General features: G+C 42.7%; 1 protein-coding gene across 1 annotated transcript; it reads right to left on the bottom strand.

The window, feature by feature from the left end:
* Positions 1 to 19683: 19683 nt before the first annotated feature.
* LOC135516914 (neuropeptide FF receptor 2-like) lies at positions 19684 to 46294 on the bottom strand. Its single transcript, XM_064940982.1, has 5 exons — positions 45946 to 46294; positions 23165 to 23264; positions 22887 to 23007; positions 22006 to 22776; positions 19684 to 19701 (listed from the first exon to the last, which is right to left on the bottom strand). Exons 1-5 carry the CDS (start codon positions 46292 to 46294, stop codon positions 19684 to 19686), a joined length of 1359 nt encoding a protein of 452 aa, XP_064797054.1.
* Positions 46295 to 72089: the final 25795 nt, after the last annotated feature.

Below are 72089 nucleotides of genomic sequence, written 5' to 3'. Positions count from 1 at the left end.
GCCAGGCCTAATCGCCCAACATCAGTGCCCGACCTCAACCCCATGGAATACCTTTGGAATGAATTGGAGCATCAACTGCGAGCCAGGCCTAATCGCCCAACATCAGTGCCCGACCTCAACCCCATGGAATACCTTTGGAATGAATTGGAGCATCAACTGCGAGCCAGGCCTAATCGCCCAACATCAGTGCCTGACCTCAACCCCATGGAATACCTTTGGAATGAATTGGAGCATCAACTGCGAGCCAGGCCTAATCGCCCAACATCAGTGCCCGCCCTCACTCATGCACCTGTGGCTGAACAGAAGCCCCCGTTGTAATGTTTCAAGTCTAGTGGAAAGCCTTCCCAGAGTGGAGGCTGTTATAGTAGCAAAGGGGAGCAACTCCATATTAATGCCCATTATTTTTGGAATGAGATGTCAGATGAGCAGGTGTCCACATACTTTTTGTAATGTAGTGTATGTCATGATATTAGGAAAAGTGTTTATTTCCAGCAAGTATATTTTATGGGTTTTGTTTCTGTAACTAGCTTGACTGGCTAGCCACTGGCTAGCTGAACCCGAAGACATGACATCACTTTTTTTCTTTTTTTCTGATTGAAGCAGATACAGTGCCTTCAGAAAGACTCCTTGACTTTTTCCACATTTTGTTATGTTACAGCCTTATTCTAAAATGGATTAAATAAATAAAAATCCTCAGCAATCTACACACATTAACCCATATTGAAAATGGATAAACAGATTTTTAGACATTTTTGAAAATGTATTACAAATTTAAAAAATAAATACCTTATTTACATAAGTATTCAGACCCTTTGCTATGAGACTCGAAATTGAGCTCAGGTGCATTCTGCTTCCATTGATCATCCATGAGATGTTCCTACAACTTGATTGGAGTCCACTTGTGGTAAATTCAATTGATTGGACATGATATGAAAGCCACACACCTGTCTATATAAGGTCCCACTGTTGACAATGCATGTCAGCGCAAAAACCAAGCCATGAGGTTTAATGAATTGTCCGTAGAGCTCAGAGACAGAATTGTGTCGAGGCACAGATCTGGGGAAGGGTAGCAAAACATTTCTGCAGCGTTAAAGGTCCTCAAGAACACAGTGGCTTCCATCATTCTTAAATTGAAGAAGCTTGGAACCACCAAGACTCTTCCTAGAGCTGGCCGCCCGGCCGAACTGAACAATCGGGGGAGAAGGGCCTTGGTCAGGGAAATCCCCAAAGAATCCAATGGTCACTCTGACAGAGCTCCACAGTTCCTCTGTGGAGATGGAAGAACCTTACAGCAGGACAACAACCCCAAGCAAACAGCCAAGACAAACCAGAAGTGGCTTCGGGACACATTTCTGAATGTCTTTGAGTGGCCCAGCCAGAGCCTGGACTTGAACCCGATCTAACAACTCTGTAGAGACCTGAAAATAGCAGCGACGCTCCCCATCCAACCTGACAGAGCTTGAGAGGATCTTCAGAGAAAAATGAGAGAAACTCCCCAAATACAGGTGTGCCAAGATTGTAGAGCAGTGTTTCTTAAAGTATGGGTCACGATCCACCTGTTAATGGTGGGTCGCGATGTAAATGTATAATTATTTCATTAATTACTGGACTTGATTTGGCCAAGTGCAACTGCGCTCTCGGTTCAGTGCACTCTCTCCTTATCAGTGGTCTCTGCACATTTTGGCAGCTGCGCAAGTGGGAGTGAGAGAGGTAGAGGGAGATAACCATATGCTTCGCTGTTTAATAACTGATTCTTTTCTGCAGATTTCTTGAAAATCACTCTGTGACCCACACGCTGCTGCGCTGTCATTCAAGCCACTGACTTGTTATACCCGGTCCCACTCACCATCACTCACCGCTGTCATGAAGTGGACTCATGCTAGCCACAAGTTCTGACTGAGCTCAGTCGTCATGAAACGCAAATACAGTGATGACTTTTTGTCTCTTTCATACAAACTTTGAGAAATAACGAGGAGCGTCCACAATGTGTTTTGTGTGGGGAAGTGCTTAGTAATGAGTCTCTCAAAACAAACAAATTAATAAAACGACACGTTTTATCCAGGCACAACCTGACGGTAAACCCAGGGAGTTCTTTCAGAACAGGGCAGATTGCTTCCGGAAACAGTACTTCGAAAGTGGAAAAGTAAGTCAACTAGCAATTCATTGTTGTCATTTTATAACAAGTGATGATAAGCAGAAATAAAGGAGTACTATCTCTCATAGAAGTAGATGTGAATTTCTCTTTCAAACCATCCCCTGGTCTTGTAATGTTACACAGCTAATAGCTAACATTAGCAAAGCAAGTGTCGTGTCTTTGGCTACGCCAGATTAAGTGATATGACATGCTATTCTATAAAATAATTTCTCCATAATTAATATTACCTGATTGAGCTCTTCATGTAAATGTAATTAACTAGAGAGTTGGGGCACCACAAAATAATATTTATAAAGCTATTATCTTCCGAATAAACTCTTAAAGACCTAGTAATATTTGACATCAATAGCAGTCAATATTAATCGTCATCTTAATTCAGTCTCATCTGAAAGTTGTAAATTCTTGGTTATCTGCACGAACCCTGGCTAACAAGTTGAATCAAAAATACAAAATTGGGTTTAATTATTTATTTACTAAATACCTAACTAATTACACAGAATTACACATACATATAATTAAATCATAACTTGATTACAAATGACGTCATAAAGGAAAACGTCCCTAGCGGGCGGAACAGATATGACAGCTTGTTACACAAAAGAAAAGGGCTGGGTTTGAGTGAAAGAGCGGGAAGACTGAGGAACAAAGGGAGAAGCTGTGCTATCGTAAATACAGTATCTTATGCATTCTAAATTACCACCCATGTTCATATAGCCTAGGGGCAATAGAGCTTCTTATCTGTCATGTGTTGGAGTTGAGTTGCTCTGTTACACAAACACTTACATTTTTCTTTACAGTTAAGTTGCCCTGGTCATGTCAGTATACAGAAACTTTTATTATGAACTAATGGCATGTTGTACCTCTACCTTGCTACCTTGCAGATAAGCCAAGGAGGAGGACAGATGAGAACAGCAGCAGCCAGGGACAACTGGTAGGGAAGAGGATGATTTAGAAGACCCAGACACAGGCCCAAAGCAAGTTAAGCTAAGCCAGTATCCCCTTGACCATTTTGGATTGCAAAACTAGTGGGAGACACACCAGACAAGACACAGAGACAGCAACAGAATAATAGGTGATGGAGAGAGACACCAGACAAGGCACAGAGACAGCAACAGAAGAATATGATATGATGGATAGATACATCAGAAGAACAGAACAGGCCATAAGAAAAAGTGGAGACTCAGACAGCAACTGACAAGACACAGAGAAAGTGACAGAAGAGGGCAGATGGAGAAAGAACAGTTAAAAAAAAAATCAGTTGACCTTTATTTAACTATGCAAGTCAGTTAAGAACAAATTCTTATTTACAATGATGGCCTACCAAAAGTCAAAAGGCCTCCTGCCGGCCTGGGATACATTTTTTAAATAAAATGCAATATAAATATAGGACAAAACACACATCACAACAAGAGAGACAACACAACACTACATAAAGAGAGACCTAAGACAACAACATAGCAAGGCAGCAACACATGACTACACAGCATGGTAGCAACACAACATAACAACAACATGGTAGTAACACAACATGGTAGCAGCACAAAATATGGTACAAACATTATTGGGCACAGTCAACAGCACAAAGGTCAAGAAGGTAGAGACAACAATACATCACACAAAGCAGCCACAACTGTCAGTAAGAGTGTCCATGATTGAGTCTTTGAATGAAGAGATTGAGATAAAACTGTCCAGTTTGAGTGTTTGTTGCAGCTCGTTCCAGTCGCTAGCTGCAGCGAAATGAAAAGAGGAGCGACCCAGGGATGTGTGTGCTTTGGGGACCTTTAACAGAATGTGATTGGCAGAACGGGTGTTGTATGTGGAGGATGAGGGCTGCAGTAGATATCTCAGATAGGGGGGAGTGAGGCTTAAGAAGCATCAACCAGTGGGTCTTGCGACGGGTATACAGAGATGACCAGTTTACAGAGGAGTATAGAGTGCAGTGATGTGTCCTATAAGGAGCATTGGTGGCAAATCTGATGGCAGAATGGTAAAGAACATCTAGCCGCTCGAGAGCACCCTTACCTGCAAATCTATAAAATATTTATCCGTAATCTAGCATGGGTCGGATGGTCATCTGAATCAGGGTTAGTTTGGCAGCTGGGGTGAAAGAGGAATGATTATGATAGAGGAAACCAAGTCTTGATTTAACTTTAGGTGAGTTGAGCACACAGTAGATTGTATTACTTCAAGCTGCTCTACAGATTATAATTTGTTGTATTTATTAGCAAAAATTATAGCAGATGAAATACAGTGAAAAAGTAAAAACATGGTTTACAAAGAATTTGCAGGTGAGGTGAAAAAGCCTGTAATATTACTGTTAAAACAATTGTTTACTGCCACAAAGTACACATCAGGGTCATATCGGTTGTTCCAAAATGTGAGGTGTGATGTTGCATGCAGAATGGTTTGGATAGAGAATGGTTTGCCACAGTGACTTAAAAATACATCTGAAGTACAACACATTGACAAAACAGTTGAGGTACAAATAAATAGTTTTTCTGAATCAAAATAATTACACAAACATAGTGGAGACACCACACAATGGTTGTGTAAACATTTTTGTACAGAGTGACTCTCCGTTGAATCAAAAATATGCTGTGCATCAGTTGTAAAACCTCAGTGTACAGTCCACTGTGAGGTGTAAAGTAGTTGAATGGTTTAGATCGTGAATCGTTTGTATACAAGATGGTTTAGATACAGGGCGGTTTATATAGAAGATGGTTTGGATACAGGACAGTTTGGATACAGGGTGGTTTGGATACAGGTCAGTTTGGATACAGGATGGTTTGGATACAGGACAGTTTGGATACAGGGTGGTTTGGATACAGGGGGGTTTGGATACAGGAGGGTTTAGATAATGGACCGTTTGGCAAAGTGACAGAAGATCCGGTCAGGAGGAGGGTTTTATAACCTCTATTTCCAGGTATACTTGGCTGACTGCATGCAGAGACATAAAAATGGTATCCACGAGTTTATATGACTCTGGGTAAGCAAAAAAACATGAAAGATCTCTGGTTCAAATACCCAGACAAATCTGAGAAATCTGAGAAATCTGAGAACTCGAGAAAGGCACTTTGCTCCAGGGGCCCTGTACTACTATGGCGACCCTGTAAAACAACATATTTCACTGAACCTACCTACCCAGTGTCTCCTAAAAATCTCAAATTACCTGGTAGAACTGATCAAATTAAATGAATCATAGAGGTCTTATAACTTATTCCATTCTACAGGAATTTGTTTTGGCTCATGTCTCTTTATATTCATGTGTACTTGGGGCTATATAGCATCTTATCTGCCATGTTTGTAGTTCTGTTTCTCTGTTATGCAAAGACTTCAATGTTTCTTTGCAGTTGAGTTGCCCTGGTCATGTCAGTATACAGTAATTTATTCGGACTCCCAATCACGGCCGGATGTGATACAGTCTGGATTTGAACGAGGGACTGTAGTTCCGCCTCTTGCAATGAGATGCAGTGCCTTAGACTGCTGCGCCACTCAGGAGCCCAGACATGTTGTTCCTCTTCCATCCTACCTTGCAGAGGAGCTACGGAAGAGGACGGATGAGAACAGTAGGCCAGTGGAGCATTTAGAAAAGCAGCAGCCAGGGACAACTGGTAGGGAACATTTTGGTGACCCAGACACAGGCCCAAAACAAGTTAAGCTACCCCAGTATCCCCTTGACCATTTTGGATTGCAAAACTAGTGGAAAACACACCAGACAAGACACAGAGACAGCAACAGAAGAATAGGTGATGGAAAGAGACAACAGACAAGACACAAGTTACTAAGTGATATAGAGGTTTTTGGCAATACACTGTAGATGTATGTGTTCCATCGAAGAGAGTAGAGAGTGTTCCAGAGTAGAGCAATCCACAATACCTACTGTAACTGAATTCTGTTAGTGTCTGCTGTGTCAGGTGGGAAGATGCAAGGTACCTGAAAAAAACCTAGTCTCTCAATGTTCATCTCAAAGTGCACCAAACTCATGCATTTAGCTGTTGAAATTCCTTATTTTTTGTCTGGGGAGGATGCCCCCAGACTCCCCTTCTGGCTTTGAGCTAAGCCACTGATGTCTTCAAATCCCCAAAATGCCCCTGGCATCTGGTGGTTTGTTTAACATAAATTACCAACAACCAAGGAGTGAAACCAAACTTCCCCTGATATTATCCTTAACTATTATCTATAACAACCCCATTAGCTGAATATTTTACCGTGATCGTTTAATGACAAAACAGAGTGGGATACATTTGCTTTAATTAAGGCTTAGTTTAATCTAAAAAGACTACACAATTTCAGACACTTTCTGAACCACACTTGGGACAAAGGATTTCACAAAGAAAAGAGCACTCAGTCTAGGCAGCTATTTTCCAAATTGGCAAAACACTGTATGGTGATGTGTAGCTTCTATAATGCTTCAGATAAATTATAAAAGACAGTATTACACTTAAGAATCGATTGAACACTACTCTACTTTTATGTGGAATAGTGTGTTGTAGAACATAAAATGGACAGCATTTAAAATATTCCAAAGGTTCCATTTCAATACAGTATTCACCATCAAAACCAGAAGCAAAAACACATGATTGTTATACACTGCTACAGGGCTCCCCAACTGGCAGCCCGAGGGTCAAATTAGTTTTATCTGGCCCCCCAAGTGTTCCCACGCTTTATAGAGAGATACGTGATTGTATACATATGTCAGCAAGATCTCAAATGCTTATGTTTTAGTCAAATAGGACATCTGTTTGGGCTTCTTGCAGTCCATTTTCAGTCTATAAATTATTTGTAATTATCTTCCGGCTCTCCAACCATTCGCTCAAGAAAAAATCGCCTGCAGCTGAATCTAGTTGAATATGCACGAATACATTGTGAAAATGTGTTCCTCTTTTCAACTGCAAAAAAAAACAAAACTTGTTTTGCCTTTAAAAGACACAACCATTGATAATTTGTTTGATTTATTCCATTATTTAATATGTGTAGATCACTTTACTCCTTTTAGCAGTGGAGATGCGCAATTTCTCTACGCCCCCCACTAGGTCCGAGCAAGTTGTTTTTAGTGGGAAAAACAGCTAACATCTTTCAATTCTACAAATTCTACCATGAGGCATCACGGAGGGGTCTGCATGGGCTGTGGGCCTGTAGGTGCTGTAGGGGCTGTGGGTGCTGTAGGAGATGTGGGGCCTGTAGGTGCTGTAGGGGCTGCGCGGCCTGTGGGGGCTGTAGGTGTTGCGGGGCCTGTAGGTACTGTAGGGACTGCAGGGCCTGTGGGTGCTGTAGGGGCTGCGGGGCCTGTGGGGGCTGTAGGGGCTGCATGGGCTGTGGGGCCTGTGGGTGCTGTAGGGGCTGTGGAGCCTGTAGGGGCTGTAGGGGCTGCATGGGCTGCGGGGCCTGTGGGTGCTGTAGGGGCTGCGGGGCCTGTAGGTGCTGTAGGGGCTGCAGGGCCTGTAGGTGCTGTAGGGGCTGCAGGGACCTGTGGGGGCTGTAGGGGCTGCGGGGCCTGTGGGTGCTGTAGGGGCTGCAGGGCCTGTGTGTGCTGTAGGGGCTGCGGGGCCTGTGGGTGCTGTAGGGGCTGCGGGGCCTGTGGGTGCTGTAGGGGCTGCGGGGCATGTGGGTGCTGTAGGGGCTGCGGGGCCTGTGGGTGCTGTAGGGGCTGCGGGGCCTGTAGGGGCTGTAGGGGCTGCATGGGCTGCGGGGCCTGTGGGTGCTGTAGGGGCTGCGGGGCCTGTAGGTGCTGTAGGGGCTGCGCGGCCTGTGGGGGCTGTAGGTGTTGCGGGGCCTGTAGGTGCTGTAGGGGCTGCGGGGCCTGTGGGTGCTATAGGGGCTGCAGGGGCCTGTGGGGGCTGTAGGGGCTGCATGGGCTGCGGGGCCTGTGGGTGTTGTAGGGGCTGCGGGGCCTGTGGGTGCTGTACGCCACTGTATTTTAGCTCCTAGTGTAGAAAAGGGCCTCAAAGTGCACATCAGGGTCATATCAGTTGTTACAAAACCTGTGAGGTGTGTTGTTGCATGCAGAATGACTTGGATAGAGAATGGTTTGGCACAGAGACTTTACCCCATGCACTCTTTGTTGTACAACTGATGTATAACATATTTGACAAAACAGTTGTGATACAAAGGAATTGTTTTGCTGTATCAAAATAATTACACAAACATAGTGGAGACACCAAACAATGGTTTTGTAAACATTTTTGTGCAGACTAGAAGACTAACTCTCCATTGAATCACAAATGCACTGTGCATCAGTTGTAAAACCTAAATGTGTACAGGCCACTGTGAGGTGTAATGTAGTAGAATGGTTTGGATGATTTACATTTTGGAAACAGGATGGTTTGGATACAGGATGGTTTAGATACAGAACGGTTCGGATACAGGAGATATTAGATACAATATAGTTTGGACACAGGATAGTTTAGATACAGGATAGTTTAGATACAGAACGGTTTGGATACAGGAGATATTAGATACAATATAGTTTGGACACAGGATAGTTTAGATACAGGATGGTTTGGATACAAGATGGTTTGGATAAAGAATGGTTTGGATACAAGATGATTTGGATACAAGATAGTTTAGATACAGGACAGTTTGGCACAGTGACAGAAGGTCACACAGAGAAACAGAGGGGAACAGAGAACGAAGAGGGGATGTTTTGGGATAGTTGCAGTAAAGGAAGAGAATGTGCTCAATTGTAAATCCTCTTGTGTTTTGAGATAAGCATATTGTTACAGTATAACCCCCTTATAGAGGGAAACTACGATACATACACAAGCGTACCTGTACACTTCCAGTCATTGCGCTAATGCTTGACAGCATGTGCTATGCGAAACTACCTTTAACTTCCTTCATACTGCACGCAGAGACATGCAAATGGTATCACAAGTTTGTCTGTCTCTGGGTAAGTAGACTTTTTTTTATCTCGCAGTATCCCTTTAAACACCTACTATATCATGGTGAGACAACTGTTTCCACATTATTAACTAGAGCACTACGTTCCTTTTTTCTTCTTTTGTATTCTATTTTACTCTGTGATTGTACCACAATCAGACTGAGTCATCTACAGCATGATTATCTGTAAAAGCAGATGTGAATGAATCTGAAACTAATTTAACGTGAGACTTTTTGTGGACTTTATCAGCAACATTCCTACATGGCAATCTGAGAGACATATATATTGATTCAGCTGGGGCACTGTGTTTCTCTAGGTATAGCAGAGCCAGTGGGAAATCTGTGGTGGAATCAAACATAATCAGTCTAACCTTATCAGAGGGAGAGAAGGAGGGATGTAGGTAGGGAGTGAGAGGGAGAGAAAGAGGGAGAGGAAGAGAGAGAGAGAGAGAGAGAGAGTAAGGGAGAGAGAATGGGAGAGTAAGAGACAGAGAGAGAGATTGAGTGAGAGTAAGAGAGAGAGAGGGAGAATGAGGGAGAGTAAGAGAGAGAGAGAGAGAGAGAGAGGGAATGCAGGAGAGTAATCTGCCCTGCATCTCATTTTCCTTCTTAACTTCATATGCATTATCTCCATTTAAAAAAAAACCTGAAACAGCTTTTTCCTGGAATCTAAAGCTATAGTCATTATGCTTAAATCTATGTTAAAAAATATTTATATTTTTCTGCATATCTAAGCATACCTATTGAGCTGTCTGTATCCTCCTGACTGGTGGTTCTTTTTTTAATAAAGAAACAAAATATGCTTCTCTGCATCACTCCAAAAATCTTGATAGAAGATTAGAAGGAATGTGAGTCTTATTCGGTACATTTAGTTATCGCTTGCTTTTCTACCAACCTACCAACCTTGCCAGCAGGTCATACTGCAGCACACCTTGCGGACTGCCGCAGAATTCAATAGCGTGTTACATGCCGTACTCCACCATTTACGGTCGGCTCTCACCCACCATGGACCTGTGATTGGCCACCATGAGGCACGGTTGCAGAAATTATCGGATGATTTAAGAACTCTTGTGTTTGCTCTGCAGACAGGACAGACGGGAGCAACATCTGCTGCACCTGTGGCTGTTCCTAATCCTCCACTCCCTACCAGCTCAACGTCTTCCTCTCTTCGGGAGCCTCCTCTCCTGGCACCAGAGCGCTATGAGGGGCATCCTGGGAGGTGTCACAGGGTTCCTGCTCCTCTCTGGTCTTCGAGCTACAGGCATCATCGTTTTCAACCAAGTGTTCCAGAGTGGTATACGTCATCTCCTTGCTCTCAGGACGGGCTCTGGCCCGGGTCATGGCCATATGGGAGCAGCAATCAGACATTTGTTTTAATTGTCAAAGCTTCACACAGAAGATGAGGAGATATTTTGATCACCGCATCCCAGGCAGGAATGCTGCTCAAAGACTAATTTTAGCCGGAGCGTAGCAGATTACACTATTGACTTTCAGACGCTCGCCATTGAGAGCGGTTGGAATACAGAGGCACTTCGCTCAGCCTTTCTGAACGGACTCAGCGAGAATCTCAAGGATGAACTGGCTTCCCGGGACATTGGACATTCCTGCTTTCATATTCTCTGGGGCTACCGGCTGTTTTCTGGATCGCACATTAGCTCGACAACACGGGCTGCCTCTCACTAAGCTGGACATTCCATTGTCAGTCACTGCGCTGGATGGTCAATCCCTAGGGTCTGGGAAGGTGAAGCAACTCACCATGCCTATTCAGCTATGTGTTCTGGATTTACCATGCAGACCTTATCCACTTACATCTGGTGGCCTCTCCTGAGCTTCCACTGGTTCTTGGACATCCGTGGCTTTCTATCCATCAAATTGACTGGCCATCGGGAAGGATTCTGGGATGGAGTCCTTCATGCCAGCAGCTCTCTCCTCATCCTTCCGGTCCTGCTCATCTGGAGGCCCAGATGCTCCTGTTCCCCCGGTTGGGGATGACAAGCCTGATCTTTCCCACGTACCTCGGGATTACTGTGATATGGGTCAGGTCTTCAGCGAATGAAGGGCCAGCGAACTGCCTCTTCACAGGTCCTACAATTGTGCCATCGACCTCCTGCATGGCACTACTCCTCCGAGAGGAGGGCAGTATTCTCTCTCAGGGACAGAGAATGCAGCCACGAAAAGTTATATTAAGGAGGCGCTGGTAGCTGATTTTCTTCGGCCATCCACGTTATCTGCAGGAGCGGGTTTTTTCTTTGTTGGGAAGAAGGATGGAGGATTACATCACTGTATAGATTACCGGGATTTGAATAACATTACCATCAAGAACCATTACCCTCTGTCTCTTATGTCATCAGCTTATGAGAGACTCCAGGGAACTATGTTTTATTTTAATTTTATGGATTTACAGAACGCATACAATTTGGTGCGCATCAGACAGGGAGACAAGTGGAAGACACCGTTCAACACCCCTAATGGACATTATGAGTACCAGGTCATGCCGTTTGGACTTGCCAATGCTCCAGCAGTTTTCCAGGCCCTGGTTAATGATGTGCTGCGTGACTTCCTTCACCAGTTCTTGTTTGTATACCTGGATGACATCTTCTCCAGGTCCATGGTTGAACCCGTCCAACATGTACGCCAGGTCATTCAAAGACTCCTCTCTCACCACTTATTCGTGAAGGCAGAAAAGTGTGAATTTCATGTTCCTCACATCTCCTTCCTGGGGTACATTGTGTCTCAAGGCTGTGTACGGATGGATTCCCAAAAGGTAGAAGTGGTGGTCAACTGGCCACGGCCCAGCACTGTCAAGCAAGTCCAGTGTTTTTGGGGTTTTGTTAACTTCTAGATTTGTGAGAGACTTTAGTTCTGTGGCTGCGCCATTGACAGGGCTAACCAAGGGCTCGGCTGGGCATGCAAGCTGGACCTCTGCTGCTGAGAGGGCATTCCAGGACCTGAAATGTCGGTTTTCTTCAACACCCATTCTAGTTCATGCAGAGCCTTCTCTTCCCTTCGTGGTAGAGGTGGATGCCTCTGACATTGGCGTTGGTGCGGTTCTGTCTAAGCGCTCGGCTAAAAACCAAAAGTGTCATCCCTATGCCTTCCAGATGTCTCACTCCAGTGGAGAGGAACTATGATGTCGGCAATTGGGAGCTGCTTGCAGTCAAACTGGCTTTGGGGGAGTGGCGGCACTGGTTGGAGGGTTCGGAACATCCTTTTACGGTTTGGATGGACCACTAAAACATAACCTACATTCAGGAGGCTAAACGCCTCAATCGCCAACATGCTCATTGGGCTCTTTTCTTCACTTGGTTCAGATTCATGTTATCCTACCGCCCAGGGTCTAAGAACGTGAAGCCGAAATGCTCTGTTTCGCCAGTTCCCCAACTCCAGTGAGGATCGGCCGCTTGGGATCCATCATCCTTAAGTCGCTCATCCTCGCGACAGTGTCCTGGGGTATAGAGACTGTAGTGAGGGAGGCGCAAGGTAGGGAGGCAGTTCCTGATGGCTGTCCTTCTAACACACTTTTTGTTCCTCTTGGGGCACGGTCCAAGGTACTTCAGTGGGCTCACTCGTCGCATCTCATCTCTCATCCGGGAGGGCAGCGAACGCTTTTTGAGGAGGAGGTTTTGGTGGCCCTTGGCGGAGGTGGACACTCGGACCATCGTGGCTGCCTGTCCGACATGCGCCTGGAACAAGACTCCTTGTCAGCAGCCTCTGGGGCTTCTTCATCCGCTGCCAACACCTTCTCGACCCTGGTCTAATCTATCTACGGATTTCATCATGGGTCTTCCATCCTCAGAGGGCCACACTGTCATCGTGGTCATTGTGGATAGCTTTCAATGGCGGCACATTTTGTTCCACTGCCTAAGCTTCCATGTGCCCGAGAGACTGCTCAGCTAGTTATTCAGTATGTTTTCCACCTTCACGATCTTCCTCTGGACATTGTCTCCGACCGGGGCCCCCAGTTTTCCTCCAGATTCTGGAGGGCGTTCTGTACTCTTCTGAGGTCATCAGCCAGTTTGTCCTCGGGCTATCACCCTCAGTCCAACGGCCAAACAGAGCGGGTGAACCAGGATCTGGAGACCGCCTTGCGGTGCAGTGTGTCCACCAACCCCACCACTTGGAGTCAGCATCTTCCCTGGGTGGAGTACGCACACAAAACTCTCCAGTATTCCTCCACTGGCCTGTCACCATTCTAGGGGTTGTACGGGTACCAGCCTCCTCTGTTTCCAGATCAGGAGATTGAAGTGGCGGTTCCATCCGCTCAACATCTCATCTTTCGTTGCCGCCGGACTGGAAGTGGGCTCATTCAGCGCTCCTGAGGTCCTCTGCACCGGGCACAACGACAGGCCAACCGTCATCTCCGTTCTCACCATCTCCTGCGTCCAGGCCAGATGATCTGGTTGTCTACTAGGGATCTGCATCTATGCGTGGAATCTAGGAAGTTGGCACCCCAGAATGTTGGGCCATTCAAGGTTCTACGGTGCATCAATCCAGTGGCCTATCTCCTTCGTCTTCCCTCGCCCATGAGGGTTCACCCCACCTTCCACATCTCCAGTCAAGCCGGTGGTGTTCAATCCTCTGGTTACGGCCACTCGGCCTCCAACTCTGCCTCGCAGGATAGCAGGACAGCCAGCCTACACTGTGCGACGCATCCTCTCCAGTCACCATTTCCAGCATGGGACTCAATATCTCGTGGACTGGGAGGTTTACGGTCCTGAGGAGCGATCTTGGGTTCCGGCTCCGGACATTCTGGACCCCGGACACATTTGGGAGTTACGTCGCCTCTCTGCTAACCCTAGTGGAACGCCAGGAGCCATTCATTGTGACCACCAGGTTACCGCTGGAGGGCACCCTTGCCTTGTCTTCTAGTTTCCAGGTTACCCTAATTATTACTTATTGGTTTCACCTGGATTTGATTACCTTCTCTGTTCACCTGACTGCCTGGCTATTTAGGTTCCTCTGTTGCTTGTATCTGTGCTTAGGTCTTATGTTTTGTTCAGTGCACTCTTGTGCTGTTGCCTTGTTTTTGTCAAGACTTTACGTACCTTTACCTCTGCTTGCTGTGTTTCTCTGTGACGAGATTCGAGTTTGTACATGCATCAGTGTAACAAGGTGTAGACCGTACAGTGAAATGCTCCTTACAGTAGACCTTACAGTGAAATGCTCCTTACAGTAGACCTTACAGTGAAATGCTCCTTACAGTAGACCGTACAGTGAAATGCTCCTTACAGTAGACCGTACAGTGAAATGCTCCTTACAGTAGACCATACAGTGAAATGCTCCTTACAGTAGACCTTACACTGAAATGCTCCTTACAGTAGACCATACAGTGAAATGCTCCTTACAGTAGACCGTACAGTGAAATGCTCCTTACAGTAGACCTTACAGTGAAATGCTCCTTACAGTAGACCGTACAGTGAAATGCTCCTTACAGTAGACCGTACAGTGAAATGCTCCTTACAGTAGACCTTACAGTGAAATGCTCCTTACAGTAGACCGTACAGTGAAATGCTCCTTACAGTAGACCGTACAGTGAAATGCTCCTTACAGTAGACCTTACAGTGAAATGCTCCTTACAGTAGACCTTACAGTGAAATGCTCCTTACAGTAGACCTTACAGTGAAATGCTCCTTACAGTAGACCGTACAGTGAAATGCTCCTTACAGTAGACCGTACAGTGAAATGCTCCTTACAGTAGACCTTACAGTGAAATGCTCCTTACAGTAGACCTTACAGTGAAATGCTCCTTACAGTAGACCTTACAGTGAAATGCTTACTTATGAGCCCCTAACCAATAATGCAGTTAAAACATATATGGATAAGAATACGAAATTAAAGTAGCAAGTAATTAAAGAGCAGCAGTAAAATAACAATAGCGAGACTATATACAGGGGGTACCGGTACAGAGTCATTGGACCGGTTAGTTGAGGGAATATGTACATGTAGGTAGAGTTACAGTATTAATGTGACTGTGCATAGATGATAACAACAGAGTGTAGCAGCGGTGTACAAGCACCGAATACGTCAAGGGGTATGTAGGCACTGTATGTAGACATTGGATTGATGCTGGAGATAATAAATATGAGGTTGAAAAGTAGCGGAGTTGCCGTTCAGTACTGTTCTCTGATTCATGTTATGCACTTACGACCGTTGAAATCACTGAGGCATTGAAACTTTATTTTTTCAGGTTGAAGGACAATAGATACAGGACAATAAGGGGAGGTTTAAAATCACAATGCTGCACAGAGTACCAGAATGTACCTTCACACGCCCTATGGTTCGTGACTGATGTACTTGATTTTGACATACACTGTAGCTATATGTGTTTATCATATTTATCATAAGGCTGTTGTTTTGTATTTTACTATATATAATGACGATCATCTATGGAACCATTATTTTTAAACGTATTTGCCGTCTATATAATGAAATAAGATGCTACTATATCTGTAAACACACATTTTTGATTGTTAAAGTCTAATTTCTCCATTGGGTTACTGATAAGCAGATGCCCAAATAAAGGAATCAGAATGAATTACACATTGTGGAAAGGAGATCCAAGCTATATAGCCACATATAGAAGCACCCGCCTGCTGCATGAACAGATGGGGAGATGCAGGCTGCACTGCCTTAGCCTTGTAGCAAGTGATTTACCTTTCAACGAGGCACAGTATGTGGAGAATTAAGAACAACAACAATAACAACTGTAACAGCAGCAAACATGCAGAGTACTTTGCTAGGTTTGATTAAGCATTAGCAGGCACCGGTGGATATGATTTGGCAATGTGCCATAGGAGGGCTGTGAGTGTGTAATCCTGCAGGATTAGTTGGAAGACAGACAAAGATGGGAAGGGAGAGAGATAAAGGAGAGAGAGAGGGAGAGGGAGGCAGAGTGGGAGAGAGAGCAGCAGAGAGAGAGAGAGAGGCAGAGAGGGAGAGAGAGAGATAGTGGAGAGAGGCAGCGAGAGAGATAACAGAGAGAGGCAGAGAGAAAGAGAGAGAGGAGAGAGAGAATGAGTGAGAATGAGAGAGAGAAAGGAGAGTGCAAGTCTCAGGGTTTTCATTGACAGCGTATACCGTATACCTTCCATGTTCATCCATTTGGATTAAAAACATCTGTGGATTAAAAAGGTTTGCACATTTATTTTTGACATTTGTTTCATCCCCTTGTTTCATCCGTAGCCTGGTCTGTTTATTTTGGAATTAGGTATTATTTAAATTGAAAATTCACAGAATCCATTAGCTTAGCTAAGATGGCTGGAATCGCTACAGGGTTTACTGAACTGAACAGCCACACTTAGCATGCCATAGATCTTATACAAGTGTAGCTGGCAGTTTATTACCCTGTAACAGAACCATATAATACCGTTAGTAGGCTATAAGTAGACTAGGTGTGCCATTATGCAGTAGCACTTCACTTCACTTTCCAAAAATGGTAAGTGCTGCTACAGTAGGTTCAGTAATTATAATGCTCTGTGCCATTCCTGTGAAATGTGTTGCCAACAACAAGGGCAATGTGGTGAATTCCATGTCTAAATGTGGTGGAGTCCTTGTTGAATAGACAATAATATAACTTAAGATGCATTAAGATGGAATTACTTTTATACTACTTCTGTATAAGACTACTAGCCAAAACTCAGACAAGGATGATGAAACTCTCGGAACTATTTGAGCTCTCTAAAACCCAATTGACTCCATACTCCTCTTATAAATATCCAGCACAGTCCAAATCTCACAGCAGACTTGTTATACTATTCACTATTCTCTATGTTTCATCTCCAGACATAGCATACAGTAGATTTCTGGATTTTGCTAGTGAACAGAACATTGATATATTGAAAAAGTGATGTGAAACTGATAAGTGAAAATGAATTTCATGGCGAATTACAAGTCCCTCAAAGCATACATTCGTTCACAAACTCACTGACTCAACAACTTATTTTCCATGTAGATTTATAACATGTTTATTTTGAAGCCACAATGTTCTCCTCCATTAGCAATGATAAGCTCATACAGAGTACAAAGCATTTACGCAGAAGCCCAGTAACACAACATAACAACCCACATGTAAAATAGTACAGTTTACTATAGAATACTACAGTACTTACTATAGAATTCTGTGGTAAACTGTAGAATACTATACTATACACTGTAGTATACCTTGAGCATGTGTAGTACTTACTATAGAATGTTGTAGTATACTGTAGAGTAAATACTACAGTATACTACAGACCACAAAAACACCACAGCAAATACTATAGTAATGTTCACAAAAACACTAGTCTGCAAAACACTTTAATAGTACAGTAATATCCGCAAAAACACTACAGTAATTACTATAGTATACATTCAAGTATTTGATTTGCATATACACTGCCCATTAACCCATATCCCAATGTGTGCCACCCATACGAAACCTACGTGCCAAGTATAGACCATATAATGTATTCCCTACAGTTGATTAAAAAAAGAGCAGAAGCTCTGAATCCTACCTACGTGTCATGGAAAATCTGCTCTTTGAGAATTTTGTCCAGTAGGTTTCCTCAAAGACAAAGCCCCCACTGCTATGTCAATGATATAACAAAAGCAGTATTGTAAATACTACTGTAATGTCTGCAAAAACACTACAGTAAATACTACAGTACTTTAGTCTGCAAAAACACTACAGTAAATACTACAGTACTTTAGTCTGCAAAAACACTACAGTAAATACTACAGTACTTTAGTCTGCAAAAACACTACAGTGAATACTACAGTAAACTCCGCAAAACCACTACAGTGAATACTAAACTGTTTTTTCATGTGGGAACACACGCCTTTGACATCTTCAAAATTAAATAATTTTTAACTGATTTATTACGATTACTTAGCAGCTGTAAACAGTTCAAATGATTGTACAATCTCAGAGGCTGGGTGGACTCATCTTCAACCGATAAGCTGAGGTATGTATTTTTTATGTTACACATTTCTTGAACCGGGCAATCACAACACCGCTATTGTGGCAACACTTCATGACAAATTACAGCCCTGTCAGTTTCATGACAACAACAGACAACCTATCATAACATTTGATGACATTTGATGACTTTGACAGATATGATACAGTACATCAACAAACAACAAACCCTTTTATACAACAAACCCTGTTCCTGTCACGCTCTGACCTTAGATACCTCTGTTTTCTTTATATTTTGGTTAGGTCAGTGTGTGATGAGGGTGGGTATACTAGTTTTTGTATTGTCTAGGTTTTTGTATGTCTAGGGGTTTTGTAGGTCTAGGTCATTTGTATGTCTATGGTGGCCTGATATTGTTCCCAATCAGAGTCAGCTGTTTATCGTTGTCTCTGATTGGGGATCATATTTAGGTAGCCATTTTCCTTTTTGTGTTCGTGGGTTCTTGTCTATGTGTAGTTTCCTGTTAGCACTCATTTGTATAGCGTCACATGTCATTTTGTTATTCATATGATGAACGGGACAGTTCCTGTAGGTTTTTGCTCCAACCCTAATTTAGCACACCTTAATCTGATAATTAGCTGGTTGATAAGCCGAATCAGGCTATACTTCTGGAGTTGGAACGAGAACCTACAGGAGGATAGCTCTCCAGGAACAAGTTTGGAGAGCCCTGGTCTAGATCCATAATTCCCTGCTTCCTAACAGTGTCATTGTGTCGACTGACATAACTGTGATGTTATGTTACTATGTTAAGACACAGTGTTGCGTGGGAACTAGAAACCATGATGGAAGTGAAATATTAGGCTACCAGTTATTTTCCACAACGTAAAGGTTTTCCAACATCATAAAGAGTAAAACATGCATGAATACAGCTACAAAATTCCACCGCCACTGTATTTATATGACATATAGATTCCTTAGCCTCCAAATTAAGTAGGCTGTCAGTCATAAAGTAATATTTTCTTTGTTAACAAGGATAAATTAGTCAGAACAACTATTCCTGTTCAGCAGAAGAGTTTACAATATTTTGGCACACAGAAAAGCAGCATAAAATTCTGGTGCAAGACACTCATTGTTAAAAATGAATATTCACAATCACTATTAAAATACAAACAAAACAACATAAAATAATATCCTTCGCTGTATCTCATAAGTACACTGCTTAATTGTTGGTGGTTGGTTGATTCTTTTCCTTTTTATTCCCAGTCCTCTTGTCTAAGTGTGCAGCAGCAGGATGCATCTCTCATCCCTGCATGGTCTCTTGTCATGTTCTAATCAGTCCCAAGGCAACTGAATAGGCACATCACTGCGTTCGCCTCGGCTCTGAGTGCCCCTCCCTTTGACTGAGAGGTGTGGAGCACAACAAGTGTCCCTCTGCATCCATCCTCTCACTCCCATCTTTGACAGAGGTGCGGAGCACAACAAGTGTCCCCCTGCATCCATCCACCCTCCCACTCCCCTCTTTGACTGAGCATAGCCCAGCAAGAGGCGCAGGTACTCTATTGTCCACTGGTAAGGATGAATCCATGCATATCATATGACATTCAATAAGATGTCCCTCTTAAGTGTGAGATGTCATCCTTAAATGTCACCAGTCAGTCATGACCCTAAAGAGCCATGAGGAAATGGATGTCCACTGGCTACTGCTCGGCTGAATGAAGGTTGACTGCACAATTTCTTTGTGACATTAAGTGTGTCTCATAGGTCATATATAACCTGTGGAAGGAAAAAAAGGAGAAAATGTGCCCCCTTAAACATCAGTTTAAGAACAATATGTTCTACTTATGGTTTTCAATACAAAAAAGGTACTGGAATGGAAGGTTGCATATTTGGTGCAAGCAAATGGAATGCAATGTTTGAGACAAAACAATCAAAGTGCAGTATGATACAAGATGATGCTCAAATCAAATCTTTCTTACATCTATAGTTAATGTTGTCTTTTCCAATCAGACTTTCCCCATAGAGAGATTGGCATGTAATTGAACATAATCAAGAATTGTGTATAACAAGAATTCCCTGTTAATCATCTTCCCTCTTCGCCACAATCAGTGTCTCTGTATGGATTAATCAATCCACCATCTACTAAACACGGACACAATAATGAAACATATTAATGACATTCAGAAAGAGTTGTTTAGACAGATTGTACATACTTCTGCTAAGCAGAGATGTGCCTGCAGCGTAAAAAATATTGTACTAGTTTAGTGACAGGTAGTCTAGCGGTTATGGCCAAAAGATCCCTAGTTTGAATCCACGATGTGACTAAGTGAACATTCTGTCAATGTCCCCTTGAGCAAGGCTTTGCTCCTGTAAATTTCTCTGGATAGGAGTGTCTCCTAAATTATGTAAATGTATTTTGAAAAATACTCAACATTTTGAGTATTTCCAAGATGAGGTATTCGTATGTATAATATACTTAACATTTGGTGTTTCACAAGTCCAGCATCTAAAAAATGCCTTAGATCCAACTTAATTTGATCAATTCCAAAACTGTTATCTGTTAGATCTAGTTCATAATTTTGATTAGTTACTTTCAGTGATTGTGTCTTATTGTTTTAACATTGATTTATGTTTTTGATTATCAGTCATTTTAACCCACTTTCGCAGGCATTGTTGAGCATAGTGCTCAATCCACTAGCAGTAGAATAAGTGGTGGTAGAGCTGCAAGCAGTGTGGAATGTTGCATTTGCCTCGGTCATTAAGGGTGGTGCTCATGACATTGTTGAGCATAGTGCTCAATCCACTAGCAGTAGAATAAGTGGTGGTAGAGCTGCAAGCAGTGTGGAATGTTGCATTTGCCTCAGTCATTAAGGGTGGTGCTCATGACATTGTTGAGCATAGTGCTCAATCCACTAGCAGTAGAATAAGTGGTGGTAGAGCTGCAAGCAGTGTGGAATGTTGCATTTGCCTCAGTCATTAAGGGTGGTGCTCATGACATTGTTGAGCATAGTGCTCAATCCACTAGCAGTAGAATAAGTGGTGGTAGAGCTGCAAGCAGTGTGGAATGTTGCATTTGCCTCAGTCATTAAGGGTGGTGCTCATGACATTGTTGAACATAGTGCTCAATCCACTAGCAGTAGAATAAGTGGTGGTAGAGCTGCAAGCAGTGTGGAATGTTGCATTTGCCTCAGTCATTAAGGGTGGTGCTCATGACATTGTTGAACATAGTGCTCAATCCACTAGCAGTAGAATAAGTGGTGGTAGAGCTGCAAGCAGTGTGGAATGTTGCATTTGCCTCAGTCATTAAGGGTGGTGCTCATGTCATTGTTGATGTTGGGAAAATGTTGTGTCATCGGCTTTGATATCCATGTACCATGATCCAGTACACCTCAAAGCACAACAAACTGCTTAATACTAATAAAGAAATATAGTTTTCTTTCTTCAAACATGCATATAATATTGTGTAAAAGTGTCATGAAGTCTAAAAAATTGGAATTACCCACAATCCTTTAAAAACGGGGCCACATGGCAAGTTGTTGCAATAATTTAGAGAATAGGGTGCCATTTGGGATCCAGCCTGTATCCTCTGTGCTCATTGCAGGGTCTGGCTCCTCTGGCCGGTCCCAATGGGCAATGGCACGTACAGTGTATGCGTTACAGTTCATGTTAAAATTTTGTGTTTAAATCTGGGACATCTTCTCCATGGACACATTATGTGGGTGTTAGGGTCTTCTCAGTGCAGCGTCTGCCTCAGGTTTCTATGGCAGGTACAGTATGTGTGTATTCTGGGATACCTTCTGCATTTCCTGAATGTCTATAGCACAGTATGGGTATTGCAGTAAATGTAACAGTACATGTTTAAATGTCATGTTTAAATCTGATACCTACTCCAGGTTATCTGAATGTCTCTCTATGGCATGTACAGTACAGTATGTGTGTTATAGTATATGTGATTAAAATCACATCTTTAAATCTGTCCACTACATGTCCCAATGGCACATACAGTATCTATGAAATGTTTAAATCTGTCCTGTACATGTCCCAATACAGTATGTTTTGAAATGCTCAAATCTGGGATACCTTCTCCAGATCCTCCATGATCAGATCCTGCTCCTTCACGTCGCTCTCTGACGATCGCCCGCCGGATGTCCGCCCGACCACTTCCTCCCGACCCAGCCCCTTCCTGTTCACCAAAGCCAATTCCGACCCCCCTGAGCCGGCCCCAGTGGGCAGGTGCAGGTTCGCTGGTAACACTGCGTTGCCTTGGATACGATGCGAGTAGGTCTTCTGGCGCTCCATGACTGCGGAGCACAGCTGGAATTTAAATGCGGCCTGGAACCCCCGTCGGAAGTTCTCATTGAAGAAGCCGTAGATGATGGGATTGACAGAGGAGTTGAAGAAGGCCAGCCAGTGGGCCAGCGGGTACACGTATATGTTGATGATGCGGTGCTGGCTTGCCGTTAGGCTGGCGTAGTCGCTTAGCATCATCAGCGTCCACAGTGGGAGCCATGACAGGATGAAGAGTAGCGCCACTACCAACAGCATCTTGATCACCCTCTTCTTCTTCTTCGACTGACGGTGGTTGTCCAGGCTGGGTTTCGTCCCACCGCTGCTGCCACTACAACTGCACCCGCCGGAGGAGGGTATGGCGGTCTTAAAGAGGGTGAATCCGATGCGGGCGTACATGATGACAATGAGTGATAATGGGGCTAGATAGATGTTAGCGAATAGGACGGTGGTGTAGATCTTCCTCATCTCTTGATTGGGCCAGTTCTCACGGCACCAGTAGAAGGGGCGGGTGTTGTTGTAGCCGTCCCCCAGTAGGATAAGGACACGCTGCTCCTTGGTCACCTTGGAAATACAGTCGCAATAAAAAAAAACAGAAAGGGATGAAAATGTGTCTGATGCTTACACTTTACATTGATGGTATACTTGACATGCACCAGCATTAGACAGTGTACCTGGAGCATGACCCCTGAGGGACACATTATGGAGATAGCCAGCACCCAGATGATGATGATGATCAGTGTGGAGGTGGAGATTGTCAGCTTCTGCTTGAAGGGGTATACAATGCAGCGGAACCTGTTCAGACGGGAGGTGAGGGGGAGAGCATTCTGTAAAATGTCTGTATTGTGAAATTGTCTGTTGTGCTGTGAAATTGCATTGAAATTTTCTAAACACACACAAACACGCACAATAAATGTAATAAAATGATTTAATCAGTTGAAAGAAACCTCACCTATCCACAGCTATGGCCACCAGAGTAAAGACTGAAGCTGACACTGATATGCCTTGAACCATCCCACTCAGCTTACACACTAACCTCCCAAAAGGCCAGCCTGTCAAAAGAGTCATATTTAGAATATACAAGAAAGGAGATATCTGGGACAAATAATGAGTCATGTGAAATGGATTCTGAGGTTGAATCTCGTTTCCCATAAAATGTTATTTGTCAGTTACGCTGAATACCACAAGTGTAGCCTTTCATGTGAAATGCTTACTTTACGAGCCACTTTCCAAACAATGGAGTTTTAAAATTAACAAAGAAATAAAAAGAAAATAGAAGTACCACAAAATAACACAAGAAAATAACGATAACGAGGCAATATACAGATTATATACAAGGAGTAACGGTACCGAGTCAGTGTACTGAGGTATGTGGTAGTTGAGGTGATTGATTGAGGTAATATGTACATGTAGGTTTGGTTAGGTGATTGATTGATTAATTGAAGTACTATGTACATGTAGGTAGGGGGCAAAAAGCAGAACATCCGGGTAACCATTTAATTAACAGTTCAGCATTCTTATGGCTTTGGGGTAGAAGCTGTTCTCAAGCCTTTTGGTCCCAGACTTGGTGCTCCGGTAACGCTCTGCGGTAGCAGAAAGAACAGACTGTGACTTGGGTGGCTGTAGTCTTTGACAATTTTTCCTCTGACACCGCCTGGCATAGAGGTACTGGATGGCAGGGAGCTGAGAACTTTTTGAGGATCTGAGGGCCCATACCAAATCTTTTCAGCCCCCTGAGGGGAGAAAAGGTGTTGTCATGAATGGGGTGTGCTCGGCCCTCCGTTTCCTGTAGCCCACAATAAGCTTATTTGTCTTGCTGACGTTGAGGGAGAGTTTGTTGTCCTAGCACCACATTGACAGGTCTCTGACCTCCCTGTAGGCTGTCTCATCGTAGTCGGTGATCAGGCCTATCACCGTTGTGTCGTCAGCAAACTTAATGATGGTATTGGAGTTGTGTGCAGCCTCGCAGTTGTGGGTGAGTACAGGAAGGGGCTAAGCACGCACATCTGAGGGGCACCCATGTTGAGGGTCAGCGTAGAGAACCGTATTGTTGCCTAAACTCACCACCTGGGGTATGCCTGCCAGAGGGTCCAGTATCCAATTACAGAGGGAGGTGTTTAATCCCAGGGTCCTTAGCTTAGTGATGATCTTAGAGGGCACTGAGCTGTAATCAATAAACAGCATTCTCACGTATGCATTATTTTAATCCAGGTGGGAAAGGGAAGTGTAGAGTGCAATAGAGATTGTTTCATTTGTGAATATGTTGGGGCTGTATGTGAATTGGAGTGGGTCCAGCCTTTCAAAGCATTTTATGGCTGCAGATCTGAGCGCTATGGGGCAATAGTCATTTAGACAGGTTACCTTGGTGTTCTTGAGCATGAGTACTTTTGTAGTCTGCTTGAAACATGTGGGTATTACAGACTGGGTCAGGGAAAGGTTGAGAATGTCAGTGAAGAAACTTGCCAGCTGGTCAGCACATGCTCTGAGTATGCGTCCTGCTAATCCGTCTGGCCCTGCGGCCTTGTGAATGTTAACCTATGTAAAGGTCTTACTCACATGGGCTATGGAGAGTGTGATCACACAATCGTTAGGAACAGCTGGTGCTCTTATACATGATTCAGTGTTGATTGCCAGAAGCAAGCATAGAAGGCATTTAGCTCCTCTGGTAGGCTTGCGTCACTGGGCAGCTCGCGGCTGTGTTTCCCTTTATAGTCCATGACAGTGTGCAAGCCCTGCCACATCTGACAAGTGTCAGAGTTGGATTAGATTTTAGTCCTGTATTGATGTTTTGCCTGTTTGATGGTTCATCGGAGGGCATAGTGGATATCTTATAAGTGTCCAGATTTGTGTCCTGCTCCTTGAAAGTGGAAGATCTACCATTAGCTCAGTGTGGATGTTGCTCGCAATCTATGGGTTCTGGTTAGGATATGTACATACGGTGTGGGGACTATGTCGTCGATGCACTTATTAATTAAGCTGGTGGCTAATATGGTAAACTCCTCAATGCCATTGGATGAATGCCGTAGCATTTTCCAATCTGTGCTAGCGAAACAGTCCTGTAGTTTAGCGTCCGCTTCATCGGACCACTTCCATTTTGAACGCATCCTTGGTACTTCCTGTTTGAGTTTTTGCTTGTAAGCAGGAATTATAGTATTGGTCAGATTTGCCAAATGGAGGGCAAGGGAGAGCTTTGTCTGCATAACTGTGTGTAGAAAAGAGGTGACCTAGTGTTTTTTCATCTCTAATTGCACAGTAGACTTGCTGGTAGAAAGGAGGTAAAAGATTGTGTCTTTGGCATCATTAACTTTTTATGGCTGCAGGGGCAGTATTGAGTAGCTTGGATGAAAAGGTGCCCATTGTAAACGGCCAGCTCCTCAGTCTCAGTTGCTAATATATGCATATTATTATTAGTATTGGATAGAAAACACTCTAAAGTTTCCGAAACTGTCAAAATATTGTCTGAGTATAACAGAACTGATATTACAGGCGAAACCCTGAGGAAAATCTAAACAGGAAGTGGCTTCTATTTTGAAAACTCCATGTTCCATAGCCTCCCTTTGCTGGATTTAAAGGGATATGAACTAGATTCCTTTTCCTATCGCCTCCTCAAGGTGTCAACAGTCTTCAGACATAGTTTCAGGCTTTTATTTTGAAAAATGAGCCAGAACGATAACATCGCGTCAAGTGGTCACATGAGTTTTGCTCGCGCAACAGAGTTTGGATAGGTATTGCTTTTCCCTTTCCTACAGTGAAAGACATTTGCGGGCGATATATTATCGGTTATATATTTTAAAAACAACCTGAGGCTTGATTATAAAAAACGTTTGACATGTTTCTGTGGACATTATGGAAACTATTTGTAATTTTCGTCTGCGTTGTGATGACCGCTTTTTCCTGTGGATTTCTGAACATACCGTGGCAAACAAACGGAGGTATTTTGGATATAAAAATCATCTTTATGGAACAAACACGGAACATTTGTTGTGTAACTGGGAGTCTCATGAGTGAAAACATCCGAAGATCATGAAAGGTAAACAATTAATTTGATTGCTTTTCTGATTTTCGTGAACAAGCTACCTGATGCTAAGTGTACTTAATGTTTTGTCGTGTGATCGATAAATTTACACAAACGCTTGGATTGCTTTCACTGTAAAGTATCATTTCAAAATCTGACACCACAGGTGGATTAACAAAAGGCTAAGCTGTGTTATTATTACGTGATTAAACTAATCATGTAAATGTAATTAACTAGGATGTTGGGGCACGGAAAATCTTCAGATTACAAAATTAGAATTTTCCTAATATAACTCAATTAATCTTCTAATTATTTCATTATTCTTTACCTCACATTAGTCTCAATCCAAACGTCATAAATTGTTGGTTATCGGCACAAACCCAGCCTTTACTATGAATCTTCCATACACCAATTGTCTATAATAATTAATTTACTAACTAACTAAATAATCACGGAAATACACAAACAAACAGTAGATATGGTTACAAGGAAATGATAGGAGAGGTTCCCTAGTGGGCTAAGCCGATATGACGAGGTACGCATGGCCCGAAGAGGATTTCTTCAGGTGGGGGTTTTATTCGTAACAGTAGAAAAGGGCTGTCCCATGAGCCAGATCATGTCTGTGCTCATGGGGGCGGGCCAATGACTTAGTTAAACTTTAAAGGGAATACAATTCTCTCACATTAACGGTTTAAAATCACATTACATCATTTCACAAATACTTTAAACTGTACTCATTCATTTTATACAATAATTAGACGCAAACCTCATAACGGAGGCTCCTGTATAAACAGAGTTATGGTAATGTGGTTGTATTGTCTTTCATGAGGTCACAAACATGAAACAAAACGGACCGGGTTATAGCTGGCTTCTCCACCGACCGTTTACACATTCTCCAAAACATGGATATTGTTCAGTTCTCAAGTTCTGTGATGTAGAAGGAGTTCCTTTGCTCTCTATGTATCTCTTTCTGCATGGCCAGGAGGAGAGAGTCTCCTCCAGGAATTTACGACCTGAGATAACAGAACCTGGGTGTAGGAGGGAGAGAGGGGGAAGCCACTCACTATACCCAAAGAGGGCCACGTCATGACACCTTATACAGCTCATTCAGTCCGGTCTTAGTGGCAGCATGTATTTGTGGTGGTAACAAAAAAAAAACATGAAAAAGAACATAAGCATTAACAAAAATGTATAGGGACAGAGCAAGGGGATACTTGGAAAGACAAGCAGAGTGATTGGATACTGTGTAATAGACTCTAAGCACTAAGTTCATGACTTTGTCACTTTAAGTAAGTGCTGTAGGTATAGAAGTAGCAATGGTTGATGCTCTTGGATTGATTTTATCCATTGGACCTATCAGCTGTCAGAATATGACCATTACAGTACACACAAACATTCAAGAAAATAACCCCAATACCACAAACAACATGTTAGCAATACTATCACAGAGAAAGTGTGGAAAGTGTGTGACATGTTATAAAGTTGTTGGCATGCAGGATTGTTAGGGTTAGGGTTACTGTGGTTAAAGTTGAGCCAGAGGGTGGACATGAAGCTAGGGCTAGGGTTGTAGTCGAGGGTTAGGGTTGAGCCAGAGGGTGGACATGAGGCTAGGGTTAGGGTTGTGGTCGAGGGTTAGGGTTGAGTCGGAGTGTGGACATGAAGCTAGGGCTAGGGTTGTGGTCGAGGGTTAGAGTTGAGCCAGAGGGTGGACATGAAGTTAGGGCTAGGGTTGTGGTCGAGGGTTAGAGTTGAGCCAGAGGGTGGACATGAAGTTAGGGCTAGGGTTGTGGTCGAGGGTTAGGGTTGAATCGGAGTGTGGACATGAAGCTAGAGTTAGGGTTGTGGTCGAGGGTTAGGGTTGAGCCAGACGGTGGACATGAAGCTAGAGTTAGGGTTGTGGTCGAGGATTAGGGTTGAGCCAGAGGGTGGACATGAGGCTAGAGTTAGGGTTGTAGTCGAGGATTAGGGTTGAGCCAGAGGGTGGACATGAAGCTAGAGTTAGGGTTGTAGTCGAGGATTAGGGTTGAGCCAGAGGGTGGACATGAGGCTAGAGTTAGGGTTGTAGTCGAGGATTAGGGTTGAGCCAGAGGGTGGACATGAAGCTAGAGTTAGGGTTGTGCTCGAGGGTTAGGGTTGAGCCAGAGGGTGGACATGAAGCTAGAGTTAGGGTTGTAGTCGAGGATTAGGGTTGAGCCAGAGGGTGGACATGAAGCTAGAGTTAGGGTTGTAGTCGAGGATTAGGGTTGAGCCAGAGGGTGGACATGAAGCTAGAGTTAGGGTTGTGGTCGAGGGTTAGGGTTGAGTCAGAGTGTGGACATGAAGCTAGGGCTTGGGTTGTGGTCGAGTGTTAGAGTTGAGCCAGAGGGTGGACATGAGGCTAGGGTTAGGGTTGTGGTCGAGGGTTAGGGTTGAGCCAGAGTGTGGACATGAGGCTAGGGTTAGGGTTGTGGTCGAGGGTTAGGGTTGAGCCAGAGGGTGGACATGAGGCTAGGGTTAGGGTTGTGGTCGAGGGTTAGGGTTAGGGTTGAGTCGGAGTGTGGACATGAAGCTAGTGTTAGATTTAGGGTTGTGGCTGAGGCAGAAAAAAAATTGGTGTTGCGATTCTGCGCTTCAGTGTTTTTTATTTTTTAAATACACTGCAGGAAAGGTGATACCTAGTCAGTTGAACAACTCAATGCATGAGAGATTTTATGTTTCTAAGACACATTTTATTCCTATAAAACCATTGTTTTAAGTGTTTTATTGCGGGATCACAGTGTTAATGCTGTTCTTAACAGACCGTGTTCGGCTGTATTTTACCGTCTCCTGTAGCTAAGTATAAGCATGTCAGACTCCTCTGTATTTTACCGTCTCCTGTAGCTAAGTATAAGCATGTCAGACTCCTCTGTATTTTACCGTCTCCTGTAGCTAAGTATAAGCATGTCAGACTCCTCTGTATTTTACCGTCTCCTGTAGCTAAGTATAAGCATGTCAGACTCCTCTGTATTTTACCGTCTCCTGTAGCTAAGTATAAGCATGTCAGACTCCTCTGTATTTTACCGTCTCCTGTAGCTAAGTATAAGCATGTCAGACTCCTCTGTTTTGGAGTCAGATCCAGAGATGGAGTGTCAAGCCATAAGATGTGAGACCTGTGATACAGTTTATTCACTGTAGTGAAAGCAAAAAAAATTACTGACTTAAACAATTAAGAAGAGAATGGATGCTGTTTTTGATGGAACCAAGGGGATGATTCAGGGTTCTCCATGAGATTGGGTTTCTTTCCTGTAGCTACTGAGGATACTACCTTGCACCACTTTTTCATTTTAACACATCAGGAGGTTGAAAAGATTTGGCACAAATCCTCAATAAGTTCTTCAGCTGTACCATTGAGAGCATATTGACTGGCTGCATCACTGTTTGGTATGGCAATTACACTGACCTTGATCACATGGTGCTACAGAGGGTGGTGCAGACAGCCCATTACATCATTGGGGCTGAGCTCCCTACCATACAGGACCTCTATATCAGGTGGTGTGGAAGGCCCGGAAAATTGTTAAAGACTCCAGCCACCCAAGTCATAGAGTGTTCTGACTCCTTCCGCATGGCAAGCGGTACCGTTGCCTCAAGTCTGAGAACAACGGCTCTTGAACAGCTTCTATCCTCAAGCCTCTTAAGAAACTACACTGGACTTTGTGCAAACTAGAAACTGCACATCCTGAGGCTGCATTTATTTAATTAAGCAAATCTGATCAACACATCGCCTGCACTACTCGCTCATCAGGAATTCTAAACCATTGTTACTCCCCCTTCTGGGATGGCTACAAGGCCCTCCCCCACCCTCCCTTCAGCAAATCAGATCACACCTCCATTCTGCTCCTCCCTTCCTATAGACAGAAACTTAAACAGGAAGTACACTTGGTAAGGACTGTTCAACGTTGGTCTGACCAATTGGAATCTATGTTTCAAGATTGTTTTCATCCCACGGACTGGGATATGTTCTGGGTTACCACTGGTAATTACATTGACGTATACACTGATTCTGTGACCTAGTTCATCAGGAAGTACATATCAAATCAAATCAAATTTTATTTGTCACATACACATGGTTAGCAGATGTTAATGCGAGTGTAGCGAAATGCTTGTGCTTCTAGTTCCGACAATGCAGTAATAACCAACAAGTAATCTAACCTAACAATTCCAAAACAATTCCAAAACTACTACCTTATACACAGTGTAAGGGGATAAAGAATATGTACATAAAGATATATGAATGAGTGATGGTACAGAGCAGCATAGGCAAGATACAGTAGATGGTAGGATGTTGTTCCCACTAGGACAATTAGAACTTATCCAAACAAAACACAGTGGATAGATGGCAGCATTTAAAGACAGCAAGGTGACTAGGAACATGGATGAGTACAAACAGCCCAGCTATGCCCTCCCTAAGGCAATCAAACGGGCAAAACGTCAATACAGATACAACGGCTCAGATGCAAGACGTATGTGGCCGAGACTCCAGACAATAACAGGGAAAACCAGGCACATCGCCTTGCTTCTGGATAAGCTAAACACCTTCTTCACCCACATTGAGGAAAACACAGTTTTGCCGATGCGGTCCATCTTTGCTCATGAGAACTTTGAGCTCTCATTTTCCATGGCCAATATGAGTAAGACATTTAAGCGTGTTAACCCTCATAAGGCTGCCTGCCCAGATGGCATCCCTAGCCACGTCCTATGGCCTCTCCCCTGAAACCCTTCTCTCCCTGGCTCTCGCTCTGGTAACCCAGCCTGGATTCTTTTGCCATCGCGTGGGCCCCAGCCGACTATCGCATTGAGTAAGTCTCGGCTCTCTCTTTGCTTTTGCTCTGCTGGCGAGGCTTGTATTTCAGATGTGTTTTAGACTGTGGGTTCACATGCTTTTTCAGTTCTGCCCACAAAGTTTCTATAGGATTGAGGCCAGGGCTTTGTGATGGCCACTACAATACCTTGACTTTGTTGTCCTTAAGCCATTTTGCCACAACTTTGGATATATGCTTGGGGTCATTGTCCATTTGGAAGACCCATTTGCGACCAAGCTTTAACTTCCTTACTGATGTCTTGAAATGTTGCTTCAATATATCCACAGAATTTTTCTTTCTCATGATGCCATCTATTTTGTGAAGTGCACCAATCCCTCCTGCAGCAAAGCACCCCCACAACATACTTCAAGGTTGGGATGGTGTTCTTTGGCTTGCAAGCATCCCCCTTTTCCTTCAAACATAATGATGGTCATTATGTTCAAACAGTTATATTTTTGTTTCATCAGACCAGAAGACATTTCTCAAAAAAATATGATCTTAGTTCCCATGTACAGTTACAAACCGTAGTCTGGATTTTTTTATGGCTGTTTTTGAGCAGTGGCTTCTTCCTTGCTGAGCGGCCTTTCGGGTTATGTCGATATAGGACTCGTTTTACTGTGGATATAGATACTTTTGTACCTGTTTCCTCCAGCATCTTCACAAGGTCCTTTGCTGTTCTTCTGGGATTGATTTGTCTCTGGGAGACAGAACACGTCTCCTTCCTGAGCGGTATGACGGCTGCGTGGTCCCATGGTGTTTATACTTGCGTACTATTGTTTGTACAGATGAACGTGGTACCTTCAGGCGTTTGGAAATTGCTCCCAAGGATGAACCAGACTTGTGGGGGTCTAAAAAGGTTTTTGGTTGATTTCTTTAGATGTTCCCATGATGTCAAGCAAAGAGGCACTTAGTTAAAGGTAGACCTTGAAATACATCCACAGGTACACCTCTAATTGACTCAAATGATGTCAATGAACCTATCAGAAGCTTCTAAAGCAATGACATCATTTTCTGGAATTTTCCAAGCTGTTTAAAGGCACAGTCAACTTAGTTTATGTACATTTCTGACCCACTGGAATTGTGGTACAGTGAATTAAAAGTGAAATAATCTGTCTGTAAACAAATGTTGGAAACATTACTTGTGTCATGCATAAAGTAGAAGTCCTAACCAACTATCCAAAACTATAGTTTGTTATTAACAAGAAATTTGTGGAGTGGTTGAAAAATGGGTTTTAATGTCTCCAACCTAAGTGTATGTAAACTTCCGACTTCAACTGTAGATACCGCTACCTGCATCGTAGCACACATCACAACTGGTCTGTCAACAATACTACTTGTAGCAACATTAACTCTCTCTGGTTTCACTCGCATCCTGCTCCCAATCCATAATCTCGTACTGTAAACCATGACTGCCTACTCCGCCTTCAACCTACCACTATCCATAAACTCACTTCTCAGTCTCGCAATACTAACTTTGTTCCCCTCAACACTCGATCAATGAAAAAAGCCCCCTTGCTAATATCTGACAACTAATATCTTTATAACAAGCTAGACTTCCTCCTCTGAAATGAAACTTGCCAACAACCTGGTGATTATTTTTCTCTTAACCAAGCTACTACGGGTAAGAATACTGGATTGGATGGATGATGTGGATGACAGCTTGTCCCATGAATTAATCACAAAAATGGAGGATTAGCTGATAACTACGAAACAAACATTCTGGATAATATAGAGAATCTGGAACTATTTATTGATCAGCATTTTGATATAAAATTCCAAACTTAACATTGGAGGAGGATGTTTTGATAACTAAGTCTCCAGAAGATAGAGTATTGCTTGCAAGCATGAGCGAGCAGTTAAGAAAAACTGGATCTTTTGCCTGGGCTACTGGGGGAGGTTGAGGCCTTAAAAACAGGAATGGATTACAGTAATAAAATGATGGAAGAAATACGAGCGGAAAATAAGATATTGAAAACTACTGTGGACCCCCTAAAAGACCCTACAGAGAGGCTATGGTATGACAATAAAACAGCTGAATTACTTGATCTAAAGTGCAGGAGTATGAGAAATAATATTGTTATAATGGGAATAAAGGAGGATGAAAACGAAAACTATCAGTCAACGGAGGAAAAGGTCAAGGTGTTCATGAAACATAATATCAAGATGACGAACGAACAGGTGGAAACAATTGGTTTTCAAAGAGCTCGCGGTTTTGGTGGCAGAGCAGAGGGAAGGCCCCGTCCGATCGTAGCTATGCTAACCCACTACAAAATGAACATTGCCTTGTTACAACAAGGTAGAGAATGGAAGAACACCCCATTCTCTATTAATGAACAACTTCCTCATGAAATAGTGGAGAGACGACGTGCCCTGTATCCCTTCGTCATGTGGTCAATAAATTATATGTAAATAATCAAACGTTCAAGGATTGGAAGATTACAACATGTCTGTGAGTGATAGCTACCTCCTGTTGAAGTAGTCCCTGATACATATTTGCACCGTTCTTACACAGTACAAATATGGATTCATAGTTTTTTTACAAAAAATATGTTTTGCATGAACAACTTTTTTATATTTTATTCATCCATTATGGAACCGTGAACTATGTGGGTTTAAAATAAGGTTGGATTTATGGTAATGCAGATCGGGTGTGATGAACTTATCCTGTTTCTATTTAGGCAATATGGAACTTTGGACTGTATGGACGTAATACCCAGTTTTGATTTAGGGGAAGGCGAGGATGGGTAAGGCAGACCTTTTTTTCTTTATCATTTTTTATGTATTTAAATTGAAGATTGTACATTATAAATACCAAGGTACCTTTTTTTGTTCAGTATGATACGTCCTAATTGTAGAGGTTGGGTATATTAAGACTTAAACGCTGTTATATAGTGTGACCCTTGTTCACTAATGTGAATCAGAATTTTGGTATTTGGTATTTTATAAGGATCTCCATTAGTTGTTGCAAAAGCAGCAGCTACTCTTCCTGTGGTCCACATAAAACACGAAACATAATACAGAATGACATAATACAGAACATCATTAGACAAGAACAGCTCAAGGACAGAACTACATACATTTTTAAAATGGCACATGTAGCCTACATATCAATGTATACACACAAACTATCTAGGTCAGAATTATTAGCTTTTAAGATAAAACTTAATAAATGTGAATAGATGTATTATAGGGCTAGGATAAAGGATTGTATAATTAAAAACCTGCTTAGGTTCTCTATTGGAATAGGCCTATACGATCCTAAAACAATTGGTATTATCCTTTTACATTTTTAAAATAAATCTCAATATACAAATGTAAAGGATGATTATTCTTCCGATACACACCGGCAAATGGATGGATTAGATATTGTCAACAGGGTTGTTGTCTCTAGTGTGTGTGGGCTGGTTAACACTGGGATAAAGGGATTCAAGTTAACGGTATAACTAATATAATAATTGTCTTATGGAAGCACTTCTCTAAGCGAGAGAAAGGTATATTATATATTTCTATACAAGCTATTTATGCTACCATTTATATTCTTGATCCAAATGATATAGACCGAGGTGTAAAGGAGCTGAGGTGATAGAGCAACGACCCTGGAATAAAAAACATCATGTGTTGGGTGGAGAGAGGGTTGGTTTTACAGCTGTACTTGCTCTGGATTGTCAGTACTGCATGTGTTCTTGGCTGTCGTGTCGTGGCTGTGTCGGAATCGATTGTGAGTTGAACTTGAGTATGCCTTCCCATAAGGGAGTGCCCGGGGTTGGCCTGCGGTTGGCTCTGTCAGAGCCATGGCACGATACAACAGGATATAATGTGATGTCTAAGACACATTTTTTACTTGCGGTCATTAGAGGCCGTGAGAATCTGTTCCTTTTTCTTCTTCCTTTTTTTTTGTCGGAATACAACATGATATAATGAGGACTACATGAAATATGTCTTGCATGTAATGGACATTAAAAATAGGTACTGGACTTTTGATATATATATATATAATTTTTTTTAAACAATTGAATCCAATGAATTGAGCAGGATAGACTGGCATGCTTATAGCCTAACTAGGACTTTCAAACATGAGCATGCATGGATAAGATTGTGCTGTGTGCTGTTATTATTTATTTTAATATTATGAATTAATGTTTAAAAAAAATTCTGACTGTTTTCCATGTTATTTGGTTAGTTCTCTTAGGCATCCTAATAGATCATTATGTTATCATGGGACTGACCACATTTCCCTCTGGCCAACCCAATTGGCGGCAAAGGGTTTGCCTTAGGACGCAAAGGTGCATCGTAAGTCAGGGAGATGGTCTGATGGTCTTAGGGACAACAGACCTAGACATTGGGGGAGGTTTTAGTGGGTGGAATATTAGGACAATTGGTTTACAAAGTTGCAGCTACAGTATGCTTAACAGTGCAAATTATATGGACACTTACTCATCATGGTGCTTTTTTTACAGACATTGGTTGTGGTAAGTATAATTGAAACTTGAGTATCATTATGGTAAGTGGGAAAATAAGTATAGCAAGAAATAATTGTAAAGCAGATCATAAAAAAATAAGCTACATTTTTACATGGCTAAAAGAGATATAATATAATATATATTGTTTACAGGAAACTCATTCTAAGAATATAGATGAGGTTGGGTGGAAAAAGGACTGGGAGGGAGAAATATATTTTTGTCATTGTCAAAGAAACTCAAAAGGGGGGATTTAACTAATTAATACAAATTTTGATCTGATTGTGCAAACTGTGCAAACAGATCCACAAGGAAGATGGATTATTTTATGCTACTTGACCAAAAACAGATCTGACTAATTCATCTATATTTGCCAAATAATGATGAAAATATTTGAAAATATATATAATAATCTATTGAGCTCACAAGCAACAAAATAATCTATTGTTATGGTGGGAGATTATAATGTGGTTTTAAGTACCTCAATGGATTGTAAAGGAAATCATTCTACAAACTGTCACCCTCAAACACTTAAGGAGATCACAAAGATCATGGATACATGAGAACTAGGGGATATATGAAGGTTGAAAAACCCTGACCTAGTGAGATGTATATGGAGGAGGCTTTAATCAACCTTGTCATCTTGATACTTCCTAGTCTCATTCTTGCTAGCATCAAAAGTTTTTTAAAGTATTCATAGGAATTGGTCTCCATATACCTCTTACAGAATTTCCACGTGGACGGGGATATTGGAAATTTAATCAAAGCCTATTGGATGACAATTTGTTCTTAACTAAGACAAAATCATTCATAATTAACTTTGTTTTGTACAAAGTCAAAAGAGATTAGACTAATAAAAGAAATAGGGGAAGTAATAGCGCAGGTAGATGTAAATAGCAACGGTACTATAGAGGCACAAAAAAGGTTAGAGGAACAACAAAAAGAAATGGAGGTACTTATTCAAGAACGATCAAGTGTAATGCAGTGTACAAAAATAAAGCGAATTGGATGAAAATGGGGGAAAATGGGGGAAAATGTTCTTGAATCTTCAACACAGAAATTCTACCGAAAATAATTTACAGAAACTCGATACAAATGACGGAGTTATCTATGATTCACCAAGTTATATTTTGAAAGAGGAAGCAAAATATTTTAAGCATATGTTTTCTTTTCAGTCTCCTCAATTTCCACTGAATTATGTTAACTGTAAGGATTTATTTCCTACTACTACTACTAATAATAATAATGTAAAATTAACAAATTTATAGAAAGACCCGTGTGAATGCCAATTTACAGAAGAGGAACTTTTTGAGGCAATAAAATCTTTTCAGTCTGGAAAAACACCTTTTTTGATGTACTAAAATATCCATTATTCTAATGTTTTAATTACATTACTGTTATACAAATGGTAGACTTTCAGGTACTCAACAAGAAGGCCTGATATCATTACTATAACAGTACCCAGGTGATAAGTATAAAGATCCAGTCCATTTAAAAAACTGGAGGCCTCTAACACTTCAATGTTGTGATGTAAAAATCCTGGCAAAATGCATAGGATATAGAACAAAAAAAGTTATACCAGACATTGTTAATCCTGATCAGACAGGTTTTTTGCATGGACAAAATATTGGAGATAACATAAGACAATTACTTGAAACAATTGAACATTATGGAACATTGAAGATACCAGGTCTGGTCTTCATAGCAGATAAAGTACGATTAGAATGTATATATAAATGCCTGGAATACTTTAATATTGGTGAATCTCTTATACATTGGGTTAAAGTTATGCACAGCAACCCCAGATGTAAAATAGTAAACAATGGTTCCTCTCAAAAAGTATTGAGCTTTTAAGAGGATTAAAAGAAGGCTGTCCATTGTCACCATATCTATTTATTATGGCCATTGAAATGCTAGCTATTAAAATTAGTTCTAGAGGAACATCAAGGGGTTACAAATCCAGGGGATAAAAACAAAAGTGTCAATGTATGCTGATGACTCTAGTTTATTACTTAAGTCTTCAATCTGGATCCCTGCACAGTCTCATTGAAGATCTGATCAGTTTTCTAGCCTCTCTGGATTAAAATCTAATTATGACAAGTGTACCATATTACTTATTGGGTCGTTAAAAAATACATTGTTTACACTACCTTGTAGTTTACCAATAAAATGGGTGGATGATGAGGTAGACATACTCTCAAAAAATATAAATGAATTTAACACAATTCATTTCAAGAGAAAGTTAGCAAACATGGATATCATTTTGCAACCACAGAAATACTTGTCTATTAATGGAAAAATGATATTGATGAACTCTTTGGTTCTATCACAGTTTACTTACTTACTAATGACATTGCCTACTCCAGATTATTCCTTTTTAAAATCATATGAGCAATAAATATATCATTTGATTTGTAATGCTAAACCTGACACAATTAAACATGCCTATTTATATAGTGAATGTGAATTTGGGGGGCTAAAATGATAAAATATAAAAGCTTGAAGCCTCTCACTAAAAGCTTCACTCATCCAAAAATTATACTTAAACCCCAAAATTGTTCTCCAGTAGATTATTAAGAAAAGCTCATCCTTTGTTCAAAATAGCTTTTTTGCCTTTATACAGATTAAAACTTCTCATTTCCGACTAATTGAAAATGAAATTTTGTTTAATGTATTGCCCTTTCTTAAATAAGCCATACAAAGCTGGTTACAATTTCAGTTTTATCCTCCAGAAAAGACAGAACAAATATTACAACAAATGTTATGGTTAAACTCAAATATATTGATTAATAAAAAATATTCTTTATGGAAAAAATGTTTATTTTTTAAATTATATTTATTAATGATATTATGAATATAAATAGGAGGAGTTATGTCACATATGCAGTTATCAAAAATATATGGGAATATCTGCTCGATCCAAATTTATTTCCAACTGATTGCAGCACTACCACAAAAATGGAGCTGGCAAGTGGAAAAGGGAGAAGGTAGGGAACTTGTTTGCCTGCCAAATATTAAAGATACAAATTGGCTGAAAGGAACTGGCATAAATGGAAAAATGTACGAGTTTTATCTGAGGACAAAAATGTTGACCATGACACATGGTTTATGAAATGGTACAAAAAACGACACTTGACTCAACAATTAGAGTTTTTCAATTTAAATTATTATTTCAAATTCTTGCCAACAACAGAAAGCCATATATATGGGGCATACAACAGTCTCAGCTCTGTAGATTTTGTTGCGAAAAGACAGAATCAATAGATCATTTATTCTGGTGTTGCCCCTGTGTAGCTTGTTTCTGGTCGCAGGTTCAGGAATCACAACATGCATTTAAAATGAACCTTCCAAATAGCAGTGTTGTGCGATCTGGAAAGCCATAGTCAGTCAATAAATAATATAATAATACACGTAGGAAATTTTTCATCTTTAGCTCACAATCTTTGGAAAATACACAATTAGAAAGATTTAAAATGTTGTAAAACAGCACAATTGAAAAAGACATGGCACATAGAAACCAAACCAGGGCGGTCTATGGTGACACTATAGGTGGGACGGGATGAGAGTGGCTGAGGGGTGGGATTAAAGAGTTTTTTTGGTAAGGTATTGTTGTGATACGTAAAAGTACCATGTATGTAAAATGTGTATGTAAAATGTTTAGATAAAATGTATGTTAAAAAAAACGAAGATATTTGTCCTCCGTGGAGGGGTGAAATTTTTATTTAATTTAAAAAAATATATATTTCCAAAAAATAGCTACCCCCCTGGTTTTGGCTACTTGTGTCACCCTCACTCCACCGGCCGTGGTGGCGTCCGCGCTGCCCTACTATCTCCTCATTTGAATGCATTGCTTACAAATCATCTTGCTCCATGATCACTATTCTTGTGTACTGTCCTGCTAAAGCTAATGAATAATTCGTGTCTGAACTGCTCACCGTTGTGGTCCCGTACTGGCAGGGCGACCGAGAGTATTCAACCGGGTAAGGTTGGGCAGGCTCGGTGCTCAAGAGCTCCAGTGCGCCTGCACGGTCCGGTCTATCCAGTACCACCTCCACACCCCAGCCCTCCGGTAGCAGCTCCCCGCACCAGGCTTCCTGTGCGTGTCCTCGGCCCAATACCACCAGTGCCAGCACCACGCATCAGGCCTACAGTGCGCCTCGCCTCTCCTGCGCTGTCGGAGCCTTTCTCCTCTCCTGCGCTGCCGGAGCCTCCCGCCTGTTCAGCGCTTCAAGAGCCTTCCTCCTCTACAGCGCTGCTGGAGTCTCCTGTCTGTTCAGCGCTATCAGAGCCTTTCTCCTCTCCTGCGCTACCGGAGTCTCCCGCCTGTTCAGCGCTTCTAGAGCCTTCTTCCTCTACAGCACTGCCGGAGCCTCCTGCCTGTTCGGAGCAGCCTGAGCTGCCAGTCTGCATGGAGCAGCCAGAGCTGCCAGTCTGCATGGAGCAGCTAGAGCTGCCAGTCTGCAAGGAGCTGCCAGTCTGCAAGGAGCTGTCAGCCTGCATGGAGCAGTCAGAGCTGTCAGGCTGCATGGAGCAGCCAGAGCTGCCAGTCTGCATGGAGCTGCCAGTCTGCATGGAGCTGCCAGTCTGCAAGGAGCTGCCAGTCTGCAAGGAGCTGCCAGTTTGCATGGAGCTGCCAGTCTGCAAGGAGCTGCCAGTCTGCAAGGAGCTGCCAGTCGGCAAGGAGCTGCCAAAGCTGTTAGTCTGCATGGAACAGTCAGAGCTGTCAGTCTGCAAGAAGCCGCCAGAGCTGTCAATCTGCATGGAGCAGCCAGAGCCGCCAGTCAGCATGGAGCAGCCAGAGCTGTCAGTCAGCATGAAGCAGCCAGAGCCGTCAGTCTGCCAGGATCCACCAGTCAGCCAGACTCTTCCAGATCTGCCAGTCAGCCTGACTCTTCCAGATCTGCCAGTCAGCCAGACTCTTCCAGATCCGCAAGTCAGCCAGACTCTTCCAGATCTGCCAGTCAGCCAGACTCTTCCAGATCTGCCAGTCAGCCAGACTCTTCCAGATCTGCCAGTCAGCCAGACTCTTCCAGATCTGCCAGTCAGCCAGACTCTTCCAGATCTGCCAGTCAACCAGACTCTTCCAGATCTGCCAGTCAGCCAGACCCTTCCAGATCTGCCAGTCAGCCAGACTCTTCCAGATCTGCCAGTCAGCCAGACTCTTCCACATCTGCCAGTCAGACAGACTCTTGCAGATCTGCCAGTCAGACAGACTCTTCCAGATCTGCCAGTCAGACAGACTCTTCCAGATCTGCCAGTCAGCCAGACTCTTCCAGATCTGCCAGTCAGCTAGACTCTTCCAGATCTGCCAGTCAACCAGACTCTTCCATATCTGCCAGTCAGCCACACTCTTCCAGATCTGCCAGTCAACCAGACTCTTCCAGATCTGCCAGTCAACCAGACCCTTCCAGATCTGCCAGTCAACCAGACTCTTCCAGATCTGCCAGTCAACCAGACTCTTCCAGATCTGCTAGTCAACCAGACTCTTCCAGATCCGCCAGTCAGCCAGGATCTGCCAGAACTGCCAGCCAGCCAGGATCTGCCGGATTCAACTGCCTGGCTGGGCTTCCTCTCAGTGTTGGGCTGCCCCTCAGTCCCGAGCTGCCCCTCAGTCCCGAGCTTCCCCTCAGTCCCGAGCTTGCCCTCAGTCCCGAGCTGCTTCAGTCCCGAGCTGCCCCTCACGAGCTACTCCTCAGTTCAGTGGGGTTCTGGGTGAGGACTATTAGGCCATGGTCGGCGGCAAGGGTGGATTATCCCAGGACGCGAAGGGGAGGAACTATGACATTTATGGAGTGGGGTCCACGTCCCGAGCCGGAACCACCACTATGGACAGACTCCCACCCGGACCCTCACTATGGTTTTGAGGTGCGTCCGGGAGTCCGCACCTTAGGGGGGGGGGTTCTGTCACGCCTTGGTCTTAGTATTTTGTGTTTTAGTTAATTAGTTGGTCAGGCCAGGGTGTGACATGGGTTTATGTTATTGTGTTGTCGTATTGAGGTTTTTGTAGGCATTGGGATTGTGGTTGATTAGGGCTGTGTTTAGTTTAGGTTTGGCTGCCTGAGGCGGTTCTCAATCAGAGTCAGGTGATTCTTGTTGTCTCTGATAGGGAACCGTATTTAGGTAACCTGGGTTTCACTGTGTATTTCGTGGGTGATTGTTCCTGTCTCTGTGTAGTTTCACCAGATAGGCTGTAATTAGGTTTCACGTTCCGTTTTGTTGTTTTGTATTTATTAGTTATTTCATGTATAGTTCCGTTTTTTCTTCATTAAAAAACATGAGTAATTCAACAAACTAAGAACGCCGTTACATTGGGTCAAACATTTTGGGTAGCCTTCAACAAGCTTCCAACAATTAGTTGGGGGAATTTTGGCCCATTCCTCTTGACAGAGCTGGTGTAACTGAGTCAGGTTTGTGGGCCTCCTTGCTCACACATTCTTTTTCAGTTCTGCCCACAAATTGTCTATAGGATTGAGGCCAGGGCTTTGTGATGGCCACTCCAAAACCTTGACTATGTTGTCCTGAAGCCATTTTGCCACCACTTTGGGAGTATGTTTGGGGTCATTGTCCATTTGGAAGACCCATTTGACACCAAGCTTTAACTTCCTGATTGATGTCTTGAGATGTTGCTTCAATATATCCACAGAATTTTTCTTTCTCATATAAGCCATCAATTTTGTGAAGTGCACCAGTCCCTCCTGCAGCAAAGCACCCCCACAACATGATGCTGCCACCCCCATGCTTCACAGTTGGGATGGTGTTCTTCGGAAAGCCTCCCCCATTTTCCTCCAAACATAACGATGGTCATTATGCCCAAAAGGTCAGACGAGAGGACATATCTCCAAAAAGTACAATCTTTGTCCCCATGTACAGTTGAAAAGCGTAGTCTGGCTTTTTTATGGTGGTTTTGAAGCAGTGGCTTTTTCCTTGCTGAGCGGCCTTTCAGGTTATGTTGATATAGGACTCGTTTTACTGTGGATATAGGTACTTTTGTACCTGTTTCCCCCAGCATCTTCATAAGGTCCTTTGCTGTTCTTCTGCGATTGATTTGCACTTTTCGCACCAAAGTACGTTCATCTCTAGGAGACAGAACGCGTCTCCTTCCTGAGCGGTATGACGGCTGCGTGGTCCCATGGTGTTTATACTTGCGTATTATTGTTTGTACAGATGAACGTGGTACCTTCAGGCATTTGAAATTGCTCCCAAGGATGAACCAGAATTTTGGAGGTCTACAATTTTTTTCTGAGGTCTTAGCTGATTTCTTTTGATTTTCCCATGATGTCAAGCAAAGAGGCACTGAGCTTGAAGGTAGGCCGTGAAACACATCCACAGGTACACCTCCAATTGAATCAAATGATGTCAATTAGCCAAACAGAAGCTTCTAAAGCCATGACATCATTTTCTGGAATTTTCCAAGCTGTTTAAAGGCACAGTCAACTTAGTGTATGTACACTTTAGACCCACTGGAAATGTGATACAGTGAATTATAAGTGAAATAATCTGTCTGTAAACATGGTTGGAAAAATTACTTGTGTCATACACAAAGAAGATGTCCTAACTGACTCGCCAAAAGTATAGTTTGTTAACAAGAAATGTGTGGAGTGGTTGAAAAATTAGTTTTAATGATTCTAACCTACGTGTATGTAAACCTCCAACTTCAACTGTATTTCCTGAGCTTTCTTATCTCTTAGACATAGGACAAAGATTTGAAAACCTTAATCCTTATGATTAGTTTTTTGACTCTCTTTTTTGTCATTTATGAATGTGTAACTCAATGTTCTAAAATTCTAAATTAAATAGCTAAATGATCCATTATATGCGATATGTTAGCTTAGTCCAAGCAACTTATTATGTGACCTGTTAAGCAAATGTGTACTCCTGAACTTATTTAGGCTTGTCATAACAAAGGGGTTGACTACTTAATGACTCAAGACATTTCAGCATTCAGTTTTTATGAATTTGTAAAATTGTATCTGATGAATTATACATACGTACTTTGTATGGTGCCCTCATTGATCCTGTCCCCACTTATAAAGATCTGGGAATCTGGATTGACTAAAAGCTATCTTTCAAAAAACATGTTGATAAGTTAGTTAAGAAATTAAGAATTAAACTAGGCTTTTTCTATAGCAGAGATAGTCAACTAGTTTCAGCCATGGGCCATCTTTGAACACAACTAATTGAACACAACTAATCCCAAAAACAGATTGTATTTGAAAATAACAATAATTTCTGACCTTGATTACAGTGAGGCATTATCTCTTTTTCTCTTTGTGGGAATACTTGGGAACAGATTTCCTAAATTCAACTCACTCTAGCTGAATTTCTGATGATTGTAGTCTTTTTTACTTGTATTTGGGTGTTTCTCCCATTCTTCTCAATAGATCCTCTCAACCTCTGTCAGGTTGGATGGGGAGCATTCCTGCACAGCTATTTTTAAGTTGTGCTACAGAGTTGTTCAATAGGGTTCAACATTCAAGACTTGTCCTGAAGCCATTCCTGCGTTGTGTTAGCTGTTTTCTTAGGGTCGTTGCTTTGTTGGAAGGTGAACCTTTGCCCCAGTCTGAGGTCCTGAGCATTCTGGAGCAGGATTTCATCAATGATCTCTCTGTACATTGCTCCGTTCATCTTTCCCTCGATTCTGACTAGTCTTCCAGTCCCTGCCAATGAAAAACATCCCCACAGCATGATGCTGCCACCACCATGCTTTACCGTAGGGATGCTGCCAGGTTTCCTCCAGAAGTGACACCTGGCATTCAGACTAAAGAGTTCAATCTTGGTTTCATTAGACCATAGAATCTTGTTTTTTCATGGTCTGAAAATCTTTAGGTGCCTTTTGGCAAACTCCAAGCGTGCTGTCATGTGCCTTTTACTGAGGAGTGGATTCTGTCGTACCACTCTACCTGAGGCCTGATTGGTGGAGTGCTGCAGAGATGGTTGTCCTTCAGGAAAGTTTCTCCCATCTCCACAGAGAATCTCTGGAGCTCTGTCAGAGTGACCATCGGGTTCTTGGTCACCTCCCTGACCAAGGCCCTTTTCCCCCGATTGCTCAGTTTGGTCGAGCGGTAGAGTCTTGTTGGTTCCAAACTTATTCCATTTAAGAATTGAGGCCACTGTGTTCTTGGGGACCTTCAATGCTGCAGAAATGTTTTGGTACCCTTCCGCAGATCTATCCCTTGACACAATCCTGCCTTGGAGCTCTACTGAATATTCCTTCGACCTCATGGCTTGGCTTGGCTTGACATGCACTGTCAACTGTGGGACCTTATGTAGACAGGTTTGTGCCTTTCCAAATGATGTCCAATCAATTTAATTGAGCACAGGTGGACTCCTATCAAGTTGTAGAAACATCTCAAGGATGATCAATAGAGGGAGGATGCACCTGAGCTCAATTTCGAGTCTCAAAGCAAAGGGTCTGAATAATTATGTAAATAATATATTTCTGTTAATTTTTTTTATAAACATTTAAAAAACAAACAGTTTTTGCTTTTTCATTATGGGGTATTGTTTGGGGGGAAATTATTTAAAGTGGGTAAAAAAAAGTGGGAAAGTGGGAAAAAGGGCTGCCTAAGTATGATTCCCAATCAGAGACAACGATAGACAGCTGCCTCTGATTGGGAACCATACTCGGCCAAAAACAGAAATAGACAACATAGAATGCCCACCCCAAATCACACCTTGACCTAACCAAATAGAGAAATAAAACGGCTTTCTAAGGTCAGGGCGTGACATCATATGAGGAAATCAGTCAAATTAAATAAATTCTTTAGGCCCTAATCTATGGATTTCACATGACTGGAAATACAGATATGCATCTGTTGGTCAAAGATTCCTTAAAAGAAATGGGCCTCATAATGGGCCTGAGGATCTAGTGACGATTTTTCTGTGCTTTCAAATTGCCATCCAAAAAATGCAATTGTATATGTTGTCCGTAGCTTATGCCTTCCCATACCATAACCCCTCCTCCACCATGGGGCACTCTGTTCACAATGCCAGCAATCCGCTCACCCACATGTTGCCATCAGTAGCATTGTGTTGTGTGACAAAACTGCAGATTTTAAAGTGGACTTTCATTGTCCCCAGCTCAAAGTGCACCTGTGTAATAATCATGCTGTAGAATCAGCTGCTTGATATGCCACAACTATCAGGTGGATGGATTATCTTGGCAATGGAGAACTGCTCACTAACAGAGAGGTAAACAAATTTGTGCACATAATTTGAGAGAAACAAGTTTTTTGAGCATAAACAACATTTCTGGGATCATTTATTTCAGCTCATGAAACCTGGGAGCAACATTTTACATGTTGTGTTATTAATAATTATAATAATTATATAATATAATTGCAGTTAAACTAGGGTTGAGCAGGAGTGTGGGCATGAAGCTAGGGTTAGTGTTAGGGTTGTGGTTGAGGCTAGGATTAGGGTTAAGAGGCCTTTGGCTACTAACCTGTTATAATGTTGTCCACCAGGGTAGTTGGCATGCAGAAGATGCCCACCAGTAGGTCACTGATGGCCAGGTTGAGTATAAAGAGGTTGGTGACCGTCCTCATGTTCTTGCTCCGCAACACAATGAAACACACAACACCATTCCCCACCATGCACACCAGGAAAATGAGCAGGTAAGACACAATGAAGACTACCACTACAGAGGGCTTGTGGAGGTAGAGGTCCACGTAGGTGATGTTCTGTTGGTAATATGGGTATGGGGGGTGCTGGAGGTTCCTGGAAGAGTTGAAGAAAGTGGTGTTCCAGTCTTCTGTGCTGTTGGAGCTGATGGGATCCAGAGCGTGCGTCATGGTGGAATCTGAGGAGAGAGAGAGAGAGAGAGAGAGAGAGAGAGAGAGAGAGAGAGATACGGTAGTTTTAGTTTGTGGGTTTCTTTGTGCTTTTCACACAGTGAAATTATTTGTCACATTGGACACCTCTAGAATATATTGTAGTCTATATTGTCTACTGCATCTTGCCATCTTTATGTAATACATGATTCACTAGCCACTTTAAACTATGCCACTTTTATGTTTACATACTCTACATCTCATATGTATATACTGTACTCGATACCATCTACTGCGTCTTGCCTATGCCGTTCTGTACCATCACCCATCCATATATCTGTATGTACATATTCTTTATCCCTTTACACTTGTGTGTATAAGGTAGTAGTTGTGGAACTGTTAGGTTAGATTAGTCGTTGGTTATTACTGCATTGTCGGAACTAGAAGCACAAGCATTTCGCTACACTCGCATTAACATCTGCTAACCATGTGTATGTGACAAATAAAATTTGATTTGATTTAGTCATTCACAAAATAGAAGTTCTGGCTGAGATGGTGTGCTACCTTCTGGTTATAAAAAAACAATCTACTTTAAAAGCCATCTTTCTATGGTGGGGTGGAACCTTGAAGGTACTTTCCATTGACAAACAGTGCACCTTATGTGAATGATCTTCTATCCAATCAAGAGAGCCCATACTTAGACAGATTAGAGCCTTTACAATACCTAGGTAATAACAGGCAACACCACACTCACAGGTAGTGGATATATATTGGTTATAACGTATAAATCACAACATAGTCTCCAGAAATCCATAACAACCATTTTTCTGCCTTGATGATTGTGTGATGATTCAGTCAACTATATGCCGTCTCTCACATACACACACCCTCACTCCCTCACTCAAACACACACTCAAACACAGATGACAGAAGAATGAGCGAAGTGAAAAATGTCAAGGTATTTTTGCTAGTGATTATATTCTGCTGGTGTGCTGGTACCCTGCTGAGCACCATGGCATCAAAACGTTATTCATCAATCACATCAGCTCTGGCTCAAAAACGGTCAAAGTTTCTTCTCAACTGGAGAGAATAACTATTGACTTCAAGCTCCTTTCTCTCTGAAGTTTCTAACCTGCCAATGATTGATAAGTGGCCTAAGCTCCCTTGGGCTTTTGTTAATTAACTTTCACATGTGAAACATTGCCAGAATTGACAAGTTGTTTTGAAGTCCGAAGTACTGTAAGCGAGGAATTTTAATTGGATGGAGAATGAAAACCAACCTGGGAAATGAGCAGCTCATTTCCAGGGTCAGTGCACCTGCAACACCTCATAACGCAAACTACAGGTGTGAGATCGGCTGATCAAATGTACTCTAATAATCATTTAGAATTTCAATCAGCCTATTCTCCAGGGATGTCTCCTGGGTAGATCTGGGTCCAGATGTTCAATCCCAGTGCTAGGCACTTGTTTTTTGTTTTAAGCCTTTCCCAAACCTTCACCCTTAACTCAACCACTTGGAATTATTGCCTAAACTTAAGTTAACCCTATCCCTAACTTTAACCCAGTGGTGTAATGGGGATATACGCAGGTATGCGTCATATACCCACTATTTTTCAGTGGGCATTGCATATGCTCACTTCTTAATCCTCACACAAAGTGGAGTAGTGGAAGTATATGTCATATCAATTAACAAGGATGATGGAATAGATCAGAATGTTTAGCTTAAACTATTATTTCTTCACATTTCAGGCGCAGAAATGTACACACGGCAGTAGGCCTATGGGTGAACGTTTCAAAATGCATTTGCAAATGTGCATGCGAGCGGTTTCATGGACAGAGATGGAAATATCCGTTAGAAATTTAGGAAGAGGGGGTATATAAAGATGCATCAACTATCATGGGTTGCTAATATGTTTAGGATAATGCCTTTGGCTGCTAGACAATGAAAGAAAGTTTAAAGAAAACCATTAGAACAGGAGATTTTGGCTATGGGCTATTTTGAGGCAAGGCAAGACATGACTCATAATCTCAAGTAAATCGTCCAGGTGTCGAACAATTAAGGAACAGGACAAATATAGCCACGTTAATGATAGACCTGACTGTTTTCTGGTAGATGGCAAGGCTTTCCCAAAATGCCTTTTTAAATGTTACCAGCTACAAAGTAACCTGCTTACCTGTCAGAAAATAATTTGCATCAATCCAGTGGCCATTTCTTTTGCAAACTCCTTCTCATGTTCAATAGAAACACTGCTAATCAAACAACAGTGCTAGGTGCCTGCACAATTGAATTAAAAGGCAATTAAATAAAAATATAGAGAAATCTTAGATTTTTTCAGAGACCTCAAAAGTGGTCTGCTGATGTTGTTCAAGCATTGTCATGGTATTATAACATACAATTGTGTTGTATTTCTGTTTTTTTTAAAGTGTGACTTTGGGAGCGAAATCCTGAAAAAATGGGGGGAAATCGGAAATCTGAATTTCTGACTCAGTTTAAAGCCTACATTTTCTGTTTCAATAGTCGGCCTACTATTCATCTACTTGCACAGTACAGCTTGGGTTGGCCTGACTGAAATACCAATTTCTGATTTTTTATTTTAGGTCATTCAGATTGTGTCACTCTTTCTCAGCGGGCTGAGCTCCTGAGTGGCGCAGCGGTCTAAGGCGCTGCACCGCAGTGCAAGAGGCATCACTACAGTCCCTGGTTTGGTTCCAGGCTATTGTATAATGTATCACATTCGGCTGTGATTGGGAGTCCCATAGGGCAGCGAAAAATTGGCCCAGCGTCATCCGGGTTTGGCCGGAGTGTGTTTCTAACTGTATTCTTAACTGACTTGGATAGTTAAATAAAGGTCAAATAAAAATATATATAATTCTCATAGAATGTTTCACACAGGGAGCCTTTCCTTCGCTGGACGAGCCGTTTGGAAATGGCATAATTAGAGTATACTGACAGCTTGACTGACAGCTAAGATATGGCACCACGTGGCATAATTAAAACGTCAAGCCATGGCGTAATTTTGTGACAGCTAAAATATGGCACCACAATGTCCAGCCATGGCGTAATTATGTTGCTGCGCGGGTTGGCGTTGTATTGGAGCTTAGGTTGTCTGTAAACCTCTTCAACTTCCAGTCAACAACTAGACAAAACCAAGACCGAGATATTAAGGTAAACAAGCAGGATGACTGATCAGAAGTAAGTCACCCTCCCTCTGCACGTATACAGAATGTCAGATGTGAACAAATCCAGAGAGATTTCATTTCAGAACCATGGACAGCGGGATAGCGGCGCTCTGAGGTTCCAACCTTCAGCACCACAGGTCAATGGATAACGACAGTTATGGAAATAATTCAAATTCTTCTCATGTAGATGTTAATTCGATATGTAATGAAATGTCCATATTTAATTACATTCACATAAACTCAATTTCAGTTCCTGAACTAGCTAACTATAAACTAACTAACTATTAACTAGCATTAAATTATGTGGATGGGAGAGGGTATACTGCTATACCGTCTGCCATTGTTCAGAAAGATCAGTCCTATACACTGAAGGCCAGCCCTCTGCTCACTGAGCTCCGTCAGTCAACTCTGCAAGAGTTGAGCAAATGACACGAATATTTTAATTTGCAGTTGCAATCAAGCACGGTCAATAATAAGGTTGTTTATTGACCACGGGACGGATTCGTTCTCTTGATTTGAAGAGGCGATGCAATCTGTATGCATTTCAAATGAAATAAAGGCAAAGTCTTTTTCAATAGGTAGGCGAATGCATTGATGATTGATCATTATTTTCTAACATACTTCATGTAATTATTAAGCTATTACAATTTCTGCTCACATTCACTCCTAAAATATGCTTTTGTTGTTATAAGATTATAAGATGTTGTATTATTATTCAATCAGCAAAACCTTCAAAAAAGAAAAACAAGAAAGATCTTACCTTGAGTAAAGATGTCCAATTTACATTTCCTTCCAAAATGTGAATATGGAACATTCAAAAGTCCAAAGAGATGTATTTGCGCCACTTGTTAATGAGAAAGCATTGCTGTGAAGAGGCTCCGTAGACTACATCGCAACGACCGAGAGGACAGACACCGACAGAGTGCTGTTGCTCCACGCGCTTTGGCACAAATAGCTAAATCCACTAACAAGCGCAAGATACATTGAATGGGGTGGGAGGAGGCGCGCAGGGCGGGTAAGTAAAGTGCATGCCACCCAACGCCCCACTGTTTCTCGCGCAACAAGAGGTTGCTCAAAGAGGGAATTATAGAGGAGAGCAAAGGTGACGAGATCACACCAACTGCGTGGGTGGTGGTGGTGCTGTAATTCAATTAAATGCCTCCAATTAAAATAACATTGTCATATCTAGCTCCATACAAAAGCAAATCCGGTAAATATCGACTTTTTGGCATCTCACAGTATCTGTCTTCGAGTTCATGCTTATTGCTCTGTATGGATTTTAATTCATAAAAAAATATGATAAGGATTTATCCAGAGCTTTAAAAAGGGAGCTCTAGCCAAGCCAGGAGCTGGTGGAGGTTGAAGTGGAGGGAGTAGTTCTTAGCATGTCTCTTGAGGAGGCTTAAAAGAGATTTATGTTTGGAAAAGTTTAATATGTTCAGAAGGAGTTGGGTAATTGGTTAAGGAAGGAGGACTGGAGGGGAAAAGAGGGGGTTGAAAAGACGAAGGGGGGCAGATGATGGTTTGAATCTGTTGAAGCTAGCAATAACAAGGGAGAAGGTATGTCGAGGAAGATTGGTGTCAAATTCAGTGTGAGCCAGATGCCAGTTTGAGTTCTGGAGGTGAACTGGTGGTGGTAGAAAGTGTTGTGAGGAGCTTGGAGCCTGAGCCGTTGATGGACATGGTTATGATAAAGTTGCGTTTGTTCCTGTAGGAGTGATATTTTTTGAGAAAGTGGATCCTTGCCTTTTGGTGGATCTTTTCAGGGTGGGTGTGAAAGGAGTTAAATCAGTGATGGTAACCTGTAGTGGACTTGTGATTGTTTCTTCTGAGCAGAGGGAGTGGACACTCCGTGTCATGCAACTTGGGTCAAAATCTGTTTCTTGCTTTGCTCTTAAAAACAGGGCGCTTTTGAAAGGAGTGATTTCTGTGGAGGTGTGGAGGTGGAGCCGTTGAAGATCCCTGGTGTTTGTGACGCCTGCTGTTTGGTGCGACACAGAGCCGGTGGTGAGTGTGGTGAAACGAGGGCATCACATCAGTCCTTTTGAGTCAGTCTTTACCTGACAAGGTCTTGTTAGGATATAATTGATCCTGTTCGAGCTTTTTTGGCGAGTCCACCACGCTGTTTCAAGTGCAACTTTATGGTCACGTCGCAGCAGTGTAGGAGGGAGATTCCAAGATGTGGGAAGTGTGCAGGAGGGCTTGGTGTGGAGGATTGTGTCGTTTCGGTGGATAAAGTTGTCAACTGTAGGGGTGCACATGTTGCAGAGGTCTAGGCCAATGAGTCATATGCTTCGGTAAGGTTGGCTTCTTAGTGTTCACAGCAATGGTTATCAACTGTACTGCACAAATGGAAAGTAAATCACAGAAAAGAGATGTGTGGAAGCTGCAGAGAAGTACTTGGGGTTATGAGATTTGACTTCAGAAGTTACAAGGTGTGTTGAGTGGTAGTGTCCCGTCCTCTCAGGCTGTTGGCCTGGGGTAGGATCAGATGGGGTTAAAATAATGGAGTAAGGTGATGGGTTTTAATGAGTATAGGGTTAATTGGTGGGGTAATTCAAATGTATGTATGTTTAGTTTTCCTGGTTCCCCTTTCCAATTTTGTGTCAAAGTGTAATAGATCTATTGTTCAGTTGGGGGCGTTAATGCAGCATATTGGATGACAACTGCCGTTAAACCTCACTGAAGAAGTGTTCTAGGCGGCTGCGCATGGGAATTGATGCAGTCCAGAGACGTGGCAGCTTCCTGGGCCATGTGTGAGATTTGGGTTTAGAGGACAATAGAAGCTTATAGAAAATTAATACCTGCCTCCTGGGCTGCACCGCTTCCTGTGCTTGTTTCTTTTCTCCCTTATGGTATGTTTTGTGTTTATCTTGCATGTTTTTTTAAGTATACTGAAGAAAAATATAAATGCAACTTGTAAAGTGTTGGTTTCATGAGCAGAAATAAGGTTCCATACACACAAATAATTTCTCATTTTGTGCCCACAATTGTTGACATCCCTGTTATTGGGCATTTCTTTTTTCTTTTTCTTTTTTCTTTTTTCCTGTTTCAAATATTTTTTATTAAACACACACAAGAATTGTGTATAGGTATACAAGACAGGTATACAATTCTTATCTAAACATAAAAGAGCATTCAGGAACAACAAGACCCAGAGCCCTGGGTGCAAAACAAATAATACAAAACACGACATACAAAACAAGGACATGTAGAAAGAAAGAGGGAAGATGTCCCCCCTATCCCCCACTTATCCCCCCCCCAACTGCTCGGGTGGCAGGGCCAGCACATGCTGCCCAAAGGTAGATTAAAATATTACAGTTGAGAGTGCGTTAATAAGTACAAATTCACAGCGCCGACTCGTCCAAGTAGGAGAGGAAAGGCTGCCAGATTTGATCAAATGTTGATAATTTATTGTTCAGAATATATCTAATTCTTTTTAAGTGTACAGTGTTTGCCAATTCACTGAGCCATAATTTGATAGAGGGCGCTTCCCTCCTTTTCCAAAACAACAAGATGAGTTTTTTGGCCGAAATGAGACCGTACGAGATTAGTTGTTTTTGGGGGTTGGTTAATCCGTTTAGGGACTCAGATACTCCCAGGATTATCAGAAGCAGGTCTGGATCTATTGAAGTCTCCAAAACTTCAGAGAGGATCCCAAAAATTCCACACCAATAACCATGCAAGCTAGAGCATAGGGCAGAGCAGTGGAGTAGTGTACCCTGCGCAGCCTGACATTTATCACATGTAGGGGATGTATCAGGAAATATCCTATGCAGTTTAGTTTTGGAATAGTGTAATCTCTTGAATTGTATGAGACGATGTCTGGAATTAATGGAGCATGTGTGGATATACTCCAAGCTCTCTTCCCAGTCTGCCACAGAAATGTCAGTCCCTAGTTCTTCCTCCCATTTTGTCAGGACCCGGTTGCGAACCTGGGTCTCCGGAGTGAGAAACAGTCACTTAACCAACTGAGCAACGAATAGTCAGCAGAACCCAGAAGATGAGGCAGACACAGCAGTACTTAAGACGGTGTATTTAATAAAGTAAAAAGGAGAAGTCCTTCAATACAAAATGGCAAATCCAAAAGGTGGTAGGTATAGCACAAAAAAGCCTCAAGAGATACTCAAAAAACAAAAACAGAATTCCACAAGAGCGTCCACCGGAATCGACAAGAATACACAGAACACTAGGGCTGGGTGCTAACATACAAACACAGAGCACAGAACTGAGGGAAACTAAGGGTTTAAATACAATCAGGAGAAACGAGGCACAGGTGCAAATAATAATGGGAATCAAGGGAAAAAACATAAGGTCAAAAAGCACAATGGGGGCATCTAGTGACCAAAACCCGGAACAACCCTGGCCAAATCCTGACAGAATCCCCCCCCTAGGAACGGCTCCTGACGTTCCTACCAGCTCTCTCAGGGTGGAGGGCCCTGAACTGACGAATGAGGTCAGGGTCCAGGATGTCTTTGGCAGGAACCCAGGAGCGCTCCTCGGGACCGTAGCCTTCCCAGTCCACCAGATACTGCCAGGACCGCTGCACCCGGCGGGAATCCAGTATCCGATGGACGGTATAAGCCGGCTGGCCTCCAATGACACGAGGCGGAGGGGGAGATCTGTCTGCCGGGACAAGGGGAGAAAAAACAACAGGTTTTAACAATGAAATGTGAAATGTGGGATTAATCTTAAGGGATCTGGGTAAGTGTAGGCGATAAGAAACTGGGTTAACTCTCCTGGCAACCTTGAAGGGACCGATGTATTTCTGGGACAGCTTGCGAGACTCCACCCGTAGTGGTAAGTCTCTTGTGGAGAGCCAGACTCTCTGGCCGGGGCGCAGGGTAGGCCCGGGACGGCGACATCTGTTGGCTTGTTGTTGGTACCTCTGTGAGGAACGCATAAGATTAAGACGGGTCTTCCTCCACATAAGCCGACAGCGTCTGACTATCTTCAAGGCTGAAGGCACTCTGACTTCTGCCTCCTGGTCCGGGAACAATGGAGGAGCATAGCCAAACTGACACTCGTGCGGGGACATACCAGTGGAGGAGGAGCGCAAGGTGTTGTGCGCGTATTCGGCCCAAACAATAAAGGATGACCATGTGGACGGGTTGTCACGAGTCATACATCGGAGGGTGGTTTCCAGCTCTTGATTCATCCTCTCTGTTTGGCCGTTGGACTCCGGATGGTACCCTGAAGATAGACTGGCAGAAGCCCCCATGAGTTGGCAGAAGGCCTTCCAAAACCTTGAGGCGAACTGGGGACCTCTGTCAGAAACCATATCTTGAGGAATGCCGAAGACTCGGAACACATGATTAATTACCAACTCAGCCGTTTCCTTGGCAGAAGGTAACTTAGTCAGAGGGACGAACCTGGCCGCCTTTGAAAACCTGTCGATTATGACTAGGATAGTAGTATTGCCATGGGATGGAGGAAGTCCAGTAATAAAGTCCAATGAGATATGGGACCAGGGTCTGTGGGGAACAGGTAAAGGGTGAAGGAGTCCTTGAGGGCGGAGGTGAGAAGATTTGCCCTGGCAGCACACGGGACAGGCATTGACGAAAGTGGCAACGTCTTCTCTTATGGTAGGCCACCAGAACTTACGCTGGATGAATTCCAAGGTGCGACCTACGCCCGGATGACAGGTGAGGCGAGAGGAGTGCCCCCACAGAAGGACCTGAGTCCTCACTGCCTTGGGGACAAACAACCGATTGGCAGGACCTCCTTTCGGGTCCGGTTCGCTAGCTTGAGCACGTCTCACGGTATCCTCAACTTGCCACGAGATCGGAGCCACAATCTTAGCAGCAGGAAGGACAGGCATGTCCGTGTCATCTCGAATGGCAGGAGCGTAGACTCGGGACAGGGCATCCGGTTTGAGATTCTTCGACCCGGGCCGATAGGTGAGGATAAACTGGAATCGATTGAAGAAAAGAGACCATCTAGCTTGTCTAGAGTTCAACCGCTTCGCCTGCTGGATATACTCCAGATTTTTGTGGTCCGTAAGCACTTGAAACGGGTGAGAAGCCCCCTCGAGCCAGTGTCTCCATTCCTTCAATGCCATCTTAACCGCTAGGAGTTCACGATCCCCACATCGTAGTTCCTCTCAGTCGGGGTAAGCCGGTGTGAGAAGAAAGTGCACGGATGAAGCTTCTTGTCTTCACCCCTCTGAGACAGGACAGCTCCAACACCAACCTCTGATGCGTCTACCTCCACCACAAATGGTTCATCCGTAGTCGGTAGTATCAGGATGGGAGCAGAGAGAACGCGCTGCTTGAGTCCTTGGAAGGCCGTCTCAGCTTCTCTTCCCCACAAAAACCTTGCATTGCCACCCTTGGTTAAAGCTGAGAGAGGGGCTGCCACCAAGCTGAAGTTCTTGATGAACTTGCGGTAAAAGTTTGTGAAGCCCAGGAAACGCTGAACTTCCTTAACGGATTTGGGGGTGGGCCAATCCGCTACCGCCCCTACCTTCCTGGGGTCCATTTGGACTCGACCGGGTTCCACTACAAATCCCAGGAATTGTACTCGGGATGAATGGAATTCACATTTTTCCGGCTTAACGTACAGATGGCTGTCTAGGAGGCGTTTGAGTACTTGTCTGACATGCTTAGTGTGTTCTTGAAGGGAGCTCGAAAAGATGAGGATGTCATCCAGGTAAACGAACACAAATATGTTAAGCATATCCCTAAGCACATCGTTTATGAGCGCTTGGAACACCGCTGGGGCGTTGGTCAGGCCGAAGGGCATCACCAAGTATTCATAGTGACCAGTAGGCGTGTTGAAAGCGGTCTTCCACTCGTCACCAGGTCTGATCCGCACAAGATGGTATGCGTTCCGCAGGTCAAGCTTAGTGAAAACAACTGCTTCCTGGAGCAGCTCGAAGGCTGTGGCCATAAGGGGTAGTGTGTAACGGTTACGGACGGTTATGGCATTGAGTCCCCGGTAGTCGATGCAAGGACGTAATCCACCGTCTTTCTTGGCCACAAAGAAAAACCCTGCTCCCGCCGGGGAGGTGGATGGACGCATGAGGCCTGCTTCCAGAGCGTCCTTGATGTAGGTATCCATAGCAGCTCGTTCGGGTGGAGATAGGGAAAAGATCCGACCCCTGGGGGGCAAGTGCCCGGAAACAGGTCGATGGGGCAATCGTAAGGTCTATGGGGTGGTAGCATGGTGGCCCTCTGTTTGCTAAACACCAGTTTGAGGTCATGGTAACACTCGGGAACTCGGGTCAGGTCGATGGATTCTAAAGACTCGGGAGTAGAACTCGGAGAATTCTGGAAAATACAAGTAGCTTGGCACGTAGGACCCCACTGCTTGCTAGTGCCCATAGACCAGTCGATGTGAGGGTTATGGCTGTGAAGCCAGGGGTATCCAAGGACGAGAGGGAACTCGGAACAGGAGATCAAATGAAAGTTCATCAATTCCTGGTGTTGTGAAACTGAAAGTCGCAAGGAGGTAGTGACATGAGTGACAAGTCCAGATCCCAAAGGGCTTCCATCCAATGTAGTAACCCTCATGGGGTCACTTAGAGGTTCAGAGGGAACGCCATTCTCCTTCGCCCAGACACCATCCATGAAGTTACCTGCGGCTCCAGAGTCTACCAAGGCTTGAAGGTGAAGCTTGTGGTTGTCCCAGGAGAGGGTGACTGGAATGAGCAGACGGGAGTTGGACGGATGGGAGGAGGTTATGTTTCCCGTTACAGTTCCCCCGGTCTGTACGGGACAGAGCGTTTCCCTGGAGCCCGGGACACGTGGAACGGAAATGGCCCGGTTTGCCGCAATATAGACAGCGTCGCTCCCTCATCCGGCGGTCTCTCTCAGCCTGGGAGATGCGTCCAATCTGCATGGGTTCCGGTGGAGCCAGCGAGGATAAAGGTGGGGACTCGGAGCTGGGACTGATAGGGGCTAGAGGTCTACGGTTGAGTTCTCTCTCTCTCAGACGCTGGTCAATGCGTGAGGCCAACTTGATCAGGGACTCGAGATTGTCCGGTGGTTCCCGAGTGGCCAGTTCATCTTGGATAGTGTCGGAAAGGCCTTTCAGAAAGCACACCGTGAGCGCCTCGTTGTTCCAACCACTCGCTGCTGCCACCGTGCGGAACTGGATGGCATAGTCCGTCACGCTGCGCCAACCTTGGTGGAGAGTCAGGAGCTGTTTGGCTGAGTCAGAACCACTGCTTGGGCCTTGAAACACTCGTTTGAATTCCTCAGCAAAGGCAGAGTAGCTGGCACAGCAGGAACTATGGGCATCCCACACAGCAGTAGCCCAGGCCAGGGCTTTTTCCGACAGCAGGGTGATGATATAAGCGATCTTAGACCGGTCCGGTCGGTGGGAAACGACGAGGGTTGTAGCTCAAAGGAGAGAGAACATTGGGTGAGAAACCCTTTACAAGCACTTGGATCACCTGAGAACCGTTGGGGAGGTGGAAGACGAGGTTCAGCCAGGGGGTTAACTGCCATGGGTACGTGAATCTGAGGTACTGGGACGGGAACTGTTGCCGGGGTAAGACGATCAGATATTTGCTTAATGGAAGTCAGCATCTCCGACAGAAGATGAGAATGTCTAGCCATTAAGGCCTCTTGCTGAACCAGGGCGGCTTCGTGGCGTTGGACAGTCTCCTGGTGGTGGGACAGCATGGCAAAAAGGTCCTGGGAACTGGCTGCCTCTGGGTTCATTAATGGCTCTGTGTTTCTGTCAGGACCCGGTTACGAACCTGGGTCTCCGGAGTGAGAAACAGTTACTTAACCAACTGAGCCACGAATAGTCAGCAGAACCCAGAAGATGAGGCAGACACAGCAGTACTTAAGATGGTGTATTTAATAAAGTAAAAAGGAGAAGTCCTTCAATACAAAATGGCAAATCCAAAAGGTGGTAGGTATAGCACAAAAAAGCCTCAAGAGATACTCAAAAAACAAAAACAGAATTCCACAAGAGCGTCCACCGGAATCGACAAGAATACACAGAACACTAGGGCTGGGTGCTAACATACAAACACAGAGCACAGAACTGAGGGAAACTAAGGGTTTAAATACAATCAGGGCAAACGAGGCACAGGTGCAAATAATAATGGGAATCAAGGGAAAAAACATAAGGTCAAAAAGCACAATGGGGGCATCTAGTGACCAAAACCCGGAACAACCCTGGCCAAATCCTGACACATTTTGCCTTGATGGCATCTGTAGAAGGTGTGCTAACAGATTGAAAAGCATCATATAGACGCGATATAATTCTCTTTAAATAGTAAGGAGTATTGTTTGGTAACTACTATTCCTAGGTAGGTAAATTTTTCTGAAGATAACTTAAATGGGAGATGTTCTAGCCAGGAGGTGTTTTGCGACTGTATGGGCATTCATTCACTCTTGGTCCAATTTATTCTGTATCCCGAGAAGGTACCAAACAAATTGATCACATCAAGAATAGCTGGGATACTAGCCTGGGGTTCTGTTACATAGAGGAGGATGTCATCTGCGTATAGGGAAATCTTATTTAGAGTATCTTTAGTATTATAGCCGTGTATTGCTGCATGAGATCTAATCGTCTGACCGAGGGGTTCGATAATTAGGGCGAAGAGCATAGGCGACAGCGCACAACCCTGCCTTGTCCCCCTGTTAAGGTTAAATCGGGGTGACAATGATTGGTTAGTGAGTATTCTGGCACAGGGGTTCCTATATAAAAGCTGGATCCAATTTATGAACTCATCTCCAATATTACATTTCTGTAGGACCTTGAATAGATAGGGCTACTCAACTTGGTCAAAGGCCTTTCGGTGTCAAGAGATATGACGGCAAGGTCCACGTTGGGTAACCTCTGAGAATACATAATATTGAAGAGACGCCTGAGATTGAAGAATGAGTTTCTGTTAGGGATAAAGCCGGTCTGATCCGAATGGACCAATTTGCCAATTAAAGTGCTAAGCCTGTTAGCCAGAGTTTTTGCTAAAATCTTTTGGTCTGTATTAAGGAGAGATATTGGTCTGTATGACCCTACCTCTTCTGGATCTTTACCCTTCTTATGTATAACTGTAATGAACGCTTCGTCCAAAGTAGAAGGGAGAGCTCCATCCTCATTGGCCTGAACCAACATTATGTGCAGGTAGGGAGAGAGCATGTTGCTGAATGTTTTATAGAATTCACCAGGGTATCCATCTGGGCCCGGGGTCTTGCCACTCTTTAGAGATTTAATTGTTTCTCGAATTTCATCAAGAGATATTTCCTTATTCAGGAAGTTAGAATCTTCCTGGTTCAGGGCAAGAAGATTACAGTCCTCCAAAAATGTTTGCATAATTAAGGGGTTAGGATCCGCTTTAGATGTATATAGAGTCTCATAAAACTGCCAGAATCTGTCATTGATGTCTTTGGGGGAAGAGAGTAATTCCCCAGATGCAGATTTAACTTTGTGAATCATTCAGTCACTCACATTTTTTCGAAGTTGTCTGGCGAGTAATTTGTGTGGTATGTCACCAAACTCAAAATATTTTTGCTTGGCATAGAGAAAAGATTTAGCAATTTTAGCTGAGAGAATCTGATTATATTCAAATTTTAAAGAGGTCATTTTTTTATGTTTCTCCATAGATGGGTGGCTAGCATTCTCCCTATCCAGTAAGTGAATTTGTCCCTCCAGTTCTTCCAGTTTTCCTCTGTTTCGCCTACTCCTGGCAGCCTGAAAGGAGATGATACAGCCTCTCAGATAAGCCTTCAGTGTTTCCCACAATAATGCTGGGGAGGTCTCTGTGTTGTCGTTGGTATCAAAGAAAAATGTAATTTGGTCTTTAAGATATTCACAGAATGTTGGTTCTGTGAGGAGCTGAGGATTCAACCTCCAGACCCTCTCATTTGGTACAATGTCACCCAATCTCAGGGAGAAGGTGAGTGGACTGTGGTCCGAGATTATCCATTATTCATATATCAAATAAGTTCGAACTTTTTATGTAGGTATTCAAGAATTCGCTTGAATAGGAGGTAGGGGTTCGCCGGGTAGAGGATCTATCCAAATACTGGTCTAGCACACAGTTAAGGCCCCCTCCAATGACCAGGTTAGTATGGGAGATATCTGGAATCAGGGCAAGGACTCTTTTGAAAAAAGAGGGGTTATCAATGTTTGGCCCATAGATATTTAGTAGAGTTACTGAGGAAGAGTGGATTTCTCCTATCACGATCACATACCGACCCTCTTTATCCGCAAGGGTGGTTTTATGTAGAAAGGGAATTCCTTTCCGTACCAGAATCGCTGTGCCTCTCGTTTTGGCAGAGAAGTTAGAGTGATACACTTGCCCCACCCACCTACACTTAAGTCTGCTATGAGAGTTATTCTTCAGATGGGTTTCTTGCAAAAATATAATATCAGACGAGAGTGCTTTCAGGTGGGCTAGGACCTTGCACCTCTTAATTGGTTCGATTAAACCCTTGACATTCCAGGAAGTGAATGTAAGCCCCGCCCTCCTCTCGTTTGTAGTTCCTATGGTGGCCTGCATACCATGTAACTTGACAAAAAGTTAAGAAAACGCACCAAACCATCACGATCAGCATCTGTAGCACCTACACCCGAGCAGTATCCAACCCACCCCTCCCCCCCCTGCAAGCACCTTTACTTCCCACCCTGTTCCCCTAATTTCCCCAACACTTACCCCCCCATCAACCCATATTTAACAGGCATGCACAAACAGGAGAGAAAAAAGGAAAAATAAAAATAATAAACACATTGTCTGGCCGATGTCAAAAAGCACGGCGCGACCTCGAACAAGAGATAAAACAAAAATAAAATCCCAACTATACGTTCACCTCTCACTATCCTAGAACTTCTACTAACATATGAACTGAGGAGGCTCCCGCGAATAAAGTGTTCAGTTGGCATCTAATAAACCTAAACAGAATAAGTTGCAACTTAAACATGTTGTGCATTTAAGCGTCATCCTGGGTCAATCCCTGAGATAAGCAAGATATAGCCTCAAGATTATATTGCTAAGCACTGCCGGTCCAAAAATAAACCATCCGCAACCAACATAGTCAGCCGTACCTTTACATACTGTGGGTCAGGAGATTGGAACAAGGATTTGCTAAATTAAACGTTCCCCCCATTTAAAAAATAAAATACAATAAGAAAATCAAATAAAAAAATTATATATATACACATTATATATATATATATATATATATATATATATATATATATATATATATATATATATACATACACACATGCATACACATACATACATATATATACACATACACACACACATACATACATACCTACATACATACCCACACAAAAAAATCGTATATAAAAAGATATATTTAAAGAATATGTATATACATCCATATGCACATATACACATACAAACATTCATACCCCAGTATAACAATCTACACTGATTTAAAGTATGCACATACATAATACTAACATGCTAAGAGAAAATAGTAATAAAGTACAAATAGTAATTATATGTACGCACACCTACACAGCCATAAGCACTAAAGAGGGCTGGTGGGGCTCTAATCGGGAGAGCGGCCCACAGCTAGACAAAGGCAGAACGGCACAAAACATCAACTTGCTAACCAGGTGTCTGCGTCTGCCCCTTCCCAACCACCACCCCCAGTCCCCTGCAAGCAATAAATAAATGGTATGGTAGTAAGAATAATGTAAGGATTGTAAAATAAATAACGAAACAAAACAAAAGTGGGGGAATATTAGTATATCCATCCGAAAGTGTCAGTGATCAAACCTGGAAGTAAAAATATGCATTGCTCTGAGCACAGCCGGGATGAACGTGAATTTAACGTTAAATGAGAGCTCTGACCGCCCTCCATTGGTCGGCTCAGCGTCTTACATGTTCGGTAGCCCTTGTTGAGCCCGTTTAATACGGTTTCACCCAATATGGTATAGTATGGATTCGAGTCCATGAGCAGACCCTAACACGCAATGACAAGGCACTCTAACCTGTACGGGGGATTGGTGTATATCCCCGGATAAACTTCTCTGCGTCCAAAACCGAGGAGAGCCAAATCTTCTCACCGGAAGGCGGGGTAATTCTTAGTCTTGCAGGGAAGAGTAAGGCTGGGCGAAGATGGAGTTTGTAGAGTTTGGTCATGACATCTCTGTAGTCGGCGCGATGCTTTGCCACACCGGGCACATAATCCTCATATACACGGAATGGATGCCCATTATGTGACAGGTTGCCCCTCATTCGAGCTTCACGCAGGATAAGATCCTTGGTCTTGAAACTGTGACAACAGATGATTACTGGGCGAGGACGTTGGCCCGGTCCAGGCACTGGGACAAGGGAGCGATATGCACAGTCCAGGTGGAGATCCGAATCCAAAACATCCGATCCCATTGCATCCTTCAATAGCTTGGCGAAGAAGTCGGTGGGGTGAGAGCCTGCCTCTACCCCATCTGCCAGACCAACAACGCAAAGGTTATTACGTCTGGATCGGCCCTCCAGGTCAACCACTTTCACAGAAAGCCTCTGCACACTATCCTGCAATGACGTGCATAGCTTCTCTAACTCGTCGATCCTAACAGCGTTGAATTCAGAAGCTTTCTCAAGGTCCACAATACTCTGGCCATGCGAAGCGACCGTTCGAATGATGCTCTCGATTTTGGTGTCCAGTTCAGCAATAGTGGCCTTAAATGGCTGCAGCGAATTTTCGAAACTTTTTGGTAAAAATTGCGCAACATTTCAACATCCTGCTACTCATGCCAGGAATATAGTATATGCATATGATTAGTATGTGTGCATAGAAAACACTCTGAAGTTTCTAGAACTGGTTCAATGGTGTCTGTGACTATAACAGAACGAGTTCCGTGGTCAAAATCGCAAGAAACCTGATCACAAAATCGACGAAGAAAAAATCCATCCGCCAGGCTCTGTATTGTCTACGGCTTGCCATAAATTATGGGACTGGGCTTGCAATTCCTACAGCTTCCACACAATGTCGCCAGTGTTGTGATTTCCAGGTCCCTTTATCCTTGGTAAGATCACTGAATAGCACATCCTGTTTTCAGGTGTGCACCCGGAAAAAATGTTGGTGAAAAAATGGATTTCGTTTTGAAAACTTCTAGCTATTGAATACAGATCTCTCCGTGATCAATTTGATCGTTTATTAACGTTTACTAATATCTAAACTTGGATTACAGAAGTAGGTTGAAGTGTTTTGTCAAAGTTTATAGGCAACTTTATGAATTTTAAAAAATGACGTCGCGTTGGGAAACGTGACTTTTTCCATGGATTTCTCGGTGTTCATAAATGGACATTTTGGGTATATATGGACCGATTTAATCAACAACAAAAAAAGACCCAATTGTGATGTTTATGGGACATATAGGAGTGCCAACAAAGAAGCTCATCAAAGGTAATGAATGTTTTATATTTTATTTCTGCGTTTTTCTCGTCCCCTTTGTGTGTTTCTGGGGGCTGCATGCTATCAGACAATAGCTTCTCATGCTTTCGCCGAAAAGCATTTTACAAATCTGACATGTTGGCTATATTCACAACGAGTGTGGCTTTAATTGAGTACCTTGCATGTGAGTTTTAATGAAAGTTTGTGTTGTATCGAGTACAATTAGTTGGAGCTCTGGAATTTCCGCTGATTTGGTTCCTGTACAGGTACAAGCATCCATTTAAGATCCTCAGCTATAGCAACACGTAGCTCCCCCAAAGCCCGGATAAATTCTGTAAGTGTCACGTTGTTGCAGGTGCCTCCCGCCATGTCTGTCTCGTTGTTTAGTGGGGAGTAGGCCGAAGTATTTGAAATTATTTCAAATAGAGTTTGAACCCAGTCCTGGTTAGATCACATTTTAATGAGCTTGGATGGTTTCTCTAGAGACAGACAGATCGAGAATCACTTTCAAAATGTGTTTTTAAAATGTAGTTGCCTTCTCAAAACAATATTATACTGTCAAAATTGCAAATAGATTCCACAAAAGAACACAACGGCCTACAAAAGATTAATGCATAATCCATACTGCATAATGAAACCATCTTTTGTGTCCAAGCAGACAAAACAGAAAGTTAGAATTGTCTTTTAAAAATCCCAGTAGAGCAGTCACTAAATCATGATGATAATAATTGGGAGTACTATCCAAAGGAGCAGAATTATAGGCCTATTTCAACAAATAATTTCATACATGTCAAATATTATTCCTGATTTTAAAATAAATAAGGATTCATCATCGGTATCATCACAATCCAATTCCATGTATTCAATACAAAGGCTGTTTGCTGGTTGTTTTGTAGACTTTCCATTGGTGCACAGAAACACAATAGAAATAAGGAGAGGTGACTGACATGAAGATACAGTATCTATATATTTCTTTTACATTTAACCTTTATTTAACTAGGCAAATCAGTTAAGAACAAACTCTTATTTACAATGACAGCCTACCAGGGAACAGTGGGTTAACTGCATTGTTCAGGGACAGAACAACAGATTTTTACCTTGTCAGCTCAGGGATTCAAACCAGTAACCTTTTGGTTACTGGCCCAACACTCTAACCACTAGGCTACCTGCCGACACCAAGTATAGTCCTCGATCCATACTAAAGTGAAGCTTTATGATGGTAGGTCACAATGTTGGAGATGATGACTTAGTCGTAACCCAAAGTTACTTCGAAGTAACTTAACCTAATTCTCTGCATCAATGCATGTCCGCAATATTGTAAAAAATCGTAACAATTACATTAGATGGTCTACATTGACTTGATCTTTCCATATACTGTACATGGTATGAGACTGATGAGGTGATTTATAATTTTGTACAGTAATATTTACTGACTGCCGGAAACAGTGAACACAATTGCACACATTTCTCTTCTAATGAAAACAATGTGTTATATTCTGTAAACTGACCACTTAATAGTGAATTTTGTTTTCGTCTTGGTCTAAGCTATGCAAGTCAGGTACTAATGCAAGAAAATGATCAGAACTTCTCTAAATGTATTTGAGCATTTGATCATTGCTGTTCTGCTATAGATACATTTTACCACAAATCTCAAAATTGCTTGTACGTAAATTAAGAAAAACTTTAATGAACTGATACAGGCTATGTTTTATGAATCCAAAACATGTTTGTCTTGACAATGAGTAAAGGAGTTGGCAAGAGCACAAACAGATCTGGGACCAGGCTAACATGGAGTTTGCTCTTCCAGTAATGTGTTTATCAACTGCCTTTACTCTTTACTTTCTTCCCCATTCCAGGTGTGCAAAGTGTGATGTACCTTAGGCTATGATACAGACAGGGTTTCAATTACCTGTGCCATTGACTAAAGAAGTCAATATTCTTGATGCTGTCACCCTGTGCATACAGAGGCTCCGCAGAGGAGGAAGGGGAGGACCATCCTCCTCAGTGAATTTCATCAAAATAAAAAGTGAAACATTAAAAAGTTATCCTTTTTAGATAAAACGATACTAAATATATTCACATACCAAATAATTTATTAAAACACACTGTTTTGCAATGAAGATCTACAGTAGCCTCGGTAACACTCTGTAGCACCATGCTTTAGCAGGAGGACAGCTAGCTCCTGTCCTCTTCTAGGTACATTGACTTCAATACAAAACATAGGAGGCTCATGGTTCTCAACCCCTTCCATAGACTTACACAGTAATTATGACAACTTCCGGAGGATGTCCTCCAACCTATCAGAGTCCTCCAACCTTGTCGCATTAATAACCTCTTTGGGCTGAGATCCCGCTAACGGGATCTAATGTAATTGTTACAATTTTTTACAATATTGCATGCATTGATGCAGAGAATGATGTTATGTTACTTCTAAGTAACTTTGGGTTACTACTAAGTCATCATCTCCAACATTGTGACCTACCATCATAAAGCTTTGCTTTAGTGTGGATCGAGGCCTACACTTGGGGTCGGCAGGTAGCCTAGTGGTTAGAGCATTGGGCCAGTAACCGAAAGGTTGCATCCCTGAACTGACAAGGTAAAAACCTGTTGTTCTGCCCCTGAACAAGGCAGTTAACCCACTGTTCCCTGGTAGGCTGTCATTGTAAATAAGAATTTGTTCTTAACTGACTTGCCCCGTTAAATAGCCAGTGAAAGTGCAGGGCGCCAAATTCAAAACAACAGAAACCCCATATTTAAAATTCCTCAAACATACAAGTATTTTACACCATTTTAAAGATACACTTCTTGTTAATCCAACCACAGTGTCCGATTTCAAAAAGGCTTTACGACGAAGGCACACCAAATGACTATGCTAGGCCAGGGCCAAGTCACAGAAAAACACAGCCATTTTTCCAGCCAAAGAGAGGAGTCACAAAAAGCAGAAATAGAGATAAATTAATCACTAACCTTTGCTGATCTTCATCAGATGACACTCGAGGGACTTCATGTTACACAATACATGTATGTTTTGTTCGGTAAAGTTCATATTTATATCCAAAAATCTGAATTTACATTGGCATGTTATGTTCAGTAGTTCCAAAACATCTGGTGATTTTGCAGAGCCACATCAATTTACAGAAATACATAAATGTTGATGAAAATACAAGTGTTATAGATGAAACTTTAGATGAACTTCTCCTTAATGCTGAGTACAGAGTACAGAGCTCAGAGCCCAAAACAACCCAAACAGATATCCGCCATGTTGTGTAGTCAACAGAAGTTAGAAATAGCATTATAAATATTCACTTACCTTTGATGATCTCCATCAAAATGCACTCCCAGGAATCCCAGTTTCACAATAAATGTTTGTTTTGTCCATCATTTGTGTCCAAATACCTCCTTTTTGTTCACGCGTTTAGCCCAGTAATCCAAATTCATGACGCGCGATCACTAGGTCCAGACGAAAAGTCAAAAATTTCTGTTACAGTCCGTAGAAACATGTCAAACGATGTATAGAATCAATCTTTAGGATGTTTTTAACATAAATCTTCAATAATGTTCCAACCGGAGAATTCCTTTGTCTTCAGAAATGCAATGGAACTCAAAATAATAAAGAAAACAAAGATAACTAAGGTCAGGGCGTGACACCAACAGGACAACGACCTTAAGCACACAGTCAAGACAACACAGAGCTTCGGAATAAGTCTCTGAATGTTAACTCAGCTCGTGGCTCTCTGGCAGATTTCTGACTCATTCCCCTCTCATTCGCTCCCACTTCACAGTAGAAGCATCAAACAAGGTTCTAACAACTGTTGACATCTAGTGGAAGCCTTAGGAAGTGCAATTTCACCTCATAGACACTGCATTCGATAGGGAATTAGTTGAAAAACTACAAACCTCAGATTTCCCACTTCCTGGTTGAAATTTTTCTCAGGTTTTTGCCTGCCATATGAGTTATGTTATACATCATGTTAGGCATCATTCAAACAGTTTTAGAAACTTCAGAGTGTTTTCTATCCAAATCTACTAATAATATGCATATATTAGCAACTGGGCCTGAGTAGCAGGCAGTTTACTCTGGGCACCTTATTCATCCAAGCTACTAAATACTGCCCACAGCCATAACAAGTGTTAACTGACATGATGTCCACCCAATCAAAGTATCAGATAATTAATATAGTACTGAAAGCATAAGCTACAGCTAGCTAGCACAGCAGTGCATAAAATGTGGTGAGTAGTTGACTCAAATAGAGAGAAAGACAATAGTTGAATAGTTTTTAAATATTAATTTCTTCCAAAATGAAAGAGAAGCAAGAGAGAGAGAGAGAGAGAGAGTGTGTGTGTGGGAGAGAGAGAGAGACATACAGTGCCTTGCAAAAGTATTCATACCCCTTGGCGTTTTTCCTATTTTGTTGCATTACAACCTGTAATTTAAATGGATTTTTATTTGATATTTCATATAATTGACATACACAAAATACCATAATTTCCGGACTACAAGCCACTACTTTATTCCCACACTTTGAACCTCGCGGTGATGATGCAGCTTTTGAGTTGAAGGCGATAAATCTGTCTGTTGGAAAAGGAAATAGAGCTGCTGCATGGGAGCTTGGCCTTAATGAGTTGATGATAAGACGTTGGAAACAGCAGCGTGAGGAACTGACTCAGTGCAGAAAGACAACAAAAGCTTTCAGAGGGAAGAAAAGCAGATGGCCCAAAGTATTTGCAGCCACTCGACATCAGTGTAAATCGTGCATTTAAGGTGGCGCTCCTTGTTCAGTGGGAGGCTTGGATTACAAGTGGGGAGAAATCCTTCACTAAAACGGGCCGCAGGCGAAGAGCATCTTATTGTCAAGTCTGCCAGTGGGTCCTGACAGCGTGGAGCATTGTCAACAAAACCACTATCATCAACGGGTTTCGAAAGGCTGGACTGCTGCGTGTTGAAGGGGCAGCATGAGCTCAGCGGGGTATTTGCCTCCGGATGAAAGTGAGGAGAGCGACAATGAAAACGATCCAACATTGGATGAAGCAATTCTGAGGCTATTCAACCAAAGGAGATGACTTCAGTGGTTTCAGTGCACAGGAGGAGGAAGATAGTGACCAATGACTTTCTTGGTAGGCTACTGTTTTAATTTTTGTTACAGGCCGTGTTTCGTTAAAGTCTATTTATTTTTGTTACAAGCCGTGTTTCGTTTAAAGGCTGTGTAAAGTTAATTTGTTTAAATGTACCGGTAGGCACCTGCAGCTTATAGACATGTGCGGCTTATTTATGTACAAAATACATATTTTTTAATAATTCAGTGGGTGCGGTTTATATTCAGGTGCGCTTAATAGTCCAGCAATTACGGTAGTCAAAATTGATGAAGTGTAATGGAAAAAAAATAACTTGTTTCAAAACATTTACAAAACAATTAAAAACGGAAAAGTGGTGCATGCATATATATTGAACCCCTTTGTTATGAAGATCCTAAATAAGCACTGGTGCAACCATTTTCTGGATTTATTTTCTAATTTTATCTGTCATAGTTGAAGTGTACCTATGATGAAAATTACAGGCCTCTCTCATCTTTTTAAGTGTGAGAACTTGCACAATTGGTGGCTGACTAAATACTTTTTTGCCCCACTGTAACCCTGAAGGAGCTGCAAAGCTCCACAGCGGAGATTGGAGTATCATTCCATAGGACCACTTTAAGCCGTATACTCCACAGAGCTGGGCTTTACGGAAGAGTGGCCAGGAAAAAGCCATAAATTAAAGAAAAATTAAGCAAACACGTTTGGTGTTCGCCAACAGGCATGTGGGAGACTACCCAAACATATGGAAGAATGTACTCTGGCCAGATGAGACAAAAATTTTGCTTTTTGGCCATCAAGGAAAACACTATGTCTGGCGTAAACACAAAACCTCTCGTCACCCCAAGAACACCATTTCCACAGTGAAGCATTGTGGTGGCAGCAGCATCATGCTGTGGGGATGTTTTTCAACGGCAGGGACTGAGAAACAGTTCAGAATTGAAGGAATGATGAATGGTGCTAAATACAGGGAAATTCCTGAGGGACACCTGTTTCAGTCTTCCAGAGATTTGAGACTGGGACGGATGTTCACCTTCCAGCAGGACAATGACCCTAAACATACTGCTAAAGCAACACTCGAGTGGTTTAAGGGGAAACATTCAAATGTCTTGGAATGGCCCAGACCTCAATCCAATTGAGAATCTGTGGTATGACTTAAAGATTGCTGTACACCAGCGGAACTACTCCAACTTGAAGGAGCTGGAGCACTTTTGCCTTGAGGAATGGGCAAAAATCTCAGTGGCTAGATGTGCCAAGCTTATAGAGACATACTCCAAGAGACTTGCAGGTGTAATTGTTTGCGAAGGTGGCTCTACAAAGTATTGACTTTGGGGGGGTGAATAGTTATGCACTCTCAAGTTTTTTGTTGTTGTCTTATTTCTTGTTTGTTTCATCTTCAAAGTGGTAGGCATGTTGTGTAAATCAAATGATACACACCCCCAAAAATCAATTTTACTTCCAGGTTGTAAGGCAACATAATAGGAAAAATGCCAAGGGGGGTGAATACTTTCGCAAGCCACTGTATATATTTGTTTCACTTTCACTTACCCAGCTAGTATCAAATGCAGCTAGCTAGTTTAGCCTGTTCAAACACCAGGCTCAAACAGAGAGGGATGCTATGTTAGCTAGCTGGCTATCCAACACTGGAATTCTTCCAAGTCAAGGTAAGCTTTTGGTTTTATAAATGTATTGCCACCGGGACCTACCAGTGTATCTGCTAAACTTCTTGTTTCTGTCTGTAGACTGTAGTGCTTGATTGTAGCAGGTTTACTAAGGCGTTAGTTCCAGTAACTGAGGTTATTGTCTATGATCTGACTATTTAGGTTGTGTGTAGCAGTTTGCGGTCATGATATGAAGGTTTGGCTTGGAAAGGTTTTTTCACCTGATCACAGACAGCTGATGTGTTGTGCACTGAAGTTCACAAGCGAAGGAAAAAAGTGAGAGGAGAAGAACATGTAGATATTTGCTAGGAGGAATTTTATATACAACAAGCTGTTTGTATGTGGTTGCTATGAAAGTGATCAGGGGTGTATTCATTCCGCCAATTCTGTTGAAATACGTGTCTTAAACAGAAGCAAAGGGAACAAAACGGGGTAAACATACCTGCATTTGTCCAATAGAAACTTGCAACTGTTGGACTAATTATTGCACCCTTGATCAGCTAGATGCAGGCAAGAGTGTGCAAGGCTGTATTGAATGTGTCACTGTATGTCACCTTGGGTGTGTTCGTAAATTACCTACGGATTGCCAGAGTATGCTCATGTTGCACTCTGGTCGTGTGTAAATTCAGAGAGTTGTCAGATTTTCCGTTTGTATATTCAGAGCGTGTTGCTTTCAGAGCGTTCAGTCGGGTTGATGCGAGAGTTTAAACCTCACAATGGCAGTCAAGCACCCAAGCTAATTGGCTAAAGTTGGGTAGCTACTTCCAGACACAAATGAGAGAACAACTCACTCTGACCATTTTACTCGCTCTAGCATATTATCGAGAGCCTTAGTGAATGTAACTGTGCTGCTGTCAACAATTTAATTAATTTTCTTTGTCAACGGTGTTGCACATTCATGAATTCATCAGTTATTCTGCGCTCTGGCACACAGACGAGTGCTCTGAAATCAGAGTAGATAGCCAGAGTGAATTTACAAACACACCCCTTGATTACTTACATTTTTCTCTCGACCTGTGCACCTACGTTGTAAACTTTCTTTCATAGGCTAGGTTGGAGCAACCTCTTGATTTGTATAGGGAAAATTCTAGTATCATGTAGTATCCTAAACCTATCGATGTTACATTGAGCTGGGTGTATAGAATATGAATGACAGTCATCCAATATGCTGTAATAGAAATTTAAAAAAAGATCATCCTCCCTCATCTAGAAACGGCACCGACCGCCACTGGTCTATACCAGGGAAAACAATTACTACAGCATTCTTTACTGTAAAGTCTGGTTGCAGACGTGGGAGGAATTAACGGTGTGATTATGCAGTGTGTGTGTGTATATTCAGTATATAATGTATGTATGCTGTAACAACTCTGATACTCATTAGTCTCTAATTATTATTCACCATTTTCAAGACTTTTATATCAAACCATAGGCTACATCCCAAATGGCACCCTATTCCCTATATACTGGAGTGCACTACTTTTGACCAGAGCTCTATGTGCACTATATAGGGAATAGGGTTCCATTTGGGATGAAGGCATTTTCTCCTTGCCTTTTACTATGCCCTTTGTACTG

The sequence above is a fragment of the Oncorhynchus masou genome, chromosome 28, assembly GCF_036934945.1.
Source record: "Oncorhynchus masou masou isolate Uvic2021 chromosome 28, UVic_Omas_1.1, whole genome shotgun sequence".
Lineage (NCBI taxonomy): Eukaryota > Metazoa > Chordata > Actinopteri > Salmoniformes > Salmonidae > Oncorhynchus > Oncorhynchus masou.
This window is presented reverse-complemented; position numbering and strand designations above follow the sequence as displayed.

What these genes read in the sequence shown, in the direction of transcription:
- LOC135516914 (XM_064940982.1), bottom strand. Translation starts at nt 46,294, where the DNA reads ATGACGCACGCTCTGGATCCCATCAGCTCCAACAGCACAGAAGACTGG. An exon ending in GTGGCCATAGCTGTGGATAG is followed by an intron (nt 23,008 to 23,164) that starts GTGAGGTTTCTT and finishes CCGTCTGAACAG; the next exon opens with GTTCCGCTGCATTGTATACC. An exon ending in CCTCAGGGGTCATGCTCCAG is followed by an intron (nt 22,777 to 22,886) that starts GTACACTGTCTA and finishes TGTATTTCCAAG; the next exon opens with GTGACCAAGGAGCAGCGTGT.